Below are 72,089 nucleotides of genomic sequence, written 5' to 3' on the forward strand. Positions count from 1 at the left end.
CATTTAGTTAACAAAATAAACAATTCGATACAAAAATAAACACACTGCGCATTTTCAATGTAAACGCAATTAAAGCGGCGAATCGCGAATCGTTCCACTTTATAGCCCAATAAAGGGCACGCAACGCTTACGTTAAATGCCAACAATATTATACCATAACGTTCACGTATTTTTAACGTGACGGTTATAAATTTCTCTGAAGCCGATGTTTTTGCATTTTTTATAGCTTTCTAAATCAGTACATTCTTGGTAGAACGGTCGTCGTTATCATTCGCTGAGGCTCTCTCAATCCTCTCTGTTAGTTATTTAACTTTCGTGAACATGAGCGTCCACGGGAGACTTAATTTGGAGACTTACCACGCAGTTCTGTGCTCTTTATTTTGCACTGCACTGTGTTTGATCCGTAAAATACTGGTGAACGGCATCGCGATCATAATGAATGATCATATTAATATGGATATATACATAGACAGTTAAATAAATATTTGATTGATCCATACAATGTTGAATTCGTTTAAGCTTAATTTTTATTGTAATTAAATAATAAATAATTATATAACGAGAATAAACACTCCTATTCAAGACAGATCGTAGCATTAGTGTTATGTTCTAATATTTCTCAAATTGATTGAAGTTTATGGTGACTGCTTAGTTCATGTGAGTCATAACTTCAAGTATCATATCCCATAATCGTCCTAAGAAACAGGAAATACAATTTTTAACAGCTGTTAACAGTTTACTCTCCAAACCTGTGATAATTTGTTTAATAGAATCTGTCCGTATTAAAATACGATTTTATTTGATTTTAAAGATATGATGTAAAATTAAAAATTGATTATATAAGGAATTATAAATAAAACATGCAAAGTACAACCAAGTCTGTTATTTTTACATGCAAGTTGTCTGAATTGCTACATTCGAATCATAATTGTTATTTGTTTTAAAATTTTACTAGGTATGAATAAGTTTTCATTAAAGTGAATTTTAATTTAATTATATTACTATTTTGCATTCAGTGTCTGGTAATGAAGACGAAAGATACATGCAACGGGTGTGTGTTTAAGTGTTGTGGAAATAACACGAAATTTAAAAATTATTTCATATGGCAACTAACTTAAGTTTTAACACTCCATCTATCTCTGAATTTGATTACTAGAGATTACGTTTTTGGCGCAACGGTTGCAGTCATGGATTGTACCTGTTGCGCTGGCGGTTGCGGGTTCGATCCCCGCACATGACAAACATTTGTATTGGCCATACAGGTGTTTGCCGTGGTCTGGGTGTTTGTGCAGTCCTTGTGGGTCTCCCCACCGTGCCTCGGAGAGCACGTTAAGCCGTCGGTCCCGGTTGTTATTCTGTACACCTGATAGCGATCGTTACTCATAGTAGGGAATATATCCGCCAACCCGCATCGGAGCAGCGTGGTGGATTAAGCTCTGATCCTTCTCCTACATGGGGAAGGAGGCCTATGTACAGTAGTGGGAAATTACAGGCTGAAGCTTAGATTACATTTTGGACGTATAATCCATACAAATTACGTCAAAAATCTATCGCCAGTAGGCTCAACCAGAGATATATGTTTTTGAAAACGGTCGTAAGACAATGCAATGTTTGTACACGCTACAAAAAAAAAGTTTTAATAAATTACATTAATTTGTTATTATTGTGAACTTAAAATTGCAACACTGATAATAATGGAATAGAATTTAGTGTAAATTCAATGGCGAATTTAAATTGTGGGTCACTGGGTTTACAAAGGGGACGCCTGTTGGGGTCAGGCGGGCTATCAATACTGATTGAGAGATTTGGGTCAGGTGTACTCGACACTTTTACGGCAAAACAAAACAGTGTCTGCTATGTCTGTACGTGTGTGTGCAAGGTACGCGCAAAACATCTATAAGATTTATGAAAAGTATGGGAAATCTTAAAATTAATGATGAAACCCTCGAAAATTGTAGTGACGACTAGTGCGTTTGTTAGTTTTTTTCGTATACATACTTACGTTGAATAACCTGTCGATGTAATTGAAGTCGGTTTTTTTTCGTTTGCGAGCAAACACAATTATTTACATTTTGATTTATCTTATATACGAGATAAATTAGCAAAATAATTAGTTTCCACTTAACGGAGCTAAATATCATACGAAGAAATATTAAACCAATAGCCTAAAAATTTATAATAATATACTCTGAATTATATCTGTAATTCCGTACGAGATACGGGATGGCAAGGTGGCGATGAGTTTTAAAGTTTTTAAGGGTTCGGAGATTGCGTGCCTTGATTACCGTCCCTCCGGGTGGCACACACGCTGCCCCGATACCCTCCCATTTTTAAGGAGGGAAAATTAAAAGTGTCTGCGAGGAACGAGTGTTCTTGATACTTTAAGACGAGACTTTAATTAATAACACAAGAAAATGTTTGAAAACAAAAAAGACACAAACACTCATAACATGTAATTAATTCGTTAATTTAACTTCTTTAATCAGATTAACGTATGAACTTACTTTATCTTGATATAAAACTTGAATCAAGATAGTAATGAATTTATTATTCATAACTGTCATATAAATGAAATTAAAAAACATGGTGTCGTCTCCTGTCAAAAGATTTTCAATTTATTATGGAACTTTGAATAGTTACGAGTTCCATAAAGAACTCACTATAGACGGCACCGCGGTCGCTTAGAACCGAAATAAAATCATCATTTCAAAAATTTCGATCTATTGGCTACATCATTCCATAGTTTAATTGGCTAAAGCACCGCCACGGTCAGTCGGAGATTCTGGTTCGATCCCCGCTGGAACGGTCACGGTGGAACGGGTTAATATGATATTAAAAATTGTTTAGGATTTCCTAATGTGTGGGTAACACAAAAATAAATCGTATGAATTACATACTAGTTGCATTAATTCTAATTTTGTATTGAATGCCAATCAAAGAAAAAATGCGTAGGTATATGTTGACTTGACAATTAGTAAATTTTTTGATTTCTTATTTCTTTATAAATATAATATAAGAAATTATAATAATTATGACATAATCAATTTAATCATAAATATATTTTAATTAATTAAAAGTATTACGACGTATATTTCGCGCTATTTCAAGACATGTCGTGTTGCAGCGTGGCTCGTTCATTTTCAAGATTCTAATTTCTTATTTCTCGCCTGTGTGTGTGTGTGTGTGTGTGTGTGTGTATGTGTGTATCGCGAATGACATTAAATGAAAACGGGCTTTTTCATTTTCAACCGATGAGAATAAAGAAAAAAAAATGCATACATTTTTTTACACAAAATATTATTTTTTTTTCAATATTGTTATCTAATACTTTGTAGTATTTTTAAGTTAGTCTTTTGTATGCAGGTGTCTTTGACATTTCTTTTGATATTCTTAAATTAGTCATTAGTTTGGAGAGTATAATTGAATTTTTATTTCGATACTATTTCCACTAAATGATGCAGTTTTAAAATAAAACCACTTTAAGCGCTTAATTGGATGATCTAGTAATAGTTACAACGTTGCTTGTTACAAACTTGTTATTAAATTAAGTGTTGTTATAACCTCTGAATAAATTACGATTAAAACCAAAAAAAAGTAATAGTCAATATGTACGATTTTATTTTTGTGTTACCCACACATTAGGAATTCTAAACATTTTTAAATATCATATCAAAAATATTAAGTAATAGTCAATTAGGCCAATGTTAGAAAAGTCATTTCCTAATTATTTAACACGAGGTCAAAACAAAGCAAGTATTAAAACAAATAACGTAATACGCCACATCGTTCGAGAAAATGCTTACCTCTAATCGCACGTCGCCCCCAAAATTAAAAACAAAACGCACACAAGCGTCATAATGCCGAGTACACATCTACAGCTTCACCTAATTATCGAGGGGCCTTTGCATAAGAAAGTATTGCTGCGTTACGACGCGTGTCGCCCCCCCTCGGCCCAGATAAAAAATCTCCCATTTCCTTAATTCGTTTATCGGGGCCTGCCGAGGCTTTGTCTTCGATCGATGAACGCCTCCAAATGAGCGTGGAACGTGACGCGCGTGTATTAGAGGTGACGTTGATGGTTCACTACTTTTTTATTTTTAAATTTCGAAGACAATTTTTTTACGCGAAATTAATTTTTTTTTCAGATATCTGTGCCGTTTGGCAGAATAAGTGTGCTTGTAGGATTGTTTAAAAATTAATTGGATTTGATTGATTATATTTATATGCATTATAATATTTATCCGTATAGTTTGTAAGGTACTCGGTTAAATAGATTACTTGTATTAGTAACTATATACACGTACTTTTCGTTTATCGTTAAGATGGTACGATATTATTAAATTAATTGAATAGGTACAGCGTAGGTATTTTTGTGTCACGTCTTTTTTATTATTGTAATACATATACAAATGTTTCTTCTGTTTAAAATTTTGTCAAATATTTTGAGAGGACACATTACGTTCTGTTTTCGCTGTTGTAATTGAACTGACATAACAAACCATAGCAAACATCGAAGCCAACACATTACCAACCCTACCTAAAAAACTTTAAAACTTGAGCAATCAAAACCACCCTAAGACAGCGTAAAAGTCAATAAATTAGGCGGGGAACACATGCATAGCCCCCCGTTAGGCGAACGATAACTTAGTAATTAAGAAACGCATTAATCATGGATTGGAGACACCGGCTTTTCTACGCGTCTGATTGCACGCTGACAAACTGCCGGCCGACATGCGTTCGTGGGTGCTAAGCTTTACAATTGGATAAGCCTTATGTACGGCCATGCTAAATTCGATACTGAATGTTGTACCGTGTTCACGCTAAATTTGCTAATGTAGGTCACTCCAATACTATTTATAATATATCCAAACTAAAACTAAAGTATGCGCGATTGTAATATTGAATGCTTTAATGTAATAAATATTTTAGTTGACGATAAGTATGAAATATTGTATGATGTGAATTTTCACTTCGTTTTGTACAATTGTATGGAAAACATGATCAACAAGAAGTTATACTTAAACAAAGTGATGATTTTGTTCGGATGCACTATTAACTTGACACCTAAGTATAACTGTCATCAGTGATGCGTACTGGATTTAAATAGAATAATAATAAAAAAATCCTACTTTTTGTGACGCCGAGTAAAAGTTACAAAATATTACAAGACAATATATTAATTACTTATATTTTAATTTTTGTAAAATATACATACCTGAATAGTTAGGTACATTACATAAGAACAAATAAATGTTTTCTTTTTATGTTGATATGGATTTAATAACTAATCATCTTTACTGTCCTTCCTGTAAAGTCTGATCCTTATGTTCTTAGTGAGACATAAAGGGGACAATTTGTATCTATTTTTCTGTTTTATGCTACGGTGTTATACTTGTTATTGTTTCTGTAACGTTCTCCACATAAATAAATAAATAAATAAATAAATAAATAAATAAATAAGGTTAGTTAAGTTTATCTACGTATTTTTTAAAACAAGCTTTAAGTAGGTTCAGTCGCGTTCTTATGTTTCATTTTACTATTGATTTCTGACCGCTACAACTATATTGTCTCATATCTTAGTTATTATTCAGTATAATAAACATTGTATTTGCATTTCTCTGTACATTCGCCACACCTGTTTTATATCGGTACGTTTTGTTCCTATTCGATATTTTGTAATATTTCAAATTCTGATTTTGATTCTGTTTAACAGGGTTTTATGTACTATTAAATATTGTTTTGTATTCATTATTGATATCAATATGAAATTTATTTAGCTGATATAAATTCATGCAAATACATATTTAACTTAGTATGGTGGATTAAGCTTCGATCCTTTAACTACATAAATAAAGAGACCTATGCCCAGCAGTGGGAAGTCTCAGGCTAAATCAACATACTTAAGTCATGTTTTGTTACATGTTATTGAAGAATGTATAGTAAATGATTAATGATTTATTTAAATCTAAGTTTGTTGACAGGTGGAGTTGAATACAAATGATAGTTATGATAAACAATGCGTAAATAAGATTAATATATCATAGAATGGTAATAGGCTTTTGACAGTTGACGATTGAATTATCGGTTGAAAGTTGATTTTTTAGAAAAAGTATGCCATTGACACTTTACTTTGCGGAATTGTATTGACTTACATACGCATCATTATTAACACACACACCCACACACACATCCAAACCCACACCCATTTAAAAAAAAATTAGAGTATTAGTCGAAATTACGAAGTTGTAAGAGCACGGGTTTCATTTCCAGTATTCAAAAATGTCACTACTTTTCTTTATTAAAGGAAGATCTTTGTCTTGCAATGTGATATTTATAGGCTGTTTTAGTGCGGTACTTAATAGTATACGTACATTTTTTCTTTACAAATGTACAATATTTAAAAAATTTCGTAAACATTATCGATGAATAATTCATTTCTAATATTCCCAATAGCTGATATAATATCAAATTACTATTCGACAGTTTGATTATTATTCAACTTTCATAACACGCATTTCAACGGCACTTTAGTCGTGATATCGCAAACATTTCTCCCAAAAATTAGGACACCATTTTCACCTCAAAGAAAAATCGGGAGGTAAACTTGACAAATCATATTTTCTGTTCATATGACTTTTATCAATGCGCCTTAGAGTCGAAATTTGTTTGTTTCTACTACGTCTATTTTGTGGTATATTAATATGAGGGAGTGGACGTGACATTTATTGTTTGACAAGCATCGATCTGTCTTCTGCGATGCGAGGCGTGAACACAAAGTTCACGGGGATATTTTTAGTCTTAAAGCCAATATTTGGCCAATTTTTTAATTGTAACGAGGTTTGACTAAAACTTAATACTAGTTTTGGCTAATTTGTATATTTGTTCGAGACCGTATGTTGATCGGCAGTGTAGTATGGCTTCCTCGAAGTTAGTTTTTAGGAAATATATGAGAACACAAATTCCTGTGTATTCGTTTAAAAATATTTAAGTAAAGTATAGTATAGTAAAGTTATTTGAAAATTATCTCATTAGTGTTCTTTTAACTTATAAGTTTATGTAATAATTTTAGTTACCATCACTTATATAAGCTTATTTATAGCATATCGATGTTAATAAATAAACGGACATAAAATTATTGTCGTTAAAAACTCCATATACTTCTTAAGGAAACAATGAAGAGTCACCCTAAGACTTAAAACAAGTATTACTTTCGTGTTGATAGGATTGTTCACCGTAATTACTGTAATGACATAAGTATTTTGTTCCTCAAAGTCACTTACACCCTTCATTCATTAAAACAATGTGTGGTTAAGTTGACGACAACATAAATGAGAAGTTGCTACTTCATATCAGACGTATAATTAAGGGAGGGGGGAATTTTATTTATTTATTTATCTAATACTTTATCGAATACTAGCTTTCCGCCCGCGTCGTTTATACGGTTTAGGCTGTTCAGGTTGCTTCCGTTAAAAATTGTATATATTATTCAGTGGTAACACAGTAGAACTGAAGTAACACAGCAGGAATTTGCGGCTCAAAATATGAAGCAGTCTGACTGGGATAGTACCTCGACCTTACAGAAGATCACAACTAAATAAAACTGCTTTCAAGCAGTGTTGTGTTCCTGTTGGTGAAAAAGGTAACCGGAGCAGAGAATTGGGGATACGGTCAGTAACGCGCTCGCGATGCTTTTACTGATGCAGACGTCTATAAGCTACGGTAATTGCTAACCATCAGGTACGCTAAAAAAGTATTAATAAGTAAAAAATAAGTATTCCACTAGTTAAAGAATTTTTATAACAAGTCCATTAGGAGTTAATGGAAAACATGATGGTTTGATTGATTTGATTAACAAACTGGCACTATCTCACATTAGTGAGACAGTCAAGCACTGCAGCAATTACTAAAAAGTCTAATTTTTGCAAATATTCAATAGTTATCGCAGAAAAACTAGAAGTATAGACGGACAAGAAAACTGATTAATTTTATTCCAGCGAATTAAAGTTGCGATTCAACAAGGCAATTCTGCTGGCATTCTTTACCATCACTCCGCGCGGACATAATTTCTACTGTAATGAAATCTGTAAATAATTGAGTATTTAGATTTAACGTTGCATATGTCTCAAAGTAAATTGTCAGTATAGTTAAATAAATTAATAAACATTTATCTAATACATAAAATTCTCGTGTCACGGTGTTTCTAGTTTAACTCCTCCGAAACGGCTTGACCGATTCTCATGAAATTTAATGTGCATATCGGGTAGGTCTGAGAATCGAACATCTATATTTCATACCCCTAAGTTATAAGGGGGAGGTTAAGGGGGTTAATAAGATATATGGCAAAACAACGTTTGCGGGGTCAGCTAGTATACCTAAACAAATAAACTAGTGGAAAGTGAAAGTTATTAGTACCACTATTCAAAACATACAAAAATGTAAATATGTGTTTGATGATTCTTTTTAGATCGAAAGCTGGTACTTGTGATGTGATCCAATTTAAATTTGAGCTAGATCTGACGGGTACTTTTTGAGTTATCTTTAATATATAAAATAGTAAAAAAAAGTCAAATACGCATTGTATTTGACTAATTTTTTTAACCTACGTTATATTACTGGTCCGTGTATTTGAAGTCGTCCAAGTAGGCGATGGAGTTGAAGTCGGTTTTTTTTCTTTTGTGAGCAAACACAATTATATATTGTAAGGTGGCCAACAAGCGTTGGACGACGCGTTGGCATAACGGTCACAGCAATGGTTTGTGGCTGTTGCGCTGGCGGTTGCAGATTCGGTCTCCGCACAAGACAAACATTTGTATTGGCCATACAGATGTTCGCCGTAGTCTGGGTGCTTGTACAGACCTTGTGGATCTCCCCACCATGCCGTGGAGAGCACGTTAAGCCCTTGGTCCCGGTTGTTAACATGTACACCTGATAGCGATCATTACTCATGACGCAAGCAAAAAGTGTACCTTTCGTCTGCCTGATGGTAACAGGATGCTCGAGAGATATATAATTTAGCTTTCGGGCTAATCCAAATATTTAGCAACATTTTTCCTACTGTGCTTTCCATTGCTTATTTATATGTTTTTATGGCAAAATATGTGATTATAAAAGATACTACGCTGTAGCCTGTAATATCCCATAGGACATAGGTCTCTTTCCCATGTAGGATATAAAAGATAGGATTCAAGTAAAACAAAACAGACATACTAAATTACGAACAAAAGCTAGTTTACTAATGTGTTATATATATCGTAGATAGCAACAAGAGCGCACATCAAGCTCTTTATAAAGTGCTCCTCACTCTAATGAATGTCGAATGTGTTAGCGCTTGAGTGTCGTCGATCATCGGTAAACGTTTAGAGTGCCTTTGTAAACTCCTTGCCTTGATTCACAACGTTCGGCCTTTTATTAGAAGTCCTTTTTCAACATCACGTGAAGCGAACTTGTATTGTATTTTCATTTTAAGAGTGATGGGGTAGAATGATTTTAAGCTGATTTTATTGTAATCGTTGCAGTTTTGGAGCGATATTGGACATATTGTTGTAATGGTGTATAAAAGATACTATTTTCAGGATTTCAAAATTACTTTGAAATTATAAACATAGCTTTACTACATTGCGAAAGAATATTTTATGAAAAACTGGCTGAAGACTAAAGTCTGTTGGTTTCATTGAAGGCTTTTATATTCAAATGTGTAACACAATATTTTAAGTTTTTAGCTAATAGTACGAGTAGTATCACAGTAGTTCACTACGAATTAAGAAATTCACAAATAAAAAGAAATCATTTATACAGTACACATTTACTCAAGTTAATCAAACTTTCATAACTTTTTTTTACATTTCTAGTTTGTGAGTAGATATATTAATATTATGAAAAGCGAAATGCTTATAAATTCAAAAGCAAAAGATCTGTTATTTTAATATCTACGTAAAAATAGGTTTTAGATTCTCAAACATAAAATGTAAAATAAGTTAATACACATTAAAATAGCAAAATTAATAGAATACTTATAGAAGTGATTTGGTGTAGACATTAATATTAATAATAATTTAGAGACAGTAAAGATCAATCATCAATCATTACAGCCTATACAGTCCACTGCTGGACATAGGCCTCCACAAGTTTACGCCAAAAATAACGCGAACTCATGTGTTTTGCCCATAGTCACCACGCTGGGCAGGCGGATTGGTGATCGCAGTACTGGCTTTGTCGCACCGAAGACGCTGCTGCCTGTTTTCGGCCTGTGTATTTCAAAGCCAGCAGTTGAATGGTTATCCCGCCACCGGTCAGCTTTTTAAGTTCCAAGGTGGTAGCGGAACTGTGTTATCCCTTAGTCGCCTCTTATGACACCCACGGGAAGAGAGGGGGTGGCTATATTCTTTAGTACCGTAGCCACACAGTACACTTGTAAATTATAAAGGATTAAATATTAATTGAAATCTTTTGGATTATAAAATATCTCGATCGATCACAATTCAGCCTGATATGAAAGATATTGTAATAATATTTATACTTTTGATTATGCTTTTGACATTGTCATTAATATTGATAAGGTTTAAGAGAGTAAAAAAATAATTATATTTTACAACACAATATGAGGAAAATAAGGTACATATTTGGCTAACATAAAAAATCCAAGACGATGCTTAAACAAATTACTCGGGGACGCATTACACCGTTCATAATCTCCTGTATCCCGACATAATTTAACGAAAGAAAATTCCGAACGTGAGCGACGCAGTCTTACGCAGCACACATACACTTAGTGAGCTACACCCCAAATTAATAGCATCCTAACAAAAAATGCCCCCCTGTCTTATGAGGGTGGCCGTTCATTTGCATATATGTCCCCCTGGCACCCTAAGGAGCGGGCGAGGATGTATTTTTAATTTCATTCTTATCCCTGAGCTTAAATCATGAGAGCGGCCATGCGTGCAAGGGCGGCCCCCGGGCCCCCCACTGGCTTGCGTCATACGTCGCTAACCACGTACAGAGTAAAAAGAAAAGAAATCTTAATAAGTTTGTTAGGGAACGGCGGTATTACGTGGACATGACTCTCAGGAATTACTATTTTTTATCTTTGTATAAAAAAAAAAAAACAATATCATTCCAATTTAGAAGAAGCTTAGCATAGTGAGAACCGATGGACAAAAAATAATTAGCTAAGATACTTAAGTATCAATTATCGAATCTTAAGTAATTTTCTATTCATTACTTAAGTAATAAATAATAAATTAATTAAGTCACTATCTGAAACCATTAGAGATTTTCAGAGGACTTCTGATCTGAAGTGCCAATATAATAAAAAAAGTGTTTGCTGATAAGCATTAATATAAAATGCAAGATGTTTTAAAAATGGTCACAGCCACTACGAGCTCGTAGTTGGTTTACAATAAATAAATAATAATAAAAAACATTTAACAGACTATTAATTTTAAACTATTGACAACACTGTTTCATGAATTGAAAAACTATTGATAACAAATTGTACATGATTCTCAGAGCTTATTTTTTTAAATCATAATCAGTCAAAATATACGTCACATGCACATACGCAAACACGCAAATAAAAAAATTGACAAAAAAAAACGCTAATTAGAACGGTCTTATCCCTACCATCCTTTTAATGAATTATACGCGAACAAAAAACAAAGTCGTCATTTGGGCGAATTCGGCGGAAGTTTTGTACAGCGGTTATACGAGTATGTTAGCTGGTATGCTAATGTTACTTGCTTCTGTCTTTGTTCTATGTGCGTGTCATTGTTTGAGATCATTTGAGACCTTTGTATGTATGTGTGAGATGATATTAACTCAGAAAAAGTATATTGTGTTATTATTTGATATATAATGATTTAATTACAACTACTCTGGAGTTTGTATAAAAACTATTTTATTTAAAGTGTATGTATATTGTGTTGTAGTATAAGATTGAAATTCTTTGTTAAAAATAAGGCCATGTAAATATTTACGGTTAAAATTATTAGTAAACTTGTGTTGGTTTGTAAGTCAGTGGATTTTAAATTTAATTCCTTATTGATAGAACATAATTACAAACATAAATATAAAAGTCATTCATTATTCGTTACAAGCTTATCGTTGTTGCAAGACAAAGCGCCCCACCGACAAACTGAAAAATGAAGATAACTCAAAAACCGCGACCTTTATAATCGCATCAGCGACCTCGGATTGTGGCCGTTAATTATTGATAGAATGAAACTTTTATCAAAACTTCAGGAGCAGAAGCCAAAATTATTTGAAAGCAAGGAAACCCTTCATAATGCCTGCGAAAATATTAAAACAAAGCCGCGGCCACCCCGCCTTCTATACAGGACAGAGAGACATTGGTAGCGATATAGAGCTGATATTACCACCATCCTTTATGAGTTCGGCTATAGATTCCTAATTTGTGACCTATCTCAAATACCTCAAATAATATTTTTGTGCCAATATAGATTTAACGACGTGGCGGTGACCAAGAGCGTAGTGAACTGTTATGACAGGTCAAGGCCTGGTATAACATTACGTAAAATTGTAAAATGCCTTGTTTTTCTCGTTTTTTTTTTTACTAAGTGACGTAGTTCTGATTATAGCAATACAATAATAGAGTAAGAGAAAAGGAATACTTTTTTGTAGCTTTGTAGGAGTTCAAGATTAGCGGTTATATCATCTCTGTAAATTCTCATTGAAATCCTCGAAGACGACTGCTAGCGGGTGGTGATTAATATAACGCATCTCCCCAACGGTTTAATCGTTGGCTGGCAACATTTTTACCCAATTTTTGGGGATCCCCCTCGAGCCGCACCCACCCCTTTCTTTCGTTAAGATAAATTATCTTGCGATCAGGATAAGAGTGTAGGTTCAAATTGCCGCCTTTAAAATTCAGAGTTCGGCCGAAAATTTTCTTTGAACACAGGCCACCCCGAATTCACTGTTTCTTTGTAAATGTTTAAACGGTAAACTTACCCTTTAAATGGTGTTAGGAAAGTCGAATAATAAGTACGAATAAGTATACTTTTAGTTAATGTAACAATGCTTAAATAAAATATTATGATTTTGTCGTAAGGAGAGATTTTTTCCCCTTCTTATTTCTTACTTGTAGGTATGTATAAATTTTTTATACTCAACAACCAACCCGCCTGCCCAGCGTGGTGACTATGGGCAAAACACATGAGTTCACGCCATTTTTGCTGTGAATTTGTGGAGGCCTATGTCCAGCAGTGGACTACAAGAGGCTGAAGTGAATAACATATAGGTACAATATGAGTATATCAAAATTGCCTTAAGTTTTTAAATTATACGATATATTATTTTATAGTTTGTATTCAATTAATTTAATCATTAGTATTCAATTAATTTAATCATTAGTATTTCATTTGACAAAAATTCCAGTTATAATCATATTTTGTAGTTTTATCTTTTTCATTAAATAAATGTAAGGTCTATTATATTCTATTCTAGCGATTATTAATTTCTCTTATTTCAATAACTATTACTTAGTTTGCTATTTTTTTCTATGCATATTTGCACTATTTTGAACGATAATGCGTTTCAAGTCCTAAATCAATTAGTGTCAGCTTTTTGTCTGTTAAAATTCAAAGTAAAAGCTTTAGATGTATTACTGCTATATCCTATTTATTATGAAGTGTAGTGTGTTTTGATTTTGATTAACACGATGCATGTACATGTTTTGGGTTATTTTATTTAGCTTAGTACATTTCCGATTTATATTGATTTATTATTTTATATGTATTGTAAGATTTTTTTTTTTGTAAATTTATAACAGTTATTTTTTTAAATAAAGTTTAAATTTATTCGTCTTGAATTTAATTATAGCGAAAGTCATTAAGCTTTGAACGTCCATACAAAAATATTTTGTTTTCGCAAGTTGTAACTCATTGTTTCCAATATTAATTTCTGGTCGGATTGTTTCGTCCGATCAACCCGTTTCTTTGTGTCTAAAGGTCGTAATAAACTTAGAAATTCTTCTTGATATTTAATAGTTTTTATACTTATACAACAATATAGATATGTTTTTGTGTATATCTTAGTTGCTGGCCCGTTTTTAGCAGTTTATTTACTTAGATAATAATAAAGTATTTATTTATCTAGAGTTATTACTATTTGTATATTGGAGTGAAAACACACACATACTTCTTATTAATATAATAATTACAAATAATATAAAAATAATACTTAGGAGTTTGTTTATTTGAAATCGTTAATATATATTAGATATTATTTAATAAATAATTTATTGTCATTTAAAAAACCTTGGAATTTTTTTTAGGAAATAAACATATAACGGGAATAAAGTAATGAATTAATGACTGAGATAATGGTATGAATTAATGATGTTAACTTTAAGTAATCTCATAACTTATTAAATTTTAAAATCATTTCAATTTGAAAACTTTTAAGATGAAACAACATGATTTCAGTTTTAAAAATAAGTCAATAATTTACGCTTCCGCCTGTAATATCCCACTTCTGATCATAGGCCTCTTACCCCATGTAGGAGAAGGATCAGAGATTAACCCAGCACGCTGCTGCAATGCGGATTGGCAGATATATTCCCTACTACGAGTAACCATCGCTATCAGGTGTACAAGATACATAATTATATACATGATAACAAACGGGGCCGACGGCTTAACGTGCTCTCCGAGGCACGCTGGGGAGACCCATAAGGACTGCACCAACGCCCAGACCACGGCAAACACCTGTATGGCCAATACAAATGTTTGTCATGTGTGGGGATCGAATACGCAACCGCTAGTGCTATAGCCACAGACCAGTGCTGTGACCGTTGCGCTAATCATTACTAATTAAAAATTCAATAAACAGTATGGTAAAAAAAAACTTCACCTCAAAATACATTAGCAAACGGCAACCCTAACACTTATTCGCTTAAACGCTATCACGGCCTTAAAAAGGTGAAACGTTTCTGTTAACATTTTATACTCAACAAAAAAAAAGCATTTCGCTCAGTATGCAGGCGACCGTCCAATACAAACAAGGGCTTGTTGACGCGACATGTGAACTTGGCTCGTTCACGACACGTAACATTTAATGAACTTCTTTCTTCCTTTTATTCTCCTATTTGTTTTATTTTGTATTCAACGTACGTTTTAAATGTTTGGATTTCAGATGCTATGTTGAATGTTTAACGTTTGTGGACTAAGATTTTTGATAATATATGATTTCGAAATTTGAATTTAAATTCGATGTTTTTTTTTTCAATATAGAACGTAATATAGTTCCATTCGCTTTTATTGTCACTTTTCAAATATTAGTACCTACGTATGGTGTTCTCTCAATCTGAAATTAATCTTCTTACGAAACTGAGCTAACTTTCGGCATTTTTCAGCAAAAAAATACTTTGTGGCTAAAAAGTAATATGGAAAAAAATAACGGAAAAACTAAGCAGTTGCAAGCTCAGTAAACTTCTTTTACATATAAATGATTCATCACTAGCCAAAATAAAGAATAACTATTCAAATATGCCTCAAAAGCACCTTCGAATCGTCATCTAACAAAATAAAATTTTAATTATTGAATTATTTGAAACTACCACCGATTCGGAATGTAGATTCTGCAGAGAAGAACCGCAAAAGAAGCTCGGCAGTTATTTTTTAAATTACATAATTATGGAATGTGACATTAAAAGTAACATAAACATCAGTATGTAGTAACATTTTGTGAAAATTTGCTGATATACTACTTTACGATACTTGTTTATGCTTATGTGTATTAAAATAATGATTGTTTCTCAAATAAATAACAAAAACTTACGTAAATCATAACAAAATAAATAAATAAATGACTCGAGTTAATCCCAGAGCGTTTAAATTGCACACAGCGCTGTATTACTACTTGAAAACTTAAAAATTTTCAGCGAATGAAATGGTCCATTTTTACACTAATTGGCTTATCGATATGACGTTTACAGCTGGTCGATTGCTCTAATAATAATAATCTTTTAACAAGCTAACTTTGTGAGTGAGTAAAATAAAATTTTTGTACCTTTTAAAAAAGCAATTTTTATATACACTATATGCTATGATATATTTGCTTAGTGTCATTTTGTAGCTAATTTATTAAGTAGCCCATTAGCTTGAAATTGGGATTGATTGTTTTACAAGTATAAATCAAATTTATCCCTGAATAAATGTAAAAATATTTTTTTTTAATTTACAGTAGCATTAAAATAAATTAATTAACAATAAGTAGCACTAATATTTTAGTTTAGATCAGTCTCGGTCGACATCATAGCAATTGATATTGATAGCAATAATTGCACAAGTTTTGTTGTTATATACCTATCTCGACGAAGTTATCCGCGAACACATATAAAAAAATATATATATATATACGGTCGAATTGAGAAACCTCCTTTTTTTTGAATTCGGTAAAAAAGCTGTACTATAATCAAAGGATCATTTGACAACCTTAGTTTGAAAAATAGAATTAAAAAAAAACCTTGCAAAACATCATTATTTGCGGAAAACGATTGGAAAATATCGCAAGTCTCACTCCAGATATTTGTATCTCAAGTTCACGCAAGCAAATAGACACAGTCGCTGCACTAGTCACTTTAGTTCTTACTAATGAAGGTTTTCGCATAATTTTACATCAAATGTGTGTCAATATCTTAATTATTTGTCAAAGCGTGCCATGACTACCTTAGGCCTATGAAGTAATGTAGTCTGCTTGATTATTATATTAATATTATATATATAATTATTATTTTTTAGTGTTAGCGTAAGAACGTTGTCGAGTCCATGCTTTCGACCTTGGCGAGATGACCCCTTATTCCGATGGCTCGTTGTCTCAACACAGACTCAAAACAAACACTTTTTAAAGTAACATTATCAAGAAATACTTCGGCAGGGTGCTTCTGACATAGTTTTTATTTTTGATGTATACATGATAAATCATTGATCATCATAGATTATTTTGCACGTAATGTTCAACTGTCAATTTTATTCAACTAATCAAATGAACAAATTTCAAATTGTTAGAAATACAAACAAAATACATACCAAAAATGCATTATTACAAATTATTTCACCACATCCTGTATGTTGTACATAATTATATTCATCACTCATCATCATCACTTCAGCCTATCGCAGTCCACTGCTGAACATAGGCCTCCACAAAAATGGCGTGAACTTATGTGTGTTGGCCATAGTCACCACGGTGGGTAGACGGGTTTGTGACCGCAGGGCTGGCTTTGTCGCATCGAAGACGCTTATGGAATTAATAAAATCGATATATAAGTCAAATTTCTAAAGGCAAATTTACATACTTACCATATCGCCTTAATGAAATACCTATAATAAGTACAACAGATGAGTTCAAAAATGAATTTTTTATTCTCATAACTTCTTAACGGTCAAAGTAACATAAGACCGTTGTATTATTGTATGGGCAAATATATATTTGCTCATCATTGTAATATGTTAAAGTCCATCTGATTGTCCGAATATGGATATGTAATAAATAAATGTGGATAGTAGGTACAGATATGAGAAATAAAATAATTACTAAAATTGTCAATTTAAAGTCACTTAAAGTTATTTATTAAAAGTGACAAAAATTATATTCTATTTGTGTCATATATTGTCACATTTAATAAAGCTTTGAAAGATGGTATATTGTGAAATTTGTTTTGAATGTTCCCAATGCTATTCGAATTTTTTGAAGAGATTTTATATTTTTCCCGTGTTTACTGTTGTCGATCTGTAAGTAAAAAAGGAATACACAAGATCGAGCACTCATTAGGGCTCATCCCCACATCAGCTAGTAATGAATGTTGACGTCTCGGTAATTACTGCGAGCACGGAAAAATCTAATCTCACACGCACACATGCAAAACTAATTCCCGAAAGAAATTCACACACACACACCAAGACACGTACCTAATAAATTAAGCATCCCCCTACAATATATGCGATGGCTGTGTGTTGGTATTGTAAAGTCTTAAAAATGAGAGGACGGAGGAATCTTTTAAAGGGTAGGACTTAAGTGGGGGCCTCCCTGTCCTTGTCCCCCTAAATGGGGGGGGGGGGCGTTCGCGCAAACGCGTTTTACGGCCTACTGCTTTTTCATTGTCCGTTGTTTTGGTTCAATATTCTGATGACGATAAAGGTGGGTTAAGTGTTATTTTACGAAATTAATTCTGTTACATCGGCTTTTTAAGAATGAGGATGAGCGTCGAGTGTTCTTTGGTAGCTTTTTGCGTGTTGTATAATTGTTATTTGGTGTTTCCTTAGTGTTTTTAGTTCTGTAATTGCTTTATTTTATTATATGATTAGGTATAGTTATTTTTTAAATTATGTATGTGTGTATGAACAAATTAATGTTTTTTTTCTTATGACTGTTGTCTGATTGTAAACAAATTTTTAATTCAATGTCAATAAAAACACAAAAAAAATGACATTATAAATACGAATCAACTCAAACAAACAAAATAAAATAATGATTACTTTTAACATTAAAATGTCGTGTGTTTTAAGACCGAAGCGATCGTGTTTCCAATGTTTACTTAAACAGAGCAAAGTTTCATATAAACTTAGCTAACTTGCATTCACATAAAACCTGGGACATTAGGTAGGTATTATTTACGTACTATCATTGTCACGCACGTTGAATTGCGATTCCATTATGGAACTACACATTTACAACAATATCGCAATCAATTAAAAGTCAACAAACCATTGTGATTTAGACTCTATGTTCGTGTGATAAGAGTCAGTTATGATTTCGGGACGTGAACGGATTTTTTTGCAATCGTTCACGTTCATAATGACATTTATTAGAAGCCGTATTACATGACAATAATTAAAATCCATGCACGAACTCCTGTACCACACCGTGCCTCGCACGTGACGGTTTAGCATATTATTAGGTTACAAAATATTGGGTCGTATCATTTGGTGCAGTGGCAGCGACACCTACCTACAATGTCAAACATCTTATGTCCTTTTTCCATTTTGAAGGGTAAACTTTTTCATACTAATCAAGGTTCAAGGTATTTGTTACAATACGACATCCAACCAGAATTCACCTTCCATAGATTTAATATCAATCTAAATATTGATAGCTATTCCCTCAGTTGATGTTTTTCTTTTAAATCTAACAGCTTATAGTTTAATTTAGTTAGTCATGAGTTTTACTATTTATATGTGGGGTTGTATTCCTAATTTTCATAATAATTATATATTACAGTAGTGTGTTATATTACCTGAATGTTCCATTGCTGGGAAAAATGTTTCTATGTTCTAATTTATAATAAATAATAATTAAGAAACGATTTTGATAAAATATTACGCTTTATTACTTTATATATATATTATTACTTTATATATATTTATGTATAAATATACTGTGAAATAACATAGAAGTAATTTACTATACAAATGCTTACAGTATGCAATTGAAGCACTACATCAGTTGACATGCACTAGTAATTGGAGCTTGCATGTTTTATAAAAGTTTCGAGGTTAATGGAACTGGCATTGCTTTCTATGATTTTGATATCATGATTAAATTGCTGTTATTTAAGGAAGCAGTTATACCTAACTACGAGTATAATAGACTATTGGGCTTTTAAGTCTTCAAAGAACTATTGAAATTAGTTGCCAAAAGGTTTCCATATTTAAAAATGGATATGCTCTATACCAGACAAACCGCGTAATTTTACTTGCATTATTGTGCATCTAATGTTTTGGTTCTCAATTAATTCATATTCTTTATGATAAGAAAAATAGCCAGTCCAGTTCAATATATTCTGAGTCTGTTAATATGTAACTTTCATTACAAATAAATAAATATCTTATGCACACACACGGTCGTCTGTTCCTATGGTAAGCAACTTAATGCTTGTGTTATAGGTAACAGTCGACTGTTAAAGCTAATTTTTTTTTTGATAAATATAGGTAGTAATAATACATATTTATAATACACATATTACCTGTTTGTGCGGTCCTAGTGGGTTTCCCCACCGTGCCTCGGAGAGCACGTTAAGCCTTCGGTCCCGGTTGTTATCATGTACACCTGATAGCGATTGTTACTCATAGTAGGGAATATATCCGCCAGCCCGCATTGGAGCAGCGTGGTAGATTAAGCTATGATCCTTCTCCTACATGGGGAAAGAGGCCTATGCCCAGTAGTGGGATATTACAGGCTGAAGCGAATACACATATTACACCCAGAACCAGGCGAGAATCGAACCCGTAACCCGCAGAACAGAAAGCACTACTACAATTGCGACAACGGGCATTTCAACTTTCATTTGTAAGATAGTGATAGGTTAAATTTGGAAAGAAATTTTCATGTTCTTGGTGATGTATAAAAAAGCCATATGTTAATTTTTTATACGTTTAAGTCTTCTCCTACATGGAGAAAGAGGTATGTGCCCACCAGTAGGATGTTACAGAATGAGTTACGATCGTGAATCGTAAGACGCAATTATTATCATATGATAGGTAGTAAAATAATCTATAATAACTGAAAGTTCACTTTTGCAGTTGAAAATGCCTTGCATACCTATATCAGTGTATTGTAATCTTTACCTTTTCTTAGAATTGCGTCACTCCTTTTAAGCTACTTTAAAAAATAAGTAGCTTCTCAAGTCTGTATTTTTATATATGTTTCATTGTAACTTTTTACTTGTGTACTGATTTTGAAAACTCTACATTCCAAGTTATATGACCACATTTAAAATTGAGTGAGAACAAAATTTATTTTTTGAAATGACCACAATAATGCGTATTTAATTGACTTCAACTAGATTTATGATGTTATTAATTAATTACATATCGATCGATGTAAATTTTAGTTTTTTTCTTCAAGGACAAGCACAATTATTTTGTCCCTTTATATCATAATAATAAATATTATAAGATTTTTCATTAATAACCTTTAGTTTTATCGGAGTTGGCGTTTGTAACGGATATCTTAAAAATTCGATAAAATAAATTTCCTAAAAGAGTGTTCAAACAAACTTAAATTATGCCACCGAATGCCAATAAAAATCAGCCGTCAAAGTGTTCCGCTGTCGTGACGTTCCCTGACGGCCATAAACTAAAAGTGACGGCCTTAATGCGATCTCGGTTCTAATTATATCTGAAATTTCCAAAAATTCCGACCACCCGAACACCCTGTCTTAACCCATTAACGAAACTTTTGAAAACTCGCACTTTTCAAACTGTTGTTTGTCAAACGCGGTTTGTCATATAGATTATTAATGTCGATTAAGCAGTTAACTTTGGAAATGTTCTTATTCTCTGAATCGTTTCATGATCAGATATAGTACCGACTATGACGAAGCTTAAATGGAGGGTAATGTTTTTTTTTTGTATTTATGTAGATAGGTGATATGTTTTAACCAGATGAACCAATTTCTGTTTCTATCTATGTAATATAGAAAAATTCTGTGGGGGCGCAATTTTTTAGAGTCTAACCTTCTACGACTGAGATCAAGAGAGAGTCTGGGACACACCGCCGATATTTAGTTCGCCCAGCGTTGATATGACGAGTTTATAATGACCCACTAGCAATAGAATCGCCTTTGACAGTTCAAAGAGTTCTGGACTAATTTACCTCGTCAATTATCGTTAATCTCAACCGCAATCTGAGAGACCACCAGGAACAAAATTATGCAGCATTTCTTCCAGCAGACTAAAAAGACATACACGGTTCTTCTTCTGTGTATGTAAAAAGAGAATTTTCCTTCATGCTCCACGCAACTCTGCGAAGACATTTTGGTCTAATAAAAAGGTGAAACTTAATACTGAATTATGCCAAAATTAACGGTGTGATTTTGATATTTTTTCTGTTGTAGTTTCTGAATTTTGTAATAATTAAAATCAGAAAATAAAATGTCGTTTTTTTGTCTGGAAAAAGGTGCTGTTAATTACATCTAGTTTAATAATTTAATGAAAATTTATATGTTATTAAAAAATAAAAAATAAATTTTAATTTTATTTATACGCCCCCTTATCTTATATTGTAATATAACTAAGTTTATTGATGTTTGACGTCTGACCTTAGTCGAATATTACCGACTAGCTCACCTCAGTTGCAGAAGGCTGAATTTCGATCCAAATCCTACTCGATGCCCTAGAGTATCCAAGTCGAGATATTCAAAATTCAAACATATATTTATTTATTTATCGAAAAGCAATAGTCGTGATAGAAAGTTCTTTCAATGGTAGTAAAGTATCGCCATATGTAGGCATTAAGACATAAAAAACACACATTTTAATCTTTGCCAAGGATGTCACGAACTTCCCACGAAAAAAATAAAAAATCTTTCCGACGTTCCTTTCGCGCGTCAGCGAAACTTTTTTCAAGATAACAGACTTGCAAAATTATTTTACATTTGTGTCCAGCCAAATTCACCTTTATCACCTTGGTAATAGGACGTCAATGACGTTACATTTATCCTTGTAACGTTACATTAGTTTGTGGTGTAGTGATAAGGGTTGGTAATTGAGAAAGTGACTGATGAACTCGAGTAGCGATTTACATAATGATTTCTACTGTATGTTCCTTAATGGATATTGGCTTTGTTATTCTAGCAACATTAGTTTAATATGCTCTCCATATTAATGAGGCTTTAAACTGTAGCGTGTATATATAGATGTATGTATTGTGATGTGTATATTTCATTATTACTAATTACATTATTATTAATTTAAAGCGTTTTTTTACGGAGCTCTTTACCTTTGTATATAATTGTGTTTGCGAACGAAAAAAAAACCGACTTCAATTAGATCGACACGTAATACAACGTAAGTAGGGCAAAAAAAATTAACAAACGCATTAGTCGTCACTGCGATGTTGAAGCTTCCCCTCGATTTCTCTGGGATGCCATCATCAGATCCTGGTTTTCTTATCGTAGTACCACACCTAGGATATCTCCTTTCGAACAAAAAAAAAAAAAAAGAATTATTAAAATCGATAGAGATCATAAACGACGAAGTTATACCCGAACATACATAATATATATATATATATATATATATATATACTAGCTGACCCGGCAATCGTTGTCTTGCCGCTAAACGCTATTAAAAATAGGGGTTGATGGTAGAGGGTTTAAAATTTAGGATTGTATGTATTTTTTAATGTTGTATCATAAAAAAGTAGAAATTAAACATTTTGTCTAAAAAAAAAATAAATTTAGGGGTGGACTACCCCTAACATTTAGGGGGATGAAAAATAGATGTTGACCGATTCTCATAGATACCGGATAAGCACAAAAAATTTCATCAAAATCGGTCAAGCCGTTTCGGAGGAGTATGGCAACGAAAACTGTGACACGAGAATTTTATATATAAGATAATCCCCTACACACGTTGATACCAACGTGACAAATTGTATATGGGTGACTTAAACAGACTTCGGAGTTGTAAGGAAAATTTTCTGTTTGTATAAGCTTATAATTTATATAACATTATATATAAAATTCGTTTTGGTATCTTTGCGATCGTTTAAAATCAACTTTTAAGGTAATGATGAAATTAGAGAAATACTAGGTCTTTGTTCAATTTGAGATTTGATCTTATATTATACAAAACATCGTCAGTAGCAGACGTGTCCTGGAGTGGAGACCGCGTCTTGGAAAAACGCAGTGTAGGACGTCCTCCTTCCCGTTGGATCGACGATCTACGTAAGATTGCCTATGTAGGCTGAATATATCTGGCACGAACTTGCGAAGGCCAATATCCAGCAGTGGACTGCAATAGACCGAACTGACTGACTGACTTCAGGGTCCCGTGGATATACCTAACTTCTTCAAGAAAAAACAGCTTTTGTAGACTTTGCCTTTTTTATCAACCAAAAAACTAATATTCTATAACTAACTTCAATTCTCTTATACAAGATTCTTCTTAGATCCACTTTGGCTTTATTGGTTAAGATTATGATATATATATATTGTTTGACATGATCGCGTTATTTTTAAATATTTTACGTACCTACTAAACGAATTTGTAGTTTATAATAATACTATATGATAAAAAAATTATATATTCACAAAAATCTTTCTATAAAACTTAAAAAATCTATTTATTTAGCAAGCAAAAATCAGTCTTCTCCATTCAAATACGTTATTAAAAGAATTAATAGATATCTTGAAAATAATTTAAAAAAAAAGATAAGCCAAAGATATTTGTATAAAGGATCCTCTTTACAACAAGTACCTTCAGCTGTCGGCGACACACGTGTCCTATCACAAAATCTTGTTTCTACTTATTTATGTATGTACAAATCTTTTAAATACAACAATCGAATATGAACTTTAAAATTACTACTATATGGTTTACATTAACTTAAAGTATATCGTCCTTCGTAACCCAATTAGGTATGCATAAATTTTTAATAATATTGATGAGTAAGCATTTCTTGGTTTTGTGTGTATTTTGAGAGTAATATTTCAGTACTGTATTGTATTGTTTACGTAATTATAATTATATATTTATTTTTTAGAAACCAGTTTGAGTTAATTTCTTTTATAAAAGAATAATTATTTTTTGTTTACTACACCTTGTTTTATTGTGAATTGACGTATATCACACAGCCTCCAGTCTTTCACAATATTTTTTTTATTCACATTTGATAGAATATAATTGTGTTTGCTCGCAAACGAAAAAAAACTGACTTCAATAACATCGACAAGTAATACAACGTAGGCAGACGAAAAAATTGTCAAGTAAATACGCGTTATCAAAGATTACTCAAAAAGTTGTAAGCAGATCTCGATAAAATTTAAATGTGACTACATGATAAACACCAGCTTTCGATTAAAAATCATCAAAACCGGTACACCCAATAAAAAGTTATGCGGTATAATACAACGTAGGTAGACGAAAAGATAGTCAAGTAAAAACGCATTATTAGATATAACTCGAAAAGTAGTTGCTAGATCTCAAATAAATTTTAATGGGACCAAATGATATGCACCACCTTTCGATTAAAAAAAATGTCTCTTACAAGTTCACCACGATAAAAATTACAAAGAAATTAATAAAGTCGCGGCATCCATTGTCATCGAAAACCTTAACACAAAACAAAACAGAAGCACATCGTTAATCGTTCCGCAAAATGATATCCCTCCAACAAACTTTCTTTAAAAAACGAACAAAGAACGTTAAAAAACGCATAGTAAATGTTAAAGCTCAGAAATAAAGAACACAAGACGTTAAAAGTCGAACTACACAAACAAGTTGTACACAAAAGGTTGCAAAGCCTGATTTATTTGACAAAACATTAAAGAATCTCACAAACGTCCAGTAACAAACCTAAAGTACGTGAAACTCCGTGAGACCAATTATTTTTTGCCTCTGGAAATTCGAGAATTACTAAATTGGAATCGTTTAGAGAGGTACTCGTATTATAGAAAAAGCGGCGCATCTTCAAAGGTGGGCTTCAACCCTTTGGCGAGGGAGGGGCCGGGGGAGTACGCACAGTAATATAGAAAACTTGTGTTAGCCCAGTTCCGAGTCTTTGTAACATCATTTCGGCAGCCGGTATAGTTAAATCGATGATTTTGATCATTTACATTTATTCAAAATATTTGTTTAATTTAAAGTTCATACTATTTTCTTACGTTAATACTGAACAATAGATATTTTTGATTTAAATAGTGAAATAATTATTTAGTTTCATTTAACTTTTTTTTAATGTATGCGCTTTGTTTATACTTACTCTAATTTTAAATATCAATATTGTTATAATACAATAATGTTGATCCGCCTGCCCAGCGTGGTGACTATGGGCAAAACACATGAGTTCACGTTATTTTTGGCGTTAGCTTGTGGAGGCCTATGTCCAGCAGTGGACCGTATAGGCTGTAATGATGAATAATGTTGATATTAATTGATGCTAATAGCCAACAAAATTATATAGGTAGATACTTCAAAGGAAATTTAAATAGTTATCAAAAGCATTTACTACAGAAATTACGAAATAAATTCCCCACATCATTTTTGTACATTTTCTTAGTAAATTTAAAAGTATTTAAAATAGTTATGAATAAACAGAAATTAAATTTATGAAAAAAAGTATCAAAATCTTTCAATCCACGTTGAACTTTATAATTTAAGAAGAAGAAACAGGCCATAAGAAATAAATGTAAAGAAGGAGAAGAAACGTTCGGATCTCGAAAGGGTTAAAAAGGGGTGCGAAACGCCCCCACCTGTGTACGACTCGACAATTTAATACGTTAAAAATATTTCTATTTATATTTGTTTGTACTCTTATGTTTTATTAACAACTTAATTTTCTTTATACTTTTTTCGGATATGCTCTTTTTTCAATTTCCTTTTCATAAAAAAAATGATATAAAAAAGGTTAGCGTTATGGTATTAATTATAAAACTATAATTTTATCTGTATATGTCATAAATTATAGAACTTTTTTTCAATTTTTTGAAAGTTTGAAGTGTGACACTTGAGAGACGCTGCGCGGCAAGTATGTATCGTTAGAATAATATCGATGTAGTTGTGTCTTTGTCTGTGGTTGTGAATTTTTGCTTACGGAATAAATCTTTAGAAGCATGTTCTATTTAAAATCGCCCGACCCTTTGTTTCATTAGGGGGTAAGAAATTCTCACAAATTGTTTTTACGACGCGTATTGATTGCTTCGTCGGAGCGTTGATTTAAAATTTACGTCAAAATTTAATTATTACAGTACATGTTTGTATTAAAAAATATTCTTAATTTATTTATTTCACGTTTTAGTTTGGAGTACATATGCTCGTTTATTATTAATGAAACTTATAAAGTTATATACATAAATAGATAAAAAAATAATTGCTGAAATGTTGAATATTAAATTGTATTGTGTTCGTTATTGTCAAATGAAGATTTGTATAAAAGAAATATTAAAAGCAACGACATATTTAGGAAAAAAAAAATAGATGCCCATACGAAGTTCACCGGGTCAGCTAACTAAAAAATATGTACCTACCTACATAGTGAATGTTAATGAGAAAATGAAACCTCATTTCTGAAAGCGATTAATTATTTATTTTTTTATAATATATTGTTTGACATGTCAGGGACAGTTTTACTCGGTTTTCACTTCTCTCGTCTTTTTACAATAAAAAGAAATTCAAATACAAACACTTTTATTTTGATGCGAACAGTGAAAATAAATTGAAGATGATATGAATAACTATTGAATAGAAATTAGTACTACTCAACATTTTTGAATATCATATCAAAAATTGACCGCTCCAGCGGGATTCGAACCCGCGTCTCCGACTGACCGTGTCGGTGCTCTAGCCAATTAAGCTATGCAACGATGTATCCGCTAGAGCGAAATTTTTGATATGATGATCTTTACTTTCGGTTTAACCTCCTGGATGCTAGCGTCATACCTATATTACGTAAAGAATTAAAAATTCGTCCTAGAGTCATCTGTGAATCGGTTGCAGAACTAATTGTTTTACGGTAACAAGGTAAGCTTTGTTAACTGGCAACACTAAACCCAACACCGATTTGACTTTGATACATACGGCAAATGGGTTTTTCTCTGGAGCGCCACGATAAAGATGTCTCTTCGGTCAGGTGCATGCGGTAAGAAATCTAAAAATTATAATTCAATCAACTGATATTTCATAATAACTTTGCTTGATTTTTATTGATAATGTACCTACGTAACTAATAAACGTATTACTACTTCACATGGTTATCAACTTTCTGTTTTACGGCCAGAAACTTTTTAATGTCATACTGGTACTACATGAGTTTTCAGTCCGAACTATTGCTTATTGTTTATGTCATATATTTATTACATTGGTTCTCAAAGAGATCTTTTTACAGTCTTAAGCGAAGATGAAATCATATCATGACTAAAAGAATCGGACATAGATCTCTCAGATAATGATGAAAAAGATGACACTGCGTATACACCGAGACCTGAAGAAGACGAGGGATCAAGTATCTCATTTTCCAGCTCTTCAGATGAGGAGTGGATCTCTAAATCAAAATCTACGAATTTGTATCCAGGCCAGAAATAGTCAAGTCATATAATCGGTACATGGGTGGTGTGGACATGGCTGATCGCATGCTGTCTGTATATTCCTCCAGATCACGTACCAAAAAATAGACAGTAAGATTTATTAGTCACATGTTGGATTTGGCAGTATGTAATGCGTGATTTTTGTTCAAACAAAGAGAAACTGAAAAAGGAACAAACAAATACAAAATAGCACAGCTACGTGATTTCAAACTGGATCCTGGAACCAGTCTAATAGAAAAAAATTCATTATCATCAGATTCTGAAAGTGTTGACGAGATTGACGAACTTCAGCCTAAGCACAAGAAAAGGAAAGTCCTCATAACACCTGTACCGTCGGTAACAGTAAGACATCACAAGGCTGAACATCTAGTTGATTACAGTGACAAACAAAAAAGATGCCGATTTCCAAAATGTTCAAATACTACAACGGCGTTTTGCACGAAATGCAAATTATTTTTATGTAGCACACCAAAGAAAAAACTGCCACCTGAAATTTCATCAAAAATGATTTGAAAATATGCCAATGATATATAAGTTGATTTTATTTTAGAAAAAGTTGATTTATTTTAGAAGATGGTAGAAGTTCATTAGAAGGAGTTAAAAGTTTTTTATTTTTATTTTAGAAGATTTTCACTTTGTTCATTGTTATTGAAATTTCGATTAGTTTTGTAAAGTATACTTACAGTTCCTATTTTCACGTAAAGACTGATTGTTACGTTTAAGAGTCCCTAATAAAGGCTATATTATGACTAAATATTTTTGCTAATAAATGTTATTTCATAATTCATGCATTTTTATTTGTAGTAGTAAAATTCCAATGTAATACACATATGACGTAAATGTCATGTATATATTACAAACTGAGAACCAGTGTAATATATACATGACATTAGTAAAATCCATATTTTAATAGAAATAATTTTTTTTTTGTATTTTTCTGGCATAAACAGATCCCTAATATAACAAAATATGTAACTTTTAGTCCAAAAGCAAAACATTTTTTTTTCTGGAATCCAGGAGGTTAAGCGAACCGTGGCGCCGTCTATAGTGAGTTCTTTACAGAGACCCGTAACTATTCAAAGTTTCATATTACAATGAAAATCTTTGACAGGAGACGACACCATGCTATTTTTAATATTTAAGATTTTATTTTTGTGTTACCCACACATTAGGAATTCTAAACATTTTTGAATATCATATCAAAAATTGACCGCTCCAGCGGGATTCGAACCCGCGTCTCCGACTGACCGTGTCGGTGCTCTAGCCAATAAGGCTATGGAACGATGTACCCGCTAGAGCGAAATTTTCGATATGATGATTTTTACTTTCGGTTTAAGCGAACCGTGGCGCCGTCTATAGTGAGTTCTTTACAGAGACCCGTAATTATTCAAAGTTTCATATTACAATGAAAATCTTTGACAGGAGACGACACCATGCTATTTTTAATATGTAAGATTTTATTTTTGTGTTACCCACACATTAGGAATTCTAAACATTTTTGAATATCATATCAAAAATTGACCGCTCCAGCGGGATTCGAACCCGCCTCTCCGACTGACCGTGTCGGTGCTCTAGCCAATAAGGCTATGGAACGATGTACCCGCTAGAGCGAAATTTTTGATATGATCGGTTCGCTTAAACTGAAAGTAAAAATCATCATATCAAAAATTTCGCTCTAGCGGGTTATTTATGAAAATAAGTAAAAAACCTCTATAAGTATAAAACCTCTGTACCCAGGTACAAGGGATGAGGATGATAACAAATTATTTAGTATTTTTTTTCTCTAGTTTTATTGAACCATAAAATATAACTCAATTAAATTTTTATAGTTTTAACTTAAACTTATTTACGTAACATTTATCTTGTTACAAAAACATAAATTTAAAGGACATTGTCTAATTGTTGAACACGTCTTAGTAACCTAATATTTTTTAACCAAAAATATTACAGAAAAATATCAAAATAAATATTTCAACAATAAATACCTGATTACGGTTAAAACCGCAACCAAGGACAAGGGTCTCGTAAAGTACCCTCGATGAGACAAGAGCCATTACGAAGTGGTCAAATAAACGGAAACTGAGCTTTATTGTATTATTGTTTTTCCGGTTAATATAAAAACCGGTTAAGGTAATATAAATAATTTAAATAATTGTTATTATAAACAAATATTAGGCCAAAATAAATATGTTTCTTAAAAATACTATTAACTATCTTATTGTAACATTGTATATAATTGTTTTCTCGCAAACGAAACAAAAAAATTACTCTTCAATTTAGAAAAGGGAAATGGTAAGAACACCCACATACTAACGAAATCTGGTAATGTAAAGCTACCATGCTGTGTAGTAGCGTGGTGGATTAAGCCTTAAACCTTATCAAGCAAAGGCGGACGCTAAAAGGTAGTTAGCGTACAGTATCAGTCAGTTCAATTCTTAATACATTTGACATACTTATTAATCTATACAAATAAATAAAATTGGAGTATCTGTTTGTAAAATTAAAATTACCGCTTTTTACTTAATGCATATGCATTCAACACAAGCGGTATGCATGCATGTATTCACAGTACATATACCAAAATAACATTTTTTACAATTTTTGTCCGTTTGTCTGGCTGTTTGTTTGTTCCGGCTAATCTCTGAAACGGCTGGACCGAATTTGACGGGACTTTCATAGGCAGATAGCTGAGTAACTTGGGCTACTTTAATTTTAGAAATTTATTTATTTTGTAACTCTACGAATTAAACATCATTTTTTTTACAAATTTAACGCGGACGAAGTCGCGGGCAGAGCTAGTAACATATACAATTGTTACATTTAAAAACAGTGACAATTCGCAGTTAATTGCTAATAAAGATTTGAAGTAGATTTAATCAAAACACCACTATAATAATTAGCGTACAGATACGTAACATAGAAATGAGAAAAAAAAACTTCAAGAATATTAGAAAGTATTTCCTTTGACTCGTCCGATGTTTTTATAAAAAGCGTCAAGAACAAACGGATTATGAGATCCCCAACATTTCCAATAATAACTCACACCAAGCTCATTCCTCAATCGGTACAATAGTAAAAAAAAGTAAAGTCACCTAAGTACCCAATCGAAATTCAATACCAATTAAAATGGTCCATTCCCCCCCACGTCTCTGACTCGTGGCCCTCGAGATAGTATTTAAATTAAGGAATATTCTCATTGAGTCGTCCCAAGCGGCTCATTTAAATTAAGCTTTTTGAAAAAGTCTCATATCTTCTTTACCCGAGGCGCACCGGTACATCAAAGAGGGTGGGTGGTAACGGGGTAAGGTATTTTTCTTGGAGGGGAGGCGAGGGCAAAAATGCGTAGACTCACACTTGTGCGTGAGTAAATACCAACGCACACAGCTACGTTTGTATGTAAAACACTTTAAGAAGCGGCGAAGAAATGCGAGAAGCTTAGACTATACAGAATGTTCGCAATGGTCTAGTAATTAAATTTTATGTTATATAATAAATAAAAATATTATTTTATCTTATACAAAAATCTAGCTTTTACTTCATTTTCAAGATTAATTTAGTGTTCGTTTTTATTCACTTCATATTAACAAGCTTTATATCATCTGTATATTTTTTTTAAATTTTCTGGTATCAAACATCGTTTTGGAAGTTAAAATATAAAAGAACTGGTTTTTTGAAGCAGGCCTCACTCGCAACTAAATGTTTGTTACTGGACGAAATAAGATACATTTTTAAAACTATATTATTTCAGTATATTTGTAAACACGCTGTAGGCGGGGGTAAAAGCGAAAGGGTTGAAGGCGATCGTCTCCCCGTGGGGTGTCCACCGCCTTCTTACAACCTTTTTACAAAGGGGGTATAGAGTAGGCGCTGGTAGACCGCTCGTGCTGAGATGGAGACTTTCCCGAGCATTTATAATTATTAATCGATGTTAAGAATAAACACACTATACATATGTATGTGAGAATGTGACAATATTGTGAAAAAATTTAAATAATGAATTAGTCTATTTTTTAGCGCTATGACTTTTTTAAGTCATACAAAATGATATCGCCATAAACACGAGATTTTTTTTGTTATTTGACCTGAAAAGAAATAACTTATTTGTGTATGGGCAAGTAATTAAAGTAATTAAATTTAATGTAAATTACATGCCCAGCAATTTGTATTTAGTTTAAGACTAATAATAATCATTCGGTAATTGGAGACAATTCACTAAATCACTATGTGCTATAGGTATGTGTTTTAGATTTTCAAGTTCTACAGTAACAAAAACGAAATAAAATAAATGTACATCATTTTTAATCATATGTACTTGAGTCTGTCGTTGCTGTCGCCAGAGTGTTGTATTAGCGAGGGGGGAGGCCGGCGGTGGGGTGGGGTGTAATTGCAAAATAAAATTAGCCGGAACGGGTACGTGCTCAATTTGCGCCACCCGCACTGATTTGTTTTCATTCCGTAGAGTCTCGGTTTCGTTGTTCTGTACATCTTAGCCTATATATTATTGATCGGATGATTGTGAGCCACATTGTTCCAACCCGACTGAATCTATAAAATCATTTTTTTGATCCATCCCTAACCCTGATTCTATTGTCTGAACTGTCTACGTTGATGAATAGTAAAATTGATTGCTATATTTGTTTGTACATTTGTTACAATCGTAAAATGTTAAACTACGACATAATAATATCGACAAAATAGATTTCAAAAGTCTCGATTCACTATTTCCAAAGGGTGCATTGAAAGCAGATTTCAGTAGTTAGTTGACAGGAATAAGCGACAGTCCCTCGAGCTACGAAGAAACGTTGCCGTGATTCCGTCCGCGGGATGTTGAAAAAATCCGAAAGTTTCAGGGCCGGTCTGCGGAGTCAATGGCTTTTTTATTTTCGCGTTTTCTTTCCTTTCCGGTTGAACTTTTCCCAAGTTTTATTTTAAGGAAGTTCCACGAGTGTCAGTTTGGCGTTCGCCCCGCAATTTTCCGCGGTTCGCGCCGATAATTACGCCCGCAGGTGGGAATTCTTTTTTTTATTTTCTCTTCCACTTCACTATTTAATCTGCGGAGATATTATTCGCGGGAAGTTTAGGCTTATGTTGCTATGTGTCGGGTCATGTACGTGCGCCCCGCCTATCAATATGTGGCACGTGTGCCCGCCTACCGCGGCGTACGCCCACCGAGTATGTCAGCACATATGTGCCCTAGTTCGGGGACAGTGGTGCACGCGTCACACGTGGGCGTGTTGCCCAGTGCGCATGTCGGGGCGTGGCCTCCCCGCCGTGAACCTTCACGTCACGTTACTCCGTAACGCTTCTGTGTGCGCCAACGTGACAGCTATTTATCCAGCCGGCGACTAACGATAAATGAGTTATAATTTATTTTTACTCGAAAAAGGAAGGGTAAGGGAGGCGGCCTTGTAATTAATGGCGAAATTGGCTATTCCCAGTATTCTGGAGTCGGTAATGAGGTGAGATTGAGATTAAAACCCGGGTAGATGAGCTCGTGAAGGATTAAGCACGGAAAAATCGAGGCGCATAGGCCGGGCGCCCGTTTGAGATACATTATGTATGATTTCCTTTTTCGCTCGAGACTTAAGCTTTGAATTAAGTCAGTCTTCGAAGATTTATCATAATCTTAGAATAAATGTTGTACTATATTTGGGTAACTTCGAGTTTATTTGATGTGACGTGTTTGTTTTTAGCAATTCATATTTTTTCGTTATCTTATCGAACAAGCAATACTACGTTTAATAATGTAGTTCTATATTCCAAACTCTGACGTTACAGTTATAAAGTTAAACTTAATTTCAATATTAAGATTGCAGGTACGAATCGGCGTTACTTATTTACAAATTCAACTGTTTGATCGGTGATAAACGAGCATTGCTCGTAGTTGAGAGTACGTGAATATCAGCCAGTTAAAAGTAGTGCAATGTGGCGTATTGGAGTCCAATATTTCTCTTTTTTTTTGAGCCATTTGTTTCAGTGTTATTATTTTTATATTTAAGATATACACACGACTAATTGCTTCTAAGATAGGCAAATTAATACACGTATTATAGGTAACCGCCATCTGATGTGAATCTTTGTATTGTTTTATAATTGTGTATATACGTAATATGTATATGTATGTGTAAATATCATACCTAGACCTGGGACAGGAATCGTATCTATAATCTTAGAAAAAAGCAAGGGCTACTTCCAAATGTATTAAAAGGCCACTTATTCGATAGTATTAAGGCACATTTTAATGAAATTATGTAAATTGGCTTAATGTCTTGATAAAAGCGTAAATATTTATTTTACTTCTAAGCGTCAATACTGTAGTTTCGTAAGTAATAATAATTACGAATATAGTAAGCAATAGCGTAGACATAATTTATTATATGACAATTAAAGAAAACTCTGGATAGAAACTTACAGATATGTATATATGTTTAACATCCAAGCGAAAGCCGGCACAGTTGATCAATAAAATATACATGGAAGTAGAAGGAAATAAATAAGTAAATTATGCAAATATTCTTTCAAGTATGTTAACAAATGATCGCACAGCGGGTTCGGGTGACCATTAAATAATGTCAAAACGGCACGTGTGGAATTCAGGCAGTGGTCGTGATGGACTGTCCTCAGTCGTTCCGGGTTTATGTGTGCATAGTTATACAGTATGATGTGAATTTTATTCTATTTTTGCTTAGATTTATATTGATTGATATATTTATTTTGTATGTTACGTGTAAATAAAAATTGTTTATCACTACATAGTATAAAAAACAGAGTCGCTTTCTCTGTCCATATGTCCCTATGTCTCTATGTCCCTATGTATGCTTACATCTTTAAAACTACGCAACGGATTTTGATGTGCTTTTTTTAATAGATAGAGTGATTGAAGAGGAAGGTTTATATGTATAGTAACATCCATTAAAGTGTGGAGAAATACTGTTATTTTTGAGGTTTCTAATGTGATTTTTTCCGCTTACATTGCAAACGCAGCCTGAATCCTATGAGATTTATCAAAATAATGTACTAAGTATTGTATACATTGAAAAGGTCCACAGAAAACCCGCTATGGTATATGTATATCTCTTATGGATATCCCACAATAACATTTTTTTGTCATTTACTTTTTACGACAAATAATGGCTAATTTTCGAAGCGATTTTAACCAATACAGCATTGATCCTTATCCTATCTATCCTATCTTATGGTAGGTAGCCACAAATACCTTAAATACATTTAATATAGATCTATATGGCCCTATACAGCATATAATTTAAATGAATATTTTCGAATATATTACAGATTTAAAAATTACGGTACGTAGCGTTTGCGGCGGTTCCGGCCGGCTTTTACTCTAAAGTTAACGCGTGCGGGCCACGGGCAGTAATGAATAAATCAAAACTACTGGATCGATTTTAATTATTTTTTCAGTGAATGACATGAAAGTTATTTCAAGAAATATAATTAAAATAATATATACCACATTACAGCAAAACACATGAGTTCACGCCATTTTTGGCATGAACTTGTGGAAGCCTATGTCCAGTAGTGGACTGTGATAGACTGAAATGATGATGATAATGATGAGACTAAGATTGAATTCTGTGTCTTTTTGTTATAATAAAGGAGCAAAACCGCGACCACTGACACAATAGCCAATGGCTGTGAAAGCTCTGCCAATCCATACTCATTTATTTGCACAAAAAAAACTCACTTTAAGCTGTATTCTCAATAACTATGTCATATTATGACAAGTTAGATTGTTAGTGCGTTTACAACTTGCGTGACCTTGACCTAGTGTCTGATTTTGCGACCCTTGCGATAATTTGACAAACGAAATTATCTTAGTTCCAATGTAAATGATCTCTATGACCTAAGATAATTCATAATTTTAACATGACCGAATTTAAAAAAGGAGGAGGCTCTCAATTCGACTGTTTTTATATATCTACTTCTTAACTAGTAGGTAAGTAGGTATAGGTGTGCTTTGCCTTACTTTTAACCAACTTTAAAAAGGATATTCTCAATTCGACGGACTCAATTCGATATAGAATTAGCTTACCAGTAAATTTTAACTGTAAAAATACTATATTATAGCGATTAATATCGTAAATACACAACCTGCTCGGTATTGCTTTAAAGTAAGGCTGCAATGATTGTTTTTGATTAAACAAAATAGTTTAACTCAAAATAACAGTTTAAAATAGGGTCCAATACTACTTCTACTCTACTATGTTTTATTTTGTACTAGCAGTGCGACTTCGTCCCCGTGGTATTTAAAAAAAATTGTAGTTCAGTGCGCAGAGTTATAAAATAGGTTCATTTCTAAAATAAAAGTAGGCTAAGTTACTCTTTATTACATCAGATATCTAAAGCCAGTTAAAGTCCCGTCAAAATCGGTCCAGATTAGATTAGCTGGAACAAACAGACAGACAGACAGACAGACAGACATACAAGAAAAAATTGTAAAAATTGTTATTTTGGTATCTGTGCCGTGTATTCATCTATATACATTTAGTAAAAAAACGGATATTTTAATATTACAAATAGACACTCCAATTTCATTTATTTGTATAAATGAATAAAAACAGATACACGATGTATAATGAGCACAAATCACTTTTGAATGATTAAATAGTTTCGAGCACAGTACAGTACAGTATTGGTCGTTCTCGATGCGACGGGGCGGTGTAATTTAGATTCGGAATTTTTACGTTTATTAAAAAAAAAACATTAATAATAATAATAATAAAGAGTGAGCAAAATTACCAAAAATAAAAACAGGAGATAATTACGAAAGGCGGCCTTATCTCTATATATATATACAATAATACAAATAGAATTCTGCTCTTGTCTTGGTATTTTTCTTTATATCTACAAACCCTCCCCACCCACTCCCAATTTTGTCAAGGAGAGCATGTAAAACTGTTGGACTCAATTTTCATCATAGAAACCTGACTATGTTTCTTCTACTTCAAAGGGAAATTATTTACTAAATCATAATGTATTGTGAATAAGGCTTTAAACCGTCTACCGTATATATCTAAATTGTAAATTTCTTTTATTTTCTCAGCTGTTCATTTCGCTTTTTCCAGTTATTTTTTATATTCTAAGCTATATTAAGACATATTAAACAACGTAAAAAAAAATGTAATTCTTTCAACTTTTTTAAGCTTTTGCAATGCTAATTTTTATTAATTTATTTCTATTTATATGAATTTAAAATTGAGTTTTACTATTAAAATTATTGTCATTATCAAAATATTCCCAAACAAAAAGTAACGAAATAAAAATGCACCCCACACGTAGTACGGCTATATGATTTGTCGGAAATGTCACAACACATTAGTCTACACCGAATGTATCGCGATGTCACACTGATAACAGATGCACTGCGATAAGGTTCTACTTGTTTAATAATTACATACTTAAGTGAATCTTTTAGAACATTACTTAAGTAATGTTATATTTTTTTATACACGGAAGTTTTAAAAAGTTTTTGAAATAATTTAAGCAATCAACAATATATAATAATGAATCACCGAAACGTGTGTACGTGCATAACTTCTGTATGATTGCATCAAATTGGATGTATACTTACTTTTGTTTTTGTAATTGTTTGGACAAAATTTAGCTCTAGAAGATAAAGCTCTGATTCTTCTCCTACATGGGAAAAGAGGCCTATGACCAGTAGTAATAAATAAATAAATAAATAAACGATTAACACTCAACGGCCGCCAGTAGGATTGTTTTCTGTGTCGGGGATCCGGAAACGCACACAATACACAAACACAAACGCCCAGACCACGACGAACATCTGTAAAGCCAATACAAATGTTTGCAATGTACGGGGATCGAACCCGCAACCGCTAGCGCAACAGCCACAAACCAGTGCTGTGACCGTTGCGCTAAAGCGCAGTGGGATATTTTAGGCTGAAGCGTGAATTGTTCGGACAAAGTTAGTATAAAGTCATCGGTGTAGTGGTGCGTGCGCCGTTTGGACGGTTACACACCGGCAGTTGCAGATTCGATTACCGTTTGTGATGGATTTTTGTATTTGTATGAATATTTTTTTGCGATTTAGTACCATGCCCCGTAGAGCACGTTAATCTGTCGGTCTCGGCTGTTATCATAGACTCTTTATAACGATTGTTACATTAAATAATAATATTTTAAGCATAATGCTCGTTAACGTTTGTCAGGCGGCAATCGCATTGGGTAAAAGATATCCTTTTAAAAATAAAGTAGGTTAACAATCAGAGCAAAGAACCACAAAGATTCAAATTAAATACATCTTTATTGCCATAACAAAGATCGATTTAATAACTCATTAAAAGGCAAACAACAGACCTTAACGCTGAAACCTAGTATCTTAGAATTTAAGCAAAGATATATTATATAACAATCAGAATTTATTTATTTGTGATATCAGAAATATTGGAAACACTAAAATATAAGTTATGAATATAGACTAAAGATCTTAGTTATTAGTGACTAGCTGTATACCGTGGTTTCATACGCGTTAATATGAGGAAAAAAAATAGTCTATAGCCTGCTTCGGTAAATGGACTATTCAACATAAATATAAATTTTCAATTCAATCCATTAGTTCCTGAGATAAAACCCTTTAAACAAACGAACATATTTTTCAGCCTTATAATATTAGAATTGATAATGTCCAAAAATCTATGTGTCCTATCTATTGATATCTGGATATAAAAGTTATAGTAATATATTTTTATGATCCAGCCATAATGAATCGCCATCACAACTTACCAAGCTTGCAACAAAGTCTTTGCCTCATTTGATGCAAAGAAATGTCTTAAAATTAGCGGTAGCGTTGTAACAAACACTGATTTATATAATACTATAGTTTGTCCCCATACATTATTTTCTATAACAAAGACGCAGTAGCCAGCCGGCTCCATTCATCACAACCGATGGCTATCTCTTATCCAGGCGATCTGAGAGCGAGAGTATGATTAGTATTGTGGGCATTATTTTAATAGGCCGGTTTAAAGTGGTTTGTCTTTACGCAACAAGGAATTCTTAGATATGAGATTCCTTGCTTTTCACGTTAATTGACATGTTAATATATACATATATAATTGGTTATAAAGAACAGAACTATATTAATACAGTACTCATATCTAGCTTATATAGTAATGTTATAAATATTATTGGTTATTTTCTAAAATTTCTAATTCATATCAAAAATATATAAGTTTTTATTATACATGTAACCAGTCTTATTTTAATATATTTATTTAAGGAAATTAAAAAATATATGCTTTTTATATGTATTTTGCATGCGAAAAAATCGGTTGTGATTTAAAATTTGAATTAGTTGCATTTTAAAATCTAACTAATGCCAATATTGATGTATATTTTTTTGTCTGTTTACTAGTTGAAAAATTTTCCAAAAACAAATTTAAACTGGAACTTTTATAATTGCCGAGGTATCACAATTCCATAAGTGGACTGCACACACCGGTGATTCTGTTATCCAGATGCCGATCAGTTTCCAGCGGCTCCGCTTATTCCGAATTTACCAATTTTACTGTAGTATATTTACACTTATTATACTTTCGTTTCTTATATAAAATAATAGAAAGTAGATTGAATTAATTTTCTTCAATATTATTACGTAGTGTGTAAAGATAGGGCGCAACGAATTCAAAGTCACACGTTATCTGTGTTGTCAATATAGTATATTATAATTATAATATTAACGACCCGCCCCGGCTTCGCACGGGTACAATACTCATACTAAATATAAAATATAAAATAAATATAATACATAATATATATGTGCGCAAATGATGTGTTTATTTACGACATCACAATAGATACCTTTAAAACTATCAGTGTTCCTCTACTATCTTATACTTGTATTATATATTATAAACCTTTTTATAGAATCACTCTATTTATTAAAGAAAACCGCATCAAAATTCGTTGCGTAGTTTTAAAAATCTAAGCATACATAGAGCGGGAAGCGACTTTGTTGTGACGTTATATTACGAAACTGATAGCCTATACAGTATCTATTCTGAAAGTAAGCGATTAGAGAAAATGTAATTAAATTCTGATGTAAAGAAACTCTCACCTTGTTAAACAAGACCATATTCTAGTGTCGTGTAGATTTCGCGTTACAAGTAACACCAAGTAACCGAGTGAAGGTACACATACAGTATAAAAGGTAGTATTTTCAGGTGAACATAGAATTTGTGTAGAGTTTGTTATTTTATTTATTTAAAATCGCTGTAGCTCAAAGTATGCAGACCATCGATTAAATGAACGAATCTTTCCTATATGTAAAATTATAACACAAAAATATATCACCGCGTAGGAATAATAACAGTTATAAAAGAGGTTGTTACTAAACGTTGCTCTCTAACACTTTCCCGTTCAAGAGACCTGATTTCTAAAAATAACACGCGCACTATAAATACGTAGTCGGGTAAAGCACAAGCAACGTGGGCCGTAATTCCGTACATTACATTTAGTAGAGTGAGAATTGCCGCCTCCGGGACACTCGGTCTTAGGCAACACTACTATCTACCATAGTTATCTTTATATAATAGGTAGCAATAATATACCAAATAGCACACACGCATATACACACATGCACACGTACATAAGCCTTATAACAATATTAGTAATTATGACATAAATGTTAGTGTCTAATAAAGTGTTATTAAGAATTTTAAACTAAAAGTTTAATTTTGGAATAATTTTAAATTGTGCTTAGAATCTGGTGCAACCCGGCTGTAAGTACTCCCATCTTACAGCCGATCAAAGGATACTGCTATTCGCATGGAAGGAATTAGTGATATAAAATTAAAATGTTTTTTGGTATATCTAATTATTTATTGAATATATTACAGCTATGGTATGAGATACCACATAGATTTATCAATAACTTAGGTTACTAAGCGGTAGCGTATTGTTTACTATCTATGAACAATGTGACGTGCCTTGATGTAGCATTTTAATAAATACTGTTCCATTACCGAAAGTTAATGTCCTCTATATAAACAAACAACACACTACTATATCACACTGAGATGAGTCTAAAAACATAACAAAAGCGCCTCATAAGCTTTTATCGGTTTAATCTAAATCAAGCGACACGGTCCATAAGAGAATGGAACTAGCTTAAATAAGAAAGATTAATTTTATCCCATCGCGCGTATGAATTATCTATGGACCGTGACCGATCGTCGTTTAGACTCAAAACACGACGACACACGGAAGAACTAAAAAAAGCCACCGAGCGCATCAATCCAACACGATTTATTAACCATTCGAGCGTAGGAGGTAACTTAAAATCAACCACGAACTCAACTACCGGTCTCCGGGTTTTAAAATTTCCACGCTAAAGTAATAGTCGAGATTAAGAGCGGTGTTGCCTCGGGAGCCACATAGAATAGATGCTTATTAGAATTTATACGAGCGCCGAGCACCTACTTATTCTTAGAGTACGCGTTTGATGTAGCGCTGGACGTTTTTTAGAACACCCCGGGACTATCATCGGTTTTATTAGAAGAAATATTGTAGTTGAACATCATGACATATAGACTAAGCTTGTTAGTTTACGCTCGGGGCCCCGGGACGTAAAATGGGATAATTTCGCATAGTAATACGAGCTGTCGACGAGATATCAGCCTCTGGTGACGCAGTTATACGTCCAGCGTAATGGTCGGTGGTTCTAGTAATAGTAAATTCAAGGTTATTCGGTAGCGAGTGGTCAGTAATGGGCGAGTACGACTGGGCGGGGTGAGATAGTCGTTTCGAAACGTTAGCGGAATGTTCGAGTGGGGACGCATTTGCAACGCACCTTTGCCACAAAACACGCCAATTGGTCCGGTCTTTGACACTTTGATATATGCCGTTATTAGAGTACCTGTAAATTATTAATGTCCTCGGTGCTATATCGCGTCGCTGTGTATTTTCTTATTTATTCGTGAATTTGTTTTACTAATTAGTATTTATTTTGATGTCGAGTCAATTTGATGTCATTATAAAGGATCGATGTCCTTGTTTACCTTTTTAACTTCGTCGCTGGAATGTTATTTTAGCAGCGAGATACTTAATAGGGAATAAAGGCGTATCAATGTTTTGATCGGTATCGAGTATTTAGACGAGTTAGAGTAGTTCACACGTAACACAAACGTTCTCTTGTAGAGTAACGTAACTGCTCTCTTAAGGCGAGTAAACTTAAAACGTACTGATTCATTAATCTCGTTATTCTGCTATTGTGTAATTGTGGAGAAAATAAAAACGACAATTTTTGAATATATTCACTGATAGTTGTTGACTGTCAACATCGGTGCTTTACATTATTCCTTTACCTTCATTTGAGAGTCACTGATGAGAATTCATACAGTCAAAATATTGAGTGTCATAATTTTTTTAAACACATGATTGTGACATCATATTATGAAGGACGGATTTTTTTTAATTTAATTTTTTTAAATTAATTTGGAAAGTAAAATACTTTGTCAATTCGTGTGAATTAATTGTATTGTTCGTGTAAGTTAATTGTGTTATTTCACAATTTGTTTTTATAATTATCATTGAAATATTTATCTGGTGTTTACTGTGTTGTATATTTCTGTGATTTTGATAAAACAACATTAAGAAATAGCTTACAACAACACAATAATAAATAATAATTGTGTTTGCTGGCAAACGAAAAAAACCGACTTCAATTACATCGACAAGTAATACAACGTAGGTAGACGAAAAAATAGTCCAGGAAAAACGCATTATTAAAGATTACTCCAAAATTTGTAATCAGATTTTGATGAAATTTAAATGTGACCACATGATAAACATCGACTTTCGGTTAAATTAAAAATCATCAAAATCGATACACCTAGTAAAAAGTTATGCGGGTTTTTAAGGGTTTTCCCTCGATTTCTCTGGGATCCCATCATCAGATCCTGGTTCCCTTATCCATAGTACCACACCGTCCTGGGACATTTACTTTCGAACAAAAAAAGAATTATCAAAATCGGTTCATAAATGACGAAGTTATCCCCGAACATACCAAACGTCCAATTGAGTAACCTCCTCCTTTTTTGAAGTCTGTTAAAAAGTGAAGATTATTCTTCACAAATATCCCATCCCATATTTTTACAAAAATATCTCAAAAGTAATAATAAATTAAATGAAATCTGCATATACTTAATATAACTTTTACACACATTTCTACTGTAGAAGTAGTGCTCGAGACTCAGGTGTTATTAACATAGTAATGAACAGTTTAATATCTCCTCTTACTTTTGATTTCATTTGCATCATGTAATCTTATTTTGTATTTTTTGTTATCTAAAATTAAATTAATTTTGTCACAACTCAATTGTCGATGGAGATTCGATGTAACGGAGGAAATTAATGACGTTATTCTTACGGTTGCGTAAATTTGATTAAGTTATACGTACATTTTTAATTTTATTTTTTGTTACTTTCATTATAAATCAATATGTTTCATATAAAAATTAATATTGAATTTTGATTTGTTATTACGAAGAGATAAAAATAAGTTAACTTTGTATTAAATGAAAAGAGTACAAGCAATTGCCGACGAAATAGTGATTGTCGTTGCTTTAATACGCCATATCAAAAGAAATACGCCTATAAACATTTTGTCTTGTATATGTATTGTCAGTTAAGGCTTGTTTTCTTTTGTAGATGTTCTATTTCAAGGCTAAGTCCTATCTTTACAAAAAAGCGTGTAATCCTCGTTATGTGTCTCTTGATGAGCGAGCTGATTTCAAAACAAATTTTGAACAATCTTAAAAAAAATGTGTTGGTGTGGATGTAATAAATTATTGGCTGCAATTTTTGCTATACATATTTACCCGCTGGTTGGTCTAGTCGGTCCTCGATATATATCTACACATATATTCCGATAGTAACGGTTCCAAGCGCGACAAGTATAACATACAGTGCATCAATTATAGTAATCGCTTCTGTTCAGGATGTTCTCCTTGCATACGATTATAAAACACACGTTTATTAGAGTAATTTTCTCTAAACCAGGTTGCGAAGACACAATGACATATTGACAGTGTTAGACTAGTCTACCGTTAGGCAGGAGATACACTTATCCGCTAATTTCAGCAGTCTTACGCCGAGTTGCACGAAAATAAATTAAAATTTAAATAGTGATTAAACTAATTTAAATTCGCTAATTTAAATTTAAATTTCATACAATTTTGTGATTAAATTAGTTTAATCTCTACTTAAATTTTAATTTTGTTTCATGCAACTCGGCGTTAGACACCTTTCAAAGGCATTGTGTCTAAATTCTGTTCTCGTAACTATAAGTTAATTTATCTACACTAATGTTGTAACATTCTACTTATGTTTCCAATACTTGACTTATAATTACTACTGTTATAGCGCAGACAACAAAACACTCAATTTAAGCAATTTCACATAATGGTATAATATCCACATCGATATCGTAAAATCTCATTATAACATCGCGCGCATGCGCGCAGCTGCGCTCTCATTGGTTAGATTTTAATGGCGGCAAAATCACTGTGACAATACACGTACGCGTGAATTTAATTTAATAAATTAAAAGTTAAAAATGGATAGCGACGATGATATTTGTACGCCTCCGGATATTCTAGAATTGGCAACAAAATTAACTCACAATCTTTTGCCAGAAAAATCTAGAAAAATATTTGATAAAGAATATAATAACTTATTCCGACTCCGTCTACGAGCTCTACTGCTTGCCCCGCGACCGCTACAGCTGCTGGATCAATAATTAACATTAACTTTCAAAATTGTACCATCCAAAATTTGAACAATTATTATAAATAAACTATTGTCAGCTTTTACTCTTGTTGTTTGATTAATTGCATTAGTGAAGATAAAGTAGTGTATGCAACTGCATTTACGGGTATTAAAACACTCGTTACTATTATGAAACTCGCTGCGCTTGTTTCATAAACTCACACTCGTGTTTTAATACCCTTCATTATATGACAGTTGCATAAACTACTATTATCTACACTAATGTTGTAACATTCTACTTATGTTTCCAATACTTGACTTATAATTACTACTGTTATAGCGCAGACAACAAAACACTCAATTTAAGCAATTTCACATGATGGTATAATATCCACATCGATATCGTAAAATCTCATTATAACATCGCGCGCATGCGCGCAGCTGCGCTCTCATTGGTTAGATTTTAATGGCGGCAAAATCACTGTGACAATACACGTACGCGTGAATTTAATTTAATAAATTAAAAGTTAAAAATGGATAGCGACGATGATATTTGTACGCCTCCGGATATTCTAGAATTGGTAACAAAATTAACTCACAATCTTTTGCTAGAAAAATCTAGAAAATTATATGAAAAAGAATATAATAACTTATTCCGAATCCGTCTACGAGCTCTACTGCTTGCCCCGCGACCGCTACAGCTGCTGGATCAATAATTAACATTAACTTACAAAATTGTACCATCCAAAATTTGAAAAATTATTATAAATAAACTATTGTCAGCTTTTACTCTTGTTGTTTGATTAATAGCATTAGTGAAGATAAAGTAGTGTATGCAACTGCATATAACACGGGTATTAAAACACTCGTTACTATTATGAAACTCGCTGCGCTCGTTTCATAAACTCACACTCGTGTTTTAATACCCTTCATTATATGACAGTTGCATAAACTACTATTAAAATACCACTGTTGGACCTATATAGGCAGGCATAGACGTGGGGATGGTCATCGATGTCTATGCACAACCAGAGGATTGAGAGGTCTATACCTTCCCACGACCCTCATCCACGAAGCACCAGACATCGAATTAAATACATTTCATAATAACCTTACGCTTAAAAAATCATGTATGATGATTATCTTTAACACACGTTTGTTAGTTCCGTAGTACTTAATGCCTGTGGTTAGGTTACAACCGACTGATAATATAATATAAATAAATACATATATTATACTCGGTATATTATGATACTTTTTATTTTCTTAAAGAAACGTATTTCTTTTTATTATATTCGTTGCGTAAGCAATAGAAACTATATGAATTACTGCGAATTAATGCGAACTGTTGCGACTAAGTGTATGTAGTCTCCCCAGGTTCAGGTTTGATGGAATATGTCATCGTCGAAGCCGAGGGCTACAATTATCGAGATGCCGTCCTTCAATGATTTGCAACCCCTGATCACTGGCCCTGGGCTTCACATAAACCTCGATATAAGCTGAGCAAACACGTTTATGAAGATAACCTCGTAAAAATAACTACTCTAGCGTTTGCTCTAAATATAACTGTACTTGGGCATTGCTCTTTTATAGGTATAAGTTTATGAATAAAAAAATTATGAATTATTTTAGTTTAAACTTTTATGTTGTATTTATTTACATAACTTATAGTGCAAATTCGGTACTTTTAAAGAGTGATGACGGGTTTTGTAAAAAAGTTTTTGTGATCTGTTATTAATATTCGATTTAAAGTCCTCCGGTGACCACGGTTGCTGTACAGTATTCGAAACGTCGGGCATCTAAAAAACTTAATCAACCGCGATAAAATCCGAAAAAGTTGTTTCATTATAATCAGTGAAATTCGCGTAAACATTAGAAAACAATATTTGAATAAAATTAATGCAAATTTGTAACAGCTGTAATATTTTTGGTTAAGAAAATTATAAATTCGATAGTGTTCTATATATACGAAAAATTTAATTTGTATATAAATAAAATTCATTTACACAAAAAATGCTTACAGTTTTTGTACTACACATACCAATCTACCTGTGTGAAATTATACTAACAATCAAATTGGATGACACAGTTCTGTGCTTATAACGTTCATGCCGGAGTATAGTTAAAAAAATCTAAGTAAACCGATTAATTAATAACAGAAGCCACATAATACGAATATTGACTTGTGAGAATATTCGTTTCGCTTCACCCTGTAATATCCCACAGCTGGGCATAGGCCTCTTTCACCATGTAGGAGAAGGGTCAGAGCTTAATCCACCGTGCTGCTCCAATGCGGGTCGGATCACCATCAGGTGTACAAGATAGCAACCGAGACCGACGGCTTAACGTGCTCTCCGATGCACGATGGGGAAACCCAAAAGGACTGCGCAAGCACACAGACCACGGTAAACATCTCTATGACCAATGTTTGTCATGTGCGGGGATCGAACCTGCAACCGCCAGCGCAACAGCCACAAATCAGTTCTGTGACCGTTGCGCCAATGCGTCGATCCAAAAAAAAAACCAAATAACTACACTGAATTAAAATAACACTGATTGAAAAAAACATATTTTATATAATAAATAATATATTTGTCGTTCAATGTTTACCCACTTCAAATAAATTACACTATAATTTACTTTGCAAAACGTGAATTAAATAAAATCGAATAGACGAATAATTACTATGATTTTATTATGAAACGGTAAGCAAAGATACCGCTATTAAATACATACCATAATTACACATATGACTTCTGTGTTCCGCATAGACGTCATGTGTACTGTACACCGTCATTATCGCATAAATCAACCGATATAGATTGGACCGTAATTGCAGATACATCGATGTGTCGATACGATGCAGCTAAATTAAACTTGCCACCGATATAATTTAGCTTGATATGTGTGACGTCTAATAAATCGTGGGACTAGCGATGGTTTCTTACTTTAGCGGTTAGATTTTAGTGTTTATTATCGTATTTATTTAATGTTAAAATAGTGGGTACATAAAAGTTTAACTAAGGATTAAAGTTATTTGAGTAACTTTCTTGTCTTATTTGACAAATGTTTATAAGTATCGATCGATGTGTTTTTTTATGTGAATGTTATAAAAGTAATAGTGAATGAAAAGTTTACGATGAAATCATTATGGTAAATATGGAATGCAATTAATTTTTTATATCCACAATATTATTTTATTTTTTAAAAGATGGTAGAAAAAACGTTCATAAAAAAACCGTAAGCGAGGCTCTACTTATGAAATACGAAATTATTAAATTTAAAATTACATTAATATCACAGTTGAAATGCAGTCTAATGAAATTGTCTACAAAATATTAAAAAATAAAACTGCAAAACAAAAATCTATTGAAAAAGAACTTATCATTTATATAACGCACAGACGTACCTTTCACTTTTTATTATATGTAGCGAACAGTCTCATAAGATATAAATCATGCACCATGCGTGTAATGAATAGCAAATTGTGGTGCTAATATATTAGATAAGGAATTTAATTGAACCTGGTAGCAATCTATGCGATTTGTTCCGTTACTGTCAATCAATTTAATTTCATTTTATTGATATCACGTCTATAGTATGTGGAGCGTGTAGTGGACGGTTATTATGAGCGCAGTTACATTATATTTCGCATTTTTCTGACATTGTCTTTATATTAATATGAAAAGATATGTCTGAAAGAAATGGCTAAATAGCCATAAGTCCGCCCATTGTGATTCACTGTCTGTAACTGTCTTTAAATATGCTTAATGTTTAAAATGTAGTTGTAGTGTACAATAAATAAATAAATAAATAAATAAAAGAATAATTAACTCGACTGTGGGGCATTTGAGGCTGTAATGATATATTATCCTTACATGAATGAACATGTTCTAGTGGAAAGAGAATATGTCCGACTAGAAAAAAGGTCAGACTCAACCAGATCATGTATCTGGACCGGATCAAGATAGAATAAGGCATGCCAGATCCGGCAAACTCTATCAGGACCAGGTCTGGTCCAGACAAGGATAGCCTGATGTAAAATATAATCAAGTATGGTAAGGCATTTTGGATCAGGACGCGGTCCGGTCCAGATCAGGATAGCCTGATGTAAAATGTAATCAAGTATGGTAAGGAATTATGAATCAGGATAAAAATAAATAAAAATAATTAATATTTAATGTAAAAACATAAATAACTTTGATTTTCATTGGAAAAAATAAACGGAAATAAATATCATAATAATTATGTTAAGTAACATTTATAATATCAATTCACTTTTTTTTGTTAAACAATTTTTTCAAGAATATACATTCGTGTTTTTTTAAAAGGACCGGACCGAACCGGCTGATCAGGACGAGATGAGATTTCCTGATTTGGACCCGATCAGGAAATCTCATCATCCTGATCAGGTCCAGACCAATCATCTGCGTTACATGCCTTATCTCCTGGTCCGGTCCTTCTAAGGAAGACGAAAAAATTTCTACTCGGGTGGATCTTGAAAAGAACAAGGATCATGGAGGAGGTAGAGATCGCGGTGTTTAAGGTAAGAACTGAAAGCTTCGGAGTTTTTAAGTGGTTTAAAATAGTGATTAAATACATCACTGACAATAATTTGAAACATTTATAACCGAATGCGTTAAAATTTCTGTCTCAAAGTTATTTTGCTACAGGAAAAGTGGGTATCTTCTCTGCTTTATAGGAATAAGGAGCTTAGTCTGCTACACTACTCACGCTGTGATCGTACGTATACGTACGTATCTGGTAGAATAATATACAAAAAATAATAATAATAATCATTAACGTTTACCAATAATTTAAATAACATTCTTTTTAATAATTTTAATCACGCTATACTTATGTGGGTGACAGAAAAAACGCTTTTAAAATTTTTAACAAAGAAAGTTATTTCAACGGAATCGAAGACAGGGTAAAAGTGTATAGACATAAGTATATTGGCAAAATACGCTGCATTCTACGTAGGAAAACAGTGATACATGAATACGTTAGAAATGTTGTTATCTGATTATTTACGCGGTAATGATACAGTTATTCTATTCATGAATAGAAGTTAGAATGTGCTGTAATATCTAGGAAATACTTACAGATTATTTTGGTATTCTATTGTTAAGTTTGGTAGGTGTTAATGTACCTACCTAATAGGCATTAGATAAGTTATTTTTTGGAGTATTTAAAAATTGACAATATTAAAACTAAATTTAATATAATTTAACGCTTAATTAGTAAATTAAGTGTAGAAATTAGGTGAAGTTGATAAAACTAATTTGACATGTAACAAGCCATGTAATTAGTAATGTATGTAGTTCTATGTAGTTAATAATTTGTACATTTCAAAATAATAATTTCAAAGTATCAGATTAAGATAATTTTAAAAATATCATTGAATGCAGAAAATTCACTCATAATGAGTCACGTTAAACACACTTGAAATGTGTATATGCGTATATTGAGAAGCATCAGGAATCATTTACAGTATCGCTTGTTGTGATACAGAAGCTGTAAAAGTATGATTAAAGTAAATATTTTGCTTTACGAAAGAATTACTAAATTTATTATTTTACACATTTTTGGGAAAAAATAAAATATATTTTGTATTTCTTTTAAATTATGAAAACCTCTGTATGGTCTAAATAAATATATGTCATTAGCGGGAATACCCGTGACCGCCGGCGGATCTGTTAGCTGACGTGGCTGATTCGACGTGACGTTCTGCGGTAACGCGTTATTATAATTTGCACTATTGTTTTATTTTATTATAATAATTTATATTACTCTATATTATGTTATTTTTTATTCTTCAAAAAAGCCAAAAATAAAGAAATACCTATGAACAATATATTTATAATAATACAGATTTCGTATACAAAGATAGAAAAGGTAACTTATAAGAACTTCAAGACTATGTCTATAAATAACTCACAAAATGACCCATTTTAGTATTCAATTATGCGGTTCTAGGAATCTAATGAGACACTTGTCTAGTTTACGTCGCTGCATATGCGTTTACGCATGGACATTCCTCGCATATGCAAACATGCTAGCAGAGATCAATGGCATAGAGCGCTGTTTTGACTTCCTGTTTCGTTATACGCACCGCGTTCTCGCGCGTTTATCTTTATTGCAAAATTTTATTATATCCGTTATAAAGCTTGGACATTAAATTAATATAACGTATCATGGAATCAAGTTTATGGATTATATTAAATGAATGTTTTTGTTCTTAATAAAATGTAATGTCTTTATTTTTGTTTTTTTTTTTTCTTTCTATTTGAATGAGTAATCGTAGTCGGTTTAATAAATAGGAGAGAACATTTTTACTTTTTTTTTTTACTTTTAATGTGTAAAAAATTTTGTTTATTGTTTTAATTTATTCATTTAAAAATTAATTTTTGTCGTCAGTTTTAGTGGTTGATTATATCTAAAGCTATTTATAGGGTCAAAATGTTTGTTCTTTACTTAAACTTATTAGAATATACAATTGACATAATTAGAAAAAAATATTAAATTAGTATTCAATACAATCATTAGATAGTTATTAAACAAAGTCCCTTCCCGCTGTCTGTATGCTTAGATCTTTAAAACTACGCAACGGATTTTGATGCAGTTTTCTTTAGTAAATCGAGCGATTCCAGAGGAAGATTTATATGTATAATTAATGCAAGATATAGTAGAGGAATACTGATAGCTTTTGGAACTGTGTGAAGCCGGGGCGTGTCGCTAGTATTTTATTAAATGAAATATATAAAACTTAACAAGGGAATAGTTTAAATCATATCAGTAGAGTACAATACGACGGGTTAAAACACGGTTAAGTTAATTAATCTCGATCGGGATAACAAATAAGGGCTATTTCACACAGACACTTTCTAGTAGCCCTGCGAAGTTTCCGTTCTAATCTAACTGGATTATTGGATACATATTGAACAATAACGAAACGGTAGTCAAACCACGATCGAATGGAGAACTGCAAACTCAATCGAAGACGTAGAATTACTGAAAGCGTTTTCATTTATATTTTATTTTGACATTTTATTTTATAGTGAGAGCCTAAATCAAATGTCATAAAAATACATTAAGAAAATATCTGTTAGACTTATTATATTTTATAGTAAGAACCGTTTACGTCACACAAAATAATGTAAATACAGCCAAAATTAATGTAGTAATGGGTATGGGGACTACGGATAACCGGAAAGCCAGGCGCGAACTTAGGGAGGCCTACGTCCAGCTGTGGACTGCGATAGGCTGAACAGACATGTTGTTGTATGTGAACGTAAATATGATGAGTAACGTATTTTGGTACTTCTAGTAAAGATATTTCTTTGCAATATTATTTTCAATTGGTCGTGAGACGTGACGCTCGTGGAAGTGAAACTTCTTTTGTAATGATTTCCATGAATAAAGATTTTCAGCTTTTTTTATAATCGTGACAAATCAACGATAAATTTGTCGAATCCACTTTTTAAATATTTTCTTAAACGGCGAACAATAAAAATTTCGCAATAAGTCATATAACTCACTCTTAATCGTATTAAATAGAAACAATACACAGCCGTCGGTCCCGGTTGTTATCATGTACACCTGATAGCGATCGTTACGCATCGTAGGGAATATATCCGCCAACCCGTATTGGAGCAGCGTGGTGGATTAAGCTCTAATCCTTCTCCTACATGGGGAAAGAGGCCTATGCCCAGTAGTGGGATATTACAGGCTGAAGCGATAACAATGTTAAGGAATTTAAGAAAATTTGGGAAAAAAATATTTATATATGAATTTGTTTTACACCAACACGTGACATTTTAAAAGTACTCGAGCACATGACAAAGGCTTCTTTCTCTATGTACCTCAGGCGAAGAGTATATATTTTGATGAGAGATATAACTTAATCCACGACGCTGTTCCACTACGAGCTCCAAAAATTCTGACACGCTCTAACAAAATACGCTAACAAAATACTTCCAGAAAGTTCCAACCTTTTAAAATAAATCAAAGTTTTTATAGCTCTAAAATGGTTATCATAGTTTTAAATAAGTTTACGTTACGACAAATAACGCATAATTATGCAAATTTTTATTGGTCGCTGCTTGCCATAAAGTCTATAAAAAGCTTAAAAGAAACGTCAAGTACCAACGTCTTACTTCGAAGCAACCGGTTATGTCGAGAAAAGGTCGTAAACACTACAAAGTGGAGATAATCAAAAGATTCATAAACAAGCGACGCGCAATCTCACATCGCAGTTTGTCAACTTCTGTCAATTAAGTGCTGACAGATCATGACAGATCGATGCGTTGACGCGCTCTGTCAAGACAACATTATTACTTTTACGATATTGTTTAAACTATCTGTGATGTTATTTTTATTGAATGTGCATGTCAATAAATGAAAAAGCTATATAAAATTAATGACCGATTACAAAACTATCTTGGTGATCTATTGGGGAGAAGAAACTTGTGTGTTATAATTGTGTTTGCTTGCAAATGAAAAAGAAAACTTACTTCATTAACAATAACTCAAAAAATATAATTGTTTTTGCAGGCAAACGAAGAAAAACCGACTTCAATTATATCGACAAGTAATACAACGTAGGTATACAAAAAAAAAATGTCAAGTAAATACGCATTATTAAAGATTACTCCAAAAGTTGTAATCAGATCTCGATGAAATTTAAATATGACCACATGATAAACATTGGCTTTCGATTAAATTAAAAGTCATCAAAATCGGTACACCCAGTAAAAAGTTATGCGGATTTTCGAGAGTGTCCCTTGATTTCTCTGGGATCCCATCATCAAATCCTAGTTTCCTTATCATGGTACCAAACTAGGCATATCTCCTTTCCAACAAAAAAGAATTATCGAAATCGGTCCATAAACGACGGAGTTATCTCCGAACACACATAAAAAATAAAAAAAATAAATAAAAAACTAACAACAAAAAACCCGCCTGCGTAAAGAACAACTAATAGAAAATCAACTGAAAAAGCTGGAACAAGATAAAAATTCAATATGCACACAAAGTCAGTGAAATAAATAGAAACAATATCAAACATTTTGTGCTGTACATTTAAAATATATTAATACGGTAGTCCTTCGAAACTTTATGCAACGTCGTAGATAACATGCAGTCTCATTTTTTTTTTCGTGACTGAATCGATTTTTTTTTCATCTTATACTGAAAACAAAAAAAAATTGGTGTAGTCGTTCCAAATTATAACGCTTCAGCCTTTAATATCCCACTACTGGGCATAGGCCTCTTTCCCCATGTAGGAGAAGGATCAGAGCTTAATCCACCTCGTTGCTCCAGTGCGGGTTGGCGTATATATTCCCTACTATGAGTAACGATCGCTATCAGGCCAAATTATATATAAATAAACACACATACATTACGTTATAATTATACACATTTCATTGATTCATTATAATTTATACAGATTTTACTAATTTTTATAACTTACCACTTTGTTTTCAGTTTAACATATGTGAGTTGTAACAGCATCTTGTCAGTGCATAAAATATGTTATAAAAGTAGCCTTAAGTCAAATCGATCCAATTACACGCCGATATCGTTAGAACTAAATAAAACCGGCAATCCTTCAAGTAATACAAAAACTTAAATACAACCTACTGGTTGCACACGTCACAATAATATATAATCAGTTAATGCGCGTGTACGTTTGTAATGATAGGCATATGCGGCTTAGGGCGGTTTTGTAAGCCAGGGGAGATCGGGGTCGTTCGGAGTATCAGAAGTCTCTAAAAGTGTATTAAAAATGCATTGTTATCGTAGGAAAATTGTTTGAATGGTTTGTTACTGAGTATTATTTAAGTTGTTCTACAATAAAATAATTTTAAAAATTTCTCAAGTACTGTTACTATGTAATGTTTCTACTATTTCTCAGTTTTTAAAATCAAAAGAATTTTAACCATAGGTCATCGAATTATTACACAACTTAAAATATCATGTTGCGCAAAAGGCGGACCCAAAAGCTCGTCATAAGGTTGACTGGCAGATAAGGATGTACCTTATCTGCCAGTCAACCTTATGACGTAAAACATAAAAGAAAACCGACGAGGTTTTAGTTTAGTAAAATTTTGTCTCTCCTTATCCAATAATAAAAACAATACAATTTAATGTCAAATCAACCCCCACCTCCCCTCTATTTCTTGACACAGATCTCAGTATAATTGTAGCAATTTACCACAGTCGTAGGACACGTCAAAACATATCGACGTTCGTTGCTCAACCTTGCTATGATTGAGCCATTCACATAATCAGCTGTTTATGCCATTTCCACGCAGGCCCCTCGTCCCCCGGGGCCCTATGCATGCGGTGTCATTATTTGTTACGTCTGACACGTGACATGCTATACGTTGTGGAAATGAGAATGTTTACTAGTATTTATTGTGGATATTTATTGTGGATATTTATTGTGAAACGTGTGTTGTTGAATGGATGTAAATATCGGCGATTGCGAGTATTGTTAGAGATATACGAAGTTGTATTTGTATAAGGTGCCTTTATTACTTTTATTGTGCACGATTGATATTGTAAATTAGAAGTGTTTTTTGAAGTAGAGTAGCTAGCTGTTCTATTATAGACGCCGCGTTGGCGCAACGGTTACAGCCATGGATTGTACCTGTAGCGTTGGCGGTTGCGGGTTCGATCCCCGTATATCATTCATCATCATCATTACAGCCTATACAGTCCACTGCTGGACATAGGCCTCCACAAGTTTACGTCAAAAATAACGTGAACTCATGTGTTTTGCCCATAGTCACCACGCTGGGCAGGCGGGTTGGTGACCGCAGTACTGGCTTTGTCGCACCAAAGACGCTGCTGCCCGTCTTCGGCCTGTGTATTTCAAAGCCAGCAGTTGGATGGTTATCCCGCCATCGGTCGGCTTCTTAAGTTCCAAGATATGACAAACATTTATATTGGCCATACAAGTGTTTGCCGTGGTCTGGGTGTTTGTACAGTTCTTGTGGGTCTCCCCACCGTGCCTCGGAGAGCACGTTAAGCCGTCGGTCCCGGTTTTTATCATGTACACCTGATAGCGATAGTTACTCATAGTAGGGAATATATCCGCCAACCCGCATTGGCAAATGCTCTAAGATTATATTTTTTTTTACAAAAACAATACCTAAATCAAAAATTTAATGACAACATACAATCTAAACGATAAGAGACAGACATAGTGAACGTTTTTGTGCTAAGTGTAGTTTTCATTATGCTTATTAGGAAATTAGAAACGTATCGAAGTCGGGTCTAAAGGCTGGCTAGCGATAAAATAACAAAAAAAAACCTCACGGATTGGAATGCATTTCATACCGTTTGAAGTCAGCGTAACGCGGTAGCGTAGCTCATTTCATGTCCATTGTGGGTGTGAAAGTAACGTTTTTGTTGCACGTAATTACATATCTACTTCAGAATTTAATTTATGTCAGTTTATTTAGGACTTCTTTGACTGTCTGTCTATAATTATTATCTTGAATATAAGTTACGGATAGGCTTTTTACCAATAGAAGCTTAAATAATTTCATACGATCTATTTTACTTCAAATGATAAAGTAAATTTTTTTTTATTTCAAAATTACTTGCTAGCAAAGCATATTTAAAAATTACAAGTAGTGGTTTTTATTTATATATTAAAGAGCTTTGCCGGTACGACGACTATGTCGCTCTGTTATTTTACACTATATATTAATATATATCACACCATAAGACACATTGGTAAAACTTCATCGACCAATTTATATTTTTGCGGAATTAGATTTTGGTGTTGCCAACATTATTAAGAAGAATGTAATTAACATTAGCATAAAACCGTTTATTATGAAAACAGTGGTGTCTTCTGTTTTCGTTCTCAACATACCAACCACATAAATACAATTAGGAATATTTTTTAATGATGGAGAAATAGGTATCACAACGTTTAATCTGTTGGATACTGTAATGTATCAGATAACTTTATTATTGACCAATAATTATTGTGTGGTTACGGCCGTAAAGAATATAGCCACCCCCTTTCTTCCCGTGGGTGTCGTAAGAGGCAACTAAGGTATAACACAGTTCCACTATCACCTTGGAACTTAAAAAGTACACCAATGGTGGGAAAACCATCCAATTGCTGGCTTGGAAATACACAGGTCGAAGACGGGCAGCAGAGTCTTCGGCGGGACAAAGCCAGCCCTGCGGTCACCAACCCGTTTGCCCAGCGTGGTGACTATGGGCAACACACAGAGTTCACGCTATTTTTGACGCGAACTTGTGGAGGCCTATGTCCAACAGTAGACTGCGATAGGCTAAAATGATGAATCTATTGTTTATTCTACATTTAGAAACACACAATTGGCAACAGATGGGAAAATGCTTTTTACGGTTAAGCTTCGAAAGTAATTAATTTATAAGCATGCCAGTATTCTATTACAGAGTAAATACATAGCTAATATTAACAAATGCTTAAATGTAGATTATAATAACAAAACTAGTATTTTTTTTAAAGAATTGATTCGTAACTCATGCTTTTTTCTTTATTGAAAGCAATATATAGTAGCTTAAAAAATTAAATAAAGATTAATTCGAATTCAACAATCGTACTGATAAATTGTTTGTAATGCAATACAATTAATATGAATATTGACAAACTAAGTTCTATTTCTTTCTCTCACTTCCCAATTTCTGGCTAAGAAAGATTTTGAGTTAAAGAGTTTTCTAATTGGTAAGTACAGTGAAGTTTATGTTACTAGCAAAAGCTGATCATATATAATATCGTATGTAATCTAATTATTTTTTATTTACTACTATTTCTAGAACAAATTTCATACATTTTCTATTAATTAGATCTTAAAATCAGATGCACATAAATAGCATACATTATTTCTATTACATCTTACGAATGGGTAATGAAAAATCATTTCAAACTTGAGTAATATAGAGACTATTTTGAAAACGGAATTTCTGAGGAAAATTCTAGAAGTTCATTCCGTTGTATATCGTATTAAATTGAACTTATTTTTTATACCTTTTTGTGACGATTGTGGTGTAAACGTTACCTATTGTTCAGAAGGTGGAACAGCCAAAAAACCTGATAGACTTAGATTTATTTATAGCGAATCGAATTAGGCTTTCTACTGTTACATAAATATAGTTATCCGATGTCACGTAATCTTCGATTACAATGCAATTATAGAGCTAATTACTTTTATAACTTTTTTAAAAATAATCAAAATGGAGAGAATATTACACTGGTATTAGGTACTTCAAAAAAACCTCAGTTTTTTTAAGTATACTATTAGATTAATAATGTTATTTATTTCTTCTGTGTTATCACCACGATCATCAAAGGTGCTGCAGCTGCGAATGTGCTAGTCTGGTCAAGAATACTCCTTCAATCCGATCTGTCTAAAACTCAATTCAACCTTCTAAGCTTTGGTCTGCAGTGACACCTTAAAATTAACAGCTTACCTTATACACCTTATAAAGGGCATTTTTTTTTTTGTTTAAACTATGATAGTATAGTTTCTGTATAAAATTTATACATATACATGCAAGTAAATGATTAGTTATCCATCGAATTAAAGCCTGCTTGGGAACGGATACAGACCCGTGACGGAACCACTCGAGTGTGAACAGTGTGTTAAATGTCAACAAAAAACCATCTTGACATCATTTCATGTCGATCAACGGCTGTCGATGAATAACGCTGGAAAAGAACAAAAAAATAACGGCCTCAACACTCCTCAATGCAACTCATTTTATGAATGAAATAAGATTTTTTTCTACGGAACCGCGTCAAATACGTGCTTTCCTTTCTCGAACGTCTGACACGACGTGCATTCATTTTAGAACTGATAATTTCAAATGACCTAAGTGCAATACAGCTTCAATGAAGAATGAACTATATTTTAAAGAAATAGGGTTTATTTTGAAAATTGGTTGCATAAAGGTGTGTGTGTATACATTTGTGCTATCTTTGAGGTGTAGTGGACAAGCTGGTCTCTGCACAACATCGGCAAGAGATATTAGAACGCTTGAGGGACACAGATGTGGTCTGAGTAACAAGATTTTATTCTGTATAGGCTGATTACATTTCATTTGCGTTTCATCAATCATATTATTTTACGTTTATACCTATACAAATACTAAAATATGTATAATATATAAAACTATAATATATAAAACATTTTATGAGTTTGAATGATTAATATTTGTCACTTAAATTGTAGTTTAAAACATAATTATTATATTTGTCACTTAAATTGAAGTCTAAAACATTCCTATTTAGACTTAAAACAATAAATTACTATATTCTTGTAGCTTTAACACTTTATTGTAAACATTATGATGTTAGTATTCTTAGACCAAGAATACTCCCTTTTCCTAAAATGTATAACAAGTTTTATGTACAAAATGCTTGCTAATTTGGATGGACGTGTGTAATTCTTTCACGTAATCAGATAGTTGATAATTTAATTTAACAAAAGATTGATTGAACAATCGAATTCACTTAAATTAAGTTCTGAATTTTACTTAAGTGTTAGCCAGAACATATCTAAGAGAATATACTAAAGATTTATTTGTAGAGATAGAGTAATGAATGTTATATTTTATATTAAAATAATTTAAATTATTCAGTACTATTATTATAGTAATACAATGAACATCTGTATACGCAACACAGCCTTAACACGCGGACCAACAAAAAGTGGTCCAACTCGTGGGAAGTCGATTATTCCCGCTTCGTACCGGTTCACGGTTAGCTACCAATATGCTCTTAATTTAATGTATTATATAAAAACTTTTTTCAAACGAACGGTAATATTATCTATGCAAAGAAAAAAGACGATTGCTCGCGACTAAGCGAGATAATCTCTCTCTTTCGATTTCCTTCTATATAGTAGGTATCTGAAAAATATAATATAGGGTTCATATATAAAAAGAGGTTCCGAGGCTACTGATTCAGGTACACAGCAGGTAATTTCCTACTCAAATATGGAGCAGCCCGACTGGGGAAGTACCTCGAACTTACAGAAGATACCTAATACAGCTAAATAATATTGATTTCAAGGTATTGCAGACGTCTATAAGCTACAGTAGTTGCTTATCATCAGATGAGCCGTACGCTTGTTTGCCGATCTAAATGTTAAAAAAATTGCTATTATCGCAAAAATGGGCTATGCTTAAAAATGAATTTTAGCGTCCACAACCGGACTAATTTGAAATCAACATCAAAACATACAGCTCTGTCCTACAACATGAACCATGAAGGTTTATTGTAGCACTACTGTGACTTCAAGTACTTAATTTATTATATTTAATCTCATGATCATACATCAAACATAGTAAAGGAACTTAGATGTAGAGCGGTGTGGTGTATAACACTACAATCCTTTCTGTAATAGAAATAGAGATCTTAGCTTAGAAATAAATCTTTCCAGTTAATTTATTACAGTACACTTCAAGAACGGGATTTAAAAAGGAAACAACATAATTATATGTTTAATAACTGTGTTTGCTCGCATGCAAAAAAAAACCGACTTTAATTACATAGACAAGTAATACAACGTAAGTTGAAGAAGAAAATTAACAAACGCACTAGTTGTCACTACGATTTTCGCGGGTTCTCACCGATTTCTCTAGGACTTCATTATCGGATCCTGTCAGTTTCCTTATCATGGTACCACCCTTGGGATATCTCCTTTCCAACAAAAAAATAATAATCCAAATCGGTTCATAAACGACAAAGTTATCTCCGAACATACATAAAAAAATATATACGGTCGAATTGAGTAACCTCCTCCTTTTTTGAAGTCGGTTATAGAAAAAGAACAAATCAATAACACTCATCATTAGCACGAAACAATATTATTAGCTTCATAAATCTATATAATATCGAATAAAATGCTTTTAAAAATTTATCAACAAAACATAATAATTATACCTCGTTAAAATGAATTTCGCAAACAAACCTGTAGTTAACACTAAATAAGATTGAAGCCTTGGCCGTCTTGCGACACGAACTAAAACAAAAGGCTGGTTTACATAAACGGCGAAACTTTCGAATGCTAAACGTAATGGAGATCACGACTCGATCCTTTGAGATCGATACGATCCATCGATCTCCGCGGCGCGTCGCGGCGTGCGTGCGCGCATGCATTATGAACTCGCATTCCTGGATGGGCCGGTGTTACCAAATTTTTGGATTTGGTTTATAACTTTTACTTGATAGTTTATTTTATAAATAAATTTAAAAAAAATTACTACTTTATTGTTAATACTTTTGTGGTTTCGTAACGGTCTGGGCTATTGCTTTCAAATACTACTTTTTTTTCAATTTTCTTTTATATAAACCTCGCGATGAGAAGGACGAACACAACAAAAAGGTATCATCCAATTTGGCGCAGTTGTCCGGAAGATATGCGCCTTCATACATTTTCACCTTTTTTGTACAAGTATTTCAAAAAATATGAATATGAGAATAATTTCATTGATAAGCTAGTATGTTAAATGTACTAGTTATGTTACCGTTACTTTTAATATTACAAATGATATTTAAGTGAGCTAATTAAACATCAGTATTAACGTATTAAAAGTTATGGTTAAGTATAGTTTACGACTACGGTTAGAGTCATAAGTTTTTAATTGAATCGGCGATTACTCAGACGTTAATATAACTTAAGATTACACAAAGTAAAAATTATTTGACTTCGTAATAACTAATAGATTTTCTTGTAGTCTCTTTACCAGGTTTTATTATTTAATAATTAGATAATTGCATTAAACAGTTACGAAATAATTAGTACTAGCACATGTAAAATAAATTTAATTGCAACGAATAATGCTAATGTTATATTGTTACTTTAGGTTTATGGTCTTTTTATGAGTTATAATATATCGTTTAATTTTGGTTATTAAATATTACTATTTGTACATTTTTTTCATTGGATTAGGATGTCTGTGACTAACGTATTAAAGCAAACATTGTTTGTAACATAGAAATAGCCGCTTTTACTAAATGCATATGGATGTATACACGGCACATACTTCAAAATAACATTTTTTACAATTTTTGCCTTCTGTCGGTCTGTCTGTCTGTTTGTTTCGGCTAATCTATGAAACGGCTGGGCCGATTTTCACAGGACTTTCACTGGCTGATGTCTAGCTGATGTATTAAGGAGTAACTTAGGCTACTTTTATTTTAGATTTGTTTAATAACTCTGCGAACTGAACAATAATTATAATTTTTTATACCACGGGACGAAGTTGCGGGCATAGCTAGTATGTAATATAATAAATATAATACATTATATTCATTAAAACTATAAAATTCGAGTATTTAAAACCGAGCAAATTATCTACCAAGTGATCCATTTACACATATTGCTTGTATAGTATTTCCGTGTGCTTGTTTATGTGTGTTCCGTATCACTGGATTGTCATAGTTGGGGATCATTGAGTTCGTGGCGTTTATTAATTTTTTATTTACGTTTCTATATCTTAAAATATTTATATAAAAAGTGTGTGCGTAAGACCTCACGCCAGAAATGAAAACTTACTATTACGTACCAATAATAACTATGATGACAATTGTATACAACATGACAATAATGACACAACATCGAAGAGCAGCTGACTGTATCTTTTTCGCTCGGGAACACTCGGCGGTCCCGAGTTCACCCGATCAAGCCTTTCACTTCAGAGCGTGACAGATTAACCTAACTTGCTACCTACGAAAAAATCTGTAAGCGATGCGCCAAAAGAAGTTCTCATTTCCAAAAAAAAAAAAAAAAAAATGAGAAAACAATTAACTATAGTTTAATTTTAAAAATATATTACCAGTTACGATAATCAGTGCCATTCGCCCCAGCAAATAGAAACTCGATAGGCATCCAGCAATGCGATCGTTAGTTAGTGCAACGCGAAAGCTATTGCGGGCATTTTGCTTGAAATTAACAATTATGGCTTAACACTCGATTTGTATGTTTGAATGTTAGAATGGACGTGAACTAGAACGTGGTAGTAACGGTAGTTTAAGGGGAATTGTGTGTTACGATACAAAACACATTTAATAAATTACTGGCATTAATCGACGTTTATGTCTGAAATATATATGTGTGTGCGTGTACGTGTTTGTTTGTTTTTGAAAATAAATAAGCTTAACACACACACTCCGTAGTCTGGTTCAACTTTGATCCTGCATTGTCTGCTCCTAAGGTAGATAGTTACATAAATGTACATCAACATTATAGTTTCATGAATTCAAATAGAAACTAATCATCTTTCTTGTTTAATTTTTAACCGACTTCAGAAAACGGAGGATATTCTTAATTCGATAATATCTTTTTATTTTTTATTTTATTTTATTGGGAAACAAGAAAGTAAAAAAGCTTAAAAACTTAACTTTTTTATGTATATTATAATACCTCAGAACCTTTGGGTAGGATCTCGATGATTTTTTTAAAATTGAAACGCGGTGCGTGTCTTGTAGTCCATTTAAATTTAATTGAGATCTGACAAATAATTTTCGAGTTATATCTAATAATGCATATTTACTTGACTATTTTTCGTCTACCTACGTTGTATTCCACTCGTGTACCGATTTTGATGATTCTTATTTTAATTGAAATCTGATGCTTGTTAAGTGGTCACATTTAAATTTAATCAACATCTGATGACTAATTTTTTAATTATCTTTGACAACGCGTATTTACTTGACTATTTTTTCGTTTACCTTTGTATTACTTGTCGATGTAACTAAAGTCGGTTTTTTTCGTTTGCGAGCAAACACAATTATCTACATAACGTTACATATTACCAAACAAATTAGATAAATGGTCCACTTCAAAAAATATACAACGATAAACAAAAGACGTACGACTTCTGCCAATTTAAAACATATTTTTCCTGCTACCAACATCAAAAACTTAGTTTAATCTGTGATATAGTGCTGTAGAAAAATATATGTACATTTTCAATTATAATTTACTCCAAACATAACGATAGTCGTAATTTATAGCGTTAACAAACTAGCGCTAGTAAGCAGAACGGTAACAGCGCCATAAGAGATGGTGTGAAAGTAACGAAGTGGATCTAATAAAAGGGACAATCCAGGGAATTACATTGGCGTGTAACCATCAAGTGTAGGGACATACAAACAAGCGTCCATTAGCCGTGTCCGATAGCGGAAGAACGCAAGCTACGGAATCGGTCGAGCCGTAACAACCTTCGACATCACACGACGAGCCAGTGATGCGACAACCACCAGTTATATTTTATCGATAATATTGAAATTTGTCGATATATTGTTAATTATGAATTGGAGGCCTATCATTTTGTCACTTTCGTGTATTTAAAATTGAATGGAAATAATCGCTTCAGCATAAAGCACTCTACTGCTGGACGTAGGCTTTCCCAAATTCACGCACAGCTTCCCGGTTGTCCGCAGTCCTTATCCAGCCCCCACCGGAGATTTTATGTAGCTCATCAGTCTAGCGGGTCGCACGACGTCCCACACTGCGTTTGTTAACAAGCGATCTCCACTCCAGGACACGTCTGCTCTAACGGCCATCGACGTTTCGTCTTAGGACAAAGGTGACCAGCCCATTACCACTTCAACTTGCTTATTCTACACTTCCACAGGCTACGTTGGTTACTTTTGTTCTTTCGCAGATAGTGCCATTTCTAATCCAATCTTTGAGAGAGTCCCCAAACATAGCCTGTTCCATCACACGTTGAGCCACTTTGAACTTGTGGACTAGTCCTTTCGTCAGTGTTTACATCTTGGCACCATTTTTCATCACAAGTAGAATGCGCTGGAAAAAATCTCATTAGAAATATTCACACGTGATTAAAAAAAACGGGTTTTTTGGTGAATAGTATTCTTTTTTACTTCCCTTTTCTCTATACCTAATTTTTTAAGGCTGAGTACCTACAAATTCTTATAGACACCTGCACCACCCTCCCAGGAGCTTTGCTCACCTAGACTAACTAAAACTACTTTACTTTATTCAATCTTTGTTTTTAATAAATATTTGATCACCATTTCAAGTTTCAGTATAAGTGATAACAACAATAAGACGACTATCTTATAGTAAAAAATGTTACAGTTGTTAGTAATAAGTTCACTTGAAATGACTGTTTAGTATTTCATAAATCAATTATTCCACAAAAAAAAGTACTTTTACCAAGTAAAGTATTTAATTAGACATAAAACCTACCTCTGGTAACAGTTAAACATAATTAAGAACGTAATAACACGTAGGAAACGAGTAAAGCCGAGTGCGGAGGAACGTTTTAAGAGACCACATTATCAACCCCACTCATTTCTTCCTAATTGAGACGGCTCGGAAACCAACTAAGTTTCCCGTAGACCCTAAAAATAATTAAAAACTCCGACCATTTAACCGTGGTACGTTAAATCTCATCTTGGAAGCTAGATAATTATCCTGGCGACACTCCAAAGTGTCGCGCTCATTTCAATTAGCTCTCTTAAATATTCAATGTCTTTAAAATAGGTTTCGCGATCGCACGCCCCCTACCGACGACTCTAGGAACCATTACATCCAAAGGTTAACAGCTAAGTTTGGTCTTCGTTTTACGACTCGACTTTTGCGAGTAATAATTTGATAATACTGATTTTATTAATAACAACGGAGATTGTTTTTATGTTACCTTCGCGCTATGTACTTAATAGCTTAAATATTTAATATTTTGACATTATAATCGTACGAAAGACTTAATGATTAATGTAGTTCTTTTATTGGTTGTGAGTGTATCTGTTCGTGAAGCTTCATTATTTTGATGCTCAATTTCAAAGTGCAAACTCATCTATCAATGTTCGCATCATTTCTACATACTTGAGTATCGATAACGTATCGATGTATCTGCATCGATAATTGCTAGGAGCGCGCGGAATGCGTCCGGTCCCATCACTAGACGCACACGGACTGATGATCATTGCCGGCGCATGCGCTCTATAAATAATATGTTGTAAAACGATTTTCGATAGATTAATCTGAATCGTGCGCGCGGTCGTGCGCCGCCGGGGCAGAAGAGGGATCTATTGTAGATCGACGTTGGGCTTGTAACGTCACGAGCTACCAAAGATTATTTGCACTGTTTTATAATTAAAAGCAATTAATAAATGTCAATTGCAAAAATGTAACGTCCTTGTTGAAATATTTTGAAGCAGTGATTTAATTAATATTTTTATTACAATTGTAGTTTGCATGTCATTGTAGTATTATGATCCTGTGAGTGTATTATTTATAATTTGCCTGTCCGTCTAATATCAATTAATTAGTCATTTATTAGTATTCATTAGTCTTTGGAATTAAAGAGCAGAAACTTGAAAAAACACTCGGTAACTAATATCAGTGTGAAAATAATAAAACTATAATATAATTGGAAATTAAACTTCTATAGCAATGATTCAGGTGATAATTTAACGTCCCAAGAAGAAGAAAGAAAGTGGTTTCATAAATTTCAGCTCATTTTTTTTTCAGCAAAACATGTAGAAGGTATTTAATATTGTTTAGTATTTGTTTGTCATCTCATTCTGACCATTGAGATGACATTCCAAAATTTCGATGATTTGTATCACTGTATCATCTAGACAAAGAAATAATAATAAACGAATGTGCTGTAGACTACGACTGAAGTATAATTTCTTTAGCAATAGACCTGCACAATAGGCCTGCACTGTGTCTTAGATATACTAAACGTAACTGGATATCAGAGAAAGATGCACGTGTGTGTGTTTGAATATCTCTCTGTTGCTCCGTTCGCCTCGCCCGATCACACTTTTCGTAACGCATTTGTCACGCATTCACAAGCTTAATCCTCAAGTCAAGCGTACGTAAAGAAGTTTTACTTCAGTAAACGAATGCGACATATCTATGATATTCCTAGCTCTGTACTGGTCAAGCGCACGCGTGTCCATACGTAGTACCTAAATGAGCGCAGTTGTGGGAATGTCCGTACTGTTTGCCCTTACATCTAAACGTCGGAATATAATGCATTTACTATAAATTACATAAACATATATTATACATGTTCAAGCACGTCACATGAGACAGGATTTCTTGGTTATGTTGTTACTATCTTGGTATATATTTACATAACTTTAATATGAATAAACGTTTCAATATAAGATGTAATTATGTATTGTTTAGAATCCAGATAGATATAATTTGTAGATAGATATAGTTAGTAAGACAGTTCGATTCTTTAATCACTGCTCCAACAAATGTTATTTAAAAGTAAAAAAAATATATATTTATAAATAAATAAATAAACGCTTCACACTCAACGGCCCCCAGTAGGATTGTCTCCTGTGTTGCGCGTGGCGCACGACGCGTTGGCGCAGCGGTCACAGTACTGACTGTTGCGCTGGCGGTTACGGGTTCGATCCCCGCACATGACAACCATTATGTATTGGCCATACAGGTGTTTGCCGTGGTCTGGGTGTTTGTGCAGTCCTTGTGGGTCTCCTCACCGTGCCTCGGAGAGCACGTTAAGACGTCGGTCCCGGTTGTTATCATGTACATCTGATAGCGATCGTTACTCATAGTAGGGAATATATCCGCCAACCCGCATTGGGGCAGCGTGGTGGATTAAGCTCTGATCCTTCTCCTACTTGGGGAAAGAGGCCTATGCCCAGTAGTGGGATATTACAGGCTGAAGCGTAGATGACAAACATTTGTATTGAAAGAAAGAAAGAAAGAAAATTTATATAGTTTACAATAATAAAAATCAAAACAATACAAATACGGTTTACACACAGATATTACGAACAATACAGGAAGCCACTCAGCATTTGCCACACCATTGCAACAATGGTGAGACGCTGATTTTCAGTGACTCCTCATTGTCACTAGCTTGGAGTGACATCACTGAGAGCACTCAACCAAACACACACTCACACAAATTGTAGCTGTTGTGTTGACCATATATTATATGTAGATGTTTGTCGTGCTTTGAGCGTTTACGCTTCTGTAGGAAGCAACAGTTTTTTTTCGTTTTTTTTTTTGTTTAATAAATTATATCTAACACATATCGTAATATAATCCCTTCGTCATCCTTATGTTAAGGAAAAGTTAAAGTATCTCCTTAAAAGTTACATCCACTTGCTTTTGACATGCGTCAAGATGACATTTGAGAATGGTATTCACTATACCGTGGCGCAGCAAGAGTATAATAAATAAATAAATAAAATAAATAATTATTCAAAATATTTTAATATTTCTTGGTTTATAGGTAATATATCATCTCACTATCACAAATTGGAAGAGATCTCTTCTAGAGATAAGTCCACCGTTGTTAACTAAATTTGTATATAAATAACTGTACAAAAGTTTTAATTGCAATAAAGAATATATATTATTATATAAATATAATACAAATAATACAAGATTTATAGTCATTCATTTCGAGACATGTGAAGTGGTGCTGACCGCTCTGGTGTAGTGGTGCGTGTTTTAAGCACCGGCTCGATTCCCGCCCTGGGCAGATATTTGTATGATATGTACATAGTGAAGTAAAATGGGCTGTACACAACGATCGTCTTGGTTATAACACACATTTCTATGGAGAGGGATTTGTATACTATGGCTATATTTATCACTCATAGTGAGTCAATTAATCCAAATAAATTTATTTTATCAGGTACAAAATAACGATAGTAATTTATAAATACAGTAAGCGAATAGCGTATGAAAAATTCCCTTAGCGCTTTCCTAACTGAACATTTTAAGTTCCATAAAACTTTTATACCGTACTCCACATAAGCTTCACGTTCGCTCCTGTACAGCACGAAAACTTACGAAATACATATAGATAACTTTTTAGCCAATCTTAAAACTACAGTGTCTGAGTTCAAATTCGCTTGCTCTCGTTTTTTTAAAATATTATTGCTGCAAAACTAGTGTGAAATATCAGACCACTGTAGTGGAACGGTCGTAAACAGCCGTGAGTGTGTACTGCATCTTTATCCGAGAAACCACCGACCGCCCGTGGTTCGACTTCCGTGTAGTGCAATAAATTGTTGCAGAATTGTTAAAGTATTCTTTTAGGAATACGTTGTAATATTGACTCTCGTTCGTGACGAAATAAAACGTGAAAATAAACTCAGATAAGCATATCGTGTATGACATTTTTAACACGTGTAAAAACGTGTTAAAAATGTTACGTGTTTAGAGAATTTTTGTTTCTCTCTTTTCCACCGATTTCGAAAAACGAAGCAGATTCTGAATTCGACTGTGATTTTTATGTGTGTTACCTTAGAACTTTTTATTGGATATACCAATTTCGACAATTCTTTTTTTAATCGAAAGATTTATTTTAATTGGAATTAGAAAGATTTAATTTAAATGGAGATGTAATAAGTATTTTTCGAGTATTATCTAATAGCGCGTATTTACTTGACTACTTTTTCGTCTACCTACCTTGTTACTACTTTTCGATTTAATTGAAGTCGGTTTTTTTTTCGTTTTCGAGCAAAATCTATTATTGTAATTTTTCACAGGTATGTATATATATATATATATACAGTCACCAACCCGCCTGCCCAGCGTGGTGACTATGGGTAACACACATGAGTTCACACCATTTTTAGCATGAACTTGTGGAACGTGCCGGTAGCTTTCAATTGTAAAATACGCTACCTCCTCAATACTAAAAGATACCTACTCATGTCAGATTTATAAAAAAACTAGCGACCCGCTCCGGCTTCGCACGGGTATAAAATATAATTATAGCCTATGTCATTCACTGAAAAAATGATTAAAATCGATCCAGTAGTTTTGATTTATTCATTACTGCCCTTGGCCCGCACGCGTTAACTTAGAGTAAAAGCCGGCCGGAACCGCCGCAAACGCTACGTACCGCGATTTTTAAATCTGTAATATCTTCGAAAATATCCATTTAAATCATATGCTGTAAAGGGCCATATAGATCTATATTAAATAAAAAATACATTTAGGGTATTTAATTGGATAAGGATTAATGCTGTATTGGTTAAAATCGCTTCGAAAATTAGCCATTATTTGTCGTAAAAAGTAAATGAAAAAAAAAATGTTATTGTGGGATATCCATAAGAGATAGGTATATACCATCGTGGAGTTTTCTGTAGACCTTTTCAATGTGTACAATACTTAGTACATTATTTTGATAAATCTCGTAGGGTTCAGCCTGCGTTTGCAATTTAAGCGAAAAAAAAAATAATTATTTACGACATAACATTAGAAAACTCAAAAATAACAGTATTTCTCCACTATTTAATGGATGTTATTATACATATAAACCTTCCTCTTGAATCAATCTATCTATTAAAAAGAACCGCATCAAAATCTGTTGCGTAGTTTTAAAGATTTAAGCGTACATACATGTGCAGGGACAGAGAAAGCGACTTTGTTTTATACTATGTAGTGAAGTAACTCGGCAAACGCTGTCTTGCCGCTAAACGCTATTTAAAACTAGAGATTGGTGTTAGAAGTGTGAAAATTCAGGGTTGTAAGTATTTTTCAACGCCAAATCATAACAAAATAAAAAATAAATAATTTATCTAAAAATTAAAAATAAATAAATAGGGGTTGACTACCCTTAACATTTAGGGGGATGAAAAATAGATGTGGTTCGATTCTCGAACCTGCCCAATATGCACACAAAATTTCATGAGAATCGGTCTATCCGTTTCGGAGGAGTTTAACTACAAATACCGCGACACGAGAATTTTATATATTAGATTTTTTATATATTTTACACTAAATACTCTACTGTTACAATATTGTTTAATCTATATCAATTCATACATAAAAAAAGTTATATCCGAGTCTTATTTATACAAACTTGTTGGTGAATTAAAGCAATGTCAACCAGAGCTATTCTAATGCCTTTTACCATATCAACGTTAACACTAAGACCGGCTTACAAAACAGTTTAACAATACATTCGTACATTAGATCATTGCATTGATAGTGAAATTGCAATAATGCTAATGCGTAACCGTAAAATGACAGGAGATGGCAATTAGTGATAGTACACGGCGAATGCACTGGCCAACGTACAAGACAATGTGGGCTATGTACGCTGTGGGGTATTATTTTATGGGTACTCGATAAATTTTCTTATTATTATTTTTTATTTTTATTTTTTATGACACAGTTTTCTCTTGGAAGCTGAATTTAAAACAAATTATCACTCTGAATCAGCAATAAATTCTAAAAAGCATAATTATGTTAGGTTAGCGCTACCTGTTGAGGTTTCGATAACCGCACATAGCAAATATTTGTATGGGACATACCGATATGTGTACGTGATTTGAATGTTATTGCTTTGATTTAACAAACCAGTATGGTTTTATTATTTATTTTATTGAATAACTAATAAATCTTCGAACTCATTCAATTGATGACTCTTACACTAGGTTGAAAAATCGTACAGCTTACCGAATACACCCCCAGAATACACGTGTGTGACAAGATCTCATTGTTACAGGAACGCGTTCGATCTCCAATGAAGATTGTAAATGAACGAATGAACGCAAACCCGCGGACACGTTCATTCTAATAATGATTCGACTTAATTCCTACTCACTTTTCGGTCACCTGATTGTGAAACAGATAATTTCAATTCACTGTCGTATGGCCAACGCCTTCATTTAAATGTTAGTGATAATGTGTCAACGTGGTACGGAGTCATGTGACAGTGACGTCACAATTTATGTCGATTGTAACGAAATATTTCCTCAAGGTTTCATTTAAGAAGTGTAGTTTGCATAAGTTAAGCTGAAAGTTGATAAAGTAATCATATTTTTTGGCGAGAAAAGCGAAAATGAAATTCTGTATAAGTAGATGTTTACCATTTTAATTGCGGTGCCATCCTCACGTATAATGTTGGTCAAGTATGTTTACATATCGTAACTGCACATAAGCATCAAGAGATAAAAATTATAAGTATCTCGACCTTACAGAAGATCTCAGTTAAATAATATCAACTACTTTTAAGCAGTGTTGTGTTCCTGTAATGAGTTAAGTGATCAGAGCTTCTGAGAGGGGATTAAGGGTTGGGGTCTGCAACGCTCTTGCGATGCTTCTGGTGTTGCAGGCATCTATAGGCTACGGCAATAGCTTACCATCAGATGATCTTGTTTGCTGATCTAGTAGCATAAAACATATGCATGTTTATATACATAATAATAATAAATAAGTTAGCTTCTCATATTTCTAAACATTAAGTACATATTCGCACCAAAATTACAAGTTTTCGGTTTCGACAG

General features: G+C 33.1%; 1 long non-coding RNA gene across 1 annotated transcript; it reads right to left on the reverse strand.

The window, feature by feature from the left end:
- Positions 1-19,876: 19,876 nt before the first annotated feature.
- Positions 19,877-37,889, reverse strand: LOC123660425. Its single transcript, XR_006744187.1, has 3 exons — positions 37,722-37,889; positions 37,631-37,633; positions 19,877-19,889 (listed from the first exon to the last, which is right to left on the reverse strand). It is a non-coding gene; the product is annotated as an uncharacterized LOC123660425 (long non-coding RNA).
- Positions 37,890-72,089: the final 34,200 nt, after the last annotated feature.

Source organism: Melitaea cinxia, chromosome 15 (assembly GCF_905220565.1).
Source record: "Melitaea cinxia chromosome 15, ilMelCinx1.1, whole genome shotgun sequence".
NCBI lineage: Eukaryota > Metazoa > Arthropoda > Insecta > Lepidoptera > Nymphalidae > Melitaea > Melitaea cinxia.